The sequence below is a fragment of the Impatiens glandulifera genome, chromosome 8 (genome assembly GCF_907164915.1).
Source record: "Impatiens glandulifera chromosome 8, dImpGla2.1, whole genome shotgun sequence".
Lineage (NCBI taxonomy): Eukaryota > Viridiplantae > Streptophyta > Magnoliopsida > Ericales > Balsaminaceae > Impatiens > Impatiens glandulifera.
Window position 1 is genome coordinate 1,858,853 of NC_061869.1, and position 65,566 is coordinate 1,924,418.

Consider the following 65,566-nt stretch of genomic DNA (forward strand, 5'->3'; position numbering starts at 1 on the left):
TCATTGGTTGAAATTGTGATCATAAACCTTCCTAGAGAGCTGATCCGGGCACATCAGTTAACAGCCAAACTGTTCTATTGGTCATGGAAATTCATTTGGACTAACGCCATTCTGGAATCAGAAACAAAAAAATGATAGTTAACGTAGCACCATCTACCAGAATCCCATCCCACTAGTAGGCAGGTCAATTTTGGCGGATATTCAACAGAGTATTAGTATTGAACCCAAATCTCCACTTATGCTTCAATCCAAACATGACTAATGATCATCATGTCTACTGGATTGCTAAACACTACTTGAAAATGGGCTCGGTGTTATCATTGTTTTTCACTATTCATGAATGACCCCCCAAAGCACTCTTGTGTAAAGATCACACTGGCTTTTAGTAATCAAAGATGTCTTTACCAAACAAAAAAATTAATAAAATTCAAATTTCATTATTATGTCTAACAATAAAATGCTCTTATCCATTAGTTGTCCACTATCACAAGAACAAAAATAGTGCAATCTTCCATTGGCAACCTATAACAATAAATTTCCCGAATAGCATGAAAAATTCATCTCGAGTAATAATAAAGTATCGTTTCAACAAGCAATTCAACGATCAGGCATTCAAACGCATATACCTTAACAAACAAGGTCCGAACAGAGTATATTCCGGGAGCATCAACACCATTCAAGTAAGCTTTCACTTCCGGAATGCCTGAACCGGCGGCCTCAGGCGATATGAAAGCGGTTATTAAAGCAGCAAACAAAGCCAGTGCAAAATTCGAAGCAGTAAAAACAATAGCAGCAGTCCAATACCTACACCGAGATTGAAAAATTTTCAATCATCACAATCTTAATCATTATAATTCATGTGAAGTAAAATACCGTTTCGAAAATTATCACCAACTTTTGAGCCAACATCATATTTGAGGTGATAACAAACTTTATGCCAGCCAAGTTCTCAACTGCGAGATTGTTTGTGAATCCAATTAAGCCTACGATAAGTCCAATCCAGAAACAAAGCATCCATTTCATGCATAAATACTGAAATATCTGAATCTTTCCTCTGCTTCTCCAGTCTTGTTTGAAAACGTCGTTCTCTAATAGTCTTTTCAATTCACAACAAAATCGAAAATCACTCGATCAATCAAATATGTCAACTAAATCAATCAAATATGTCAACTAAATCAATCATTTCATGAGATAGAAAGTGATATAACTTACTCGTAGTCTAGGCTTTCGATAGGGCAGAGATTGGAGCCGACGATAGCGACTTGAGAGGTCGTATTAGAGGCGGATCGTCGGAGAGAATGAGGGAGAAGAGGAACAGTAACATTATCTTCTCCTGTATCTTCATTCATGGTTGAAATTAGCTGATTATCTTTTTGAGAAAGAGAATTAAAGGAAGAAGAAGATATATGAAGATTATTGGAGAACAGAAATTAGCTGATTATGAGAGAGAAAGGATTGAAGGAAGAAGATATATGAAGATTATTGGAGAACAGAAATGTCCATATTGAACTGAACCTTCGAAAGTTCCTCCCTCTTCAAGTAACTCTCTCTTCTTAACAATAATAATTAATAAATAAATCCAATAATAAATAGACAAACAAGTCCTTGAAGAATTGAATGGGACGGATTATTGACTATTTGTATACAAAATTTGATCCTTGTACTGTTCAATGTCTTCCATTTTGACCTACAATTGTTTTATGTATAACAATTATAATTCGTTTTTCCATTCAAATTATCTGGTTTGAAACAATTTTTTACTAGTTTGACTAGTTGTTCGAGATGAGATTTTTTTATTTTTTTTATATTATCATATATGATTGATGTTATTCAATTTTATTTTAAATACTAATCAACAAAATTATATATATAATCAATGTATTTTTTTATTTTTCATAATTTAAAATAATTTTAAGTTATTTTTTATAATTATATAAATTTTAATGAGAAATAATTGGAAAAGAGAATTTGGGTAAGAGAATTTATCTGATTTGTCAATAAAATAACAAATTTTATCTTTTACCTCTTTTCTCAACTTTTATCTTTTTTATCTTTTTTTAGTAATACTGGACACGATTATCCCCTCTTTAGTTATCTCTTCCAAATTTTCTCCCCTATCACTCTTTATTTATAATATTTTTTAAAATTATATTATATAACAGTGTCCCGAGAATTCTAGATAATATACCATACCTAATTTTGAGAACTCGAACTTTATTTACAAAATAAAAATTAAAATAGAAAAATATACTAAAAATATTTATAAACATTATTTTAATTTTAAATGATAAAGCACTATGCTCATGTGAATTAATAAATTTTCAAAGAAGAGTTAATCATAATTTTAATAAAAGAAAGTTAATAATTATTCTTATTGATATATGTTTCTATTAAATTTATTGATTATAAATTATATAATATTTGTTAAAAAACAATTAATTATAAAGAACATGTATCATTTCAAAATGGAACAAATATGTTAGGTGACTATTTGAAATCTTATCCTCTCAATTTTGAACCACATCCTTTAATTGATTATGACCTCTCATCATACAATTTTGTTAGCTATTTTTTAAATGTTTAAATTATATATAATTATAATAATTAATTTTTAAAAATAAAATATAAACATAATGAAAACTCACTCAAAAATTGGTTCAATTGTACCACAAATTAATTTTATAATTTAAAGTAAAATTTTAATTATAAGATTTTTTATATATAATATAATATTTTTAAAATAATTCAAAATTTTAAAAAGAAACTAAAATGAATTTGGAGGGCAAATCTGATGTTATAAAAGTATATGTTAAGAAAAGAAAATATATAATTTCATGGTAGCAAGGAGACCAATTATGGCTTAACTTCCATTGAATAAATGAGGCAAAGTTGTTTTTTTAATTCAGTTTAAGAGTGAAGTTAGAGATAAGTTAGCTGAGTCAAAGGAATATTTTAAATTCTTAATTATATTAATATTTTTTAACAACATGATCATAAAAAAAAAAAAAAAATCACAAAATTTTCTTTATTCATTTTTTTATCTTGAGATTTAAGCAATTATTTTCACTTTAATCATCTTATTAGATTTATAATTTTTTTAGTTTCGATCATAAAAAAATATATATGTTAAAAGATGTTAATTTCTCACTAACGCCCGGACCCCTATTTGGAAACACTTAGTTCCGGAGCTTTGTTTGGTTTTTTTCTTAAAAAAATATCTTATTAATGGGTTGATTTATATGAAATAATTGTTATAAAATATATTTTAATATTATATATATTAATAAATTTAATAACATTTGTTTGTTAACAAATCTGACACATTTATTCTAACTGATTTATTTTGACAAAATTTTAAAATAAAAAATTTATAATATTTATAATAAATGTGATTCTATTATAAAATAAAAACAAACTTGTAACATTTAAAAGTAAATCAAAATGAATTGGAATCTGTATGTAAATAGGAAACACAGAAGAGGACAAAATCCAAAATGTATGGTATTGAATTTTCCTATTAAGTTAATCTAATATGAATTATAAAGGAAAGTTCGTGAAAGAATTAAAAGAAAAAAACGTGCACAAAAAGACAATAAAATAAAATAAATCTTGTCCTCATGTGAATCACAACCCAAATTCTTATAATTTCCATCTTAGATTAAGTGTTTAATTTTTATACGATCTTTAGCATTATTTAAAAAAAAAAAAACAGTTGTTACATCAACCAACTTTAATTATTATGGAGACGTCGACGTCAATCTTAATGTTCAAGAATCAATAATAATAATCAAAAGCCACTATCATTCACAAGTGGCAAATAAAATATCTAAAAATAAATCATTTTCTTTTTACTTAATCAAAAGTTATTTCAAACTTCATTGTTTCTATTATATTTATGGAAACTCATACCCATAATATAAGTATAAATAAATAATAATAATAATAATAATAATAATAATAATAATCAATGAATTATAGAAAAGGACATGTGCCTTATGCAATTGATCATATATAATAAACTCAACATATAGGCTATGAAATTGATCATATCGATTAATTATTATGATGGCCAACCACCCATCAGACCAAAAGCTGTCAAAAACATGTTAATTAATTATGGTCCCAGTAGTATATGGTCATGTCTCAATTATATTGTTCATATATTATGTCTAACCTTAATCATGTTTCTAAACTTTGAGAGACCTTGTAATAATCAAAACTAAAAACATTTTATCCAAGGATGACAATCAATATTCTATTTGTCAGACTCTTTACACCTGAATTTCATTTTACTTTTCGATTCTAACTCGACTTTCAATTTTGACTCAACGAGTATCTCTTTTCCCAACGATTACCCGTTAACTGAACCAAATATTATATTGGAGATGTTGAAGGTTAAAATGAAAATTAGAGATAAGTTAAAAAATTGATTATATAGAATGAAAGAAAATTATATTTTTTATTATTAAAAAAAAATGAAAAGAGAAATAACTTTTTAAAAAAAAAAAAAAAAAATTAGAATAGAAGGTGGATTTATAATGATATTTATAATAATTAGATAAATAAAAATTACCATTAAACTTTAATAAAAAAACATTTTATTTTTTATATTAATATACTTAGGTATCTGTTTCACACAATCTCATGAAATGTCATTCATCCCTAAATCCATTAACTAAAATATATTTATTTAAAATTATTATTTTTTATTTTATCATTATATATTAATATTTTGAAATATTTTAAGAAAAATTACAAACTTTACATACTTAAAATCATAACTTATTTAAATAGCCTTAAATAACTCCAATTCGAACCGGCCAAAGATGAAAAGTGTTTACACATATTTATAGACAGTTTGTCATCAATATCGAACCCTGTAATCAATTCTTAAGATAAAATCATTTGTTTTGAAAACTAAAATCTGAACACATTGCGTCTTCTATCAATACGACAAAACAATTACAAAACGCGATTATATGAAGCGAACAATTATTAGTATTAAATCATAACAACGACAGTATAATACCTTTCAGTTGGCATTGCCATCTCTTATTCGCTGAAATCTTTAACCTGTATACATTCAGCACCTCGGTTTACAGGTCAAAATTTAACCCCATCAGAAAAAAAAGAAGGATTTTTATCCAACTTTCCGTAGGGCTGAGCTGGACTCATCTGCATGTCTTCTTCTTAGCAAAGCCCGAAAGATCGATAAGATTGCAATAAACGCTATCTCAACATGGTCAGAGCTACTAGTCTTTAAACAAACCTGACCCATCTTTCGACTATTCAAGTTGGCACTAATTGACAATTTAGTGCCTCGGCTTACACGTAAGTTCGACTCAACCCCTCCACCTAAAACCATTTCTTTGCTAAACGATAAAATGGACATTGTCAGGCTAACCTTCTCATCTCTAACAGGATAATCTCTACCCCTTATAGTAGCTTCCAGATTCCCACCATATGCAACTTGTCCACAACCTCCCATTCGACCCGCGTTTATTAACAAATTCATGTTCTTCCCTACAGAAATACTGTCTTCTACTTTTACACCCAAAAACTGTTTATCGCCAAAAGATGTAACCGAAACCCCAAACTCTGTCGTATTGTGTTTTAGCAATTTTAACTTTGCATTGCTGTTAACTGTACACATCAAATCTTTAACAGCAGATTGTAAATCAAGCCCGAGGCTGTACGAATGTCCTCTAGTAGGATCGACATAGACTGCAGCACATTCTGACTGAATGTTGAAATCCCTTTTGTCCTTGTTCATTTGTCCAGCAACCGATAAAACTATATTATTCTTTAAGTCGACGGATGTTTCCAAATTTATCCCATCAAATCCCACATCGTGATCCCATCCATGAGGATCGAGAACAGGTCTTGCTAGCCACTGGTCGCCTGTTACAAGGTAACGATATCGATGAACAGAGCAATCAGAATCGAAACTTGGAGAAACCGCCATATCTGGTAATGGAACTGCTTCTGGGGTATCCAAATTCTCTTCAGGATTCCTGTTTTCCCGCATCCTACGTTCTTCTTTCAATTGCTTCTTCATGAAGAGGACCTCCCTGTAATCCAGCTCATCGAGATAGTCTTTTTTCTGTGATTTGGTCAGTTTCTCAAACTGGGATTTCGACAGGATCCGAATAGGTGGGAGTTGATCGTATTCTTCATCGGAATCTGAGGAAGAGATGTCTTCAGAATTTATATTAGCTGCATAGGAATCGGATATGGAATGTTTTCGTAGGAAGGATGAGAGAAGGTGGGGAAGTGAAGGCAGTCGTGACTGTGAGGAGCCTAAGCCAAGTTCAATACTATCCCCAAACTGAAGGATACTGTTCACATCGCTCAGTATTTTCGTACAAACACATAATAACAAGAACTGAGATCTCCAGATCTGTCCATTTGGAAGAATTCTCAGACCGGGGTGATTCTCAACTAGAAGGACAGGATTCTCAATTTTTGAATCGGAAACTGCTTGATGAATAAATTGCTGCATCAATTCGCTGCAATTTGTAATATGAGATTCAAAGGTAACTGGATACCCATTGGGGCCTTCAGGAAGAAGTGAGGCTGAATGAGTCATGACTAGAATGGTGTTGAACCAAATCCCAGAACCGAAGACGTCTGTAATAAGTTTTAACAAGGGAAAATCACTGAATCCCATGTTTAACGAGTCAAGACGTTCACAGTACAAGACAATGTCAGGAGGGGATCTTTTGATGAATCTCTTTATACTGTACAAGATTTTCCTATTTTTTCTGAAAGTAGTTGCGGACGAAGGTAATAAACCAGGGGTATCGATAAAGGATATTTTAATTCCGTTGGTAGTTCCATGAATCTCTTGAACTCGATCAGTAGCAGGCCGGAATGCGTTAGTAGTAGCTTTGATCTGTTCGAGTACGGAGTTTATGGTTGCGCTTTTACCCGATCCTGTTTTACCCAGTAGAAGAACTCTGAATGAGAAATCCAGCTTGGGAATACCCGTTGCTTGTTGTTTCATGGCTAGGTTTCTAGCACCTTCAGTTGTGAGAGTTGCTCCCTTTAGATCTGATTCTCCAGCACGGATCAAAGATGCAAGGTGAATACGATACAAGACTTTTGCCACCACTATATTGTCGGGAGATTGTCCAAGTTGCTGGAGAATACGGAAAAATTTAATCCGAAGATTGTCTATCTTCCCCAGTGGATTCACATTGTTTTCATCAGCATTGAAACAAGGCTGATTTGAACATTCCACCGAATGGCAATGACGTGAACTCTCCTGGCCAGGAACTGAAGACAGGGATGAATCAACATCTGCAACCCCTGCAAGATTATTAAATTTTACAGGCAACAGAAAGAACTCTATCTGTCAGGTTTCAGGAGGGTATAATAGCCAATAATTTGGGAAATAATATTCCTTAAAAATAAAACTCCTTTTGAAGGTTTAGCCCAGATTTGAAGGTGGCTACAACAGATTGAATTATGCATAATTTTACATATCTGAGTTAACCCCCTAGATTTTTTAACCAGAGATTATCAGGAGGGTCATGACCTCCACTTCAATCAAGTGTTTTCAGTGAGATTCGAATTAGAGACAACAACCTCTCGAGTCCAAACCTTATCCACTTGAGCTACTATGGGTGGTGAGTTAACACCCTAGATTAGAACCCATCAAGTTATTAGACTATTAGAGGCATCAACACAGAAAATGAACATAATGAGAAAGGGTTTTAGGTAACCAAAAGTTATATTGAAATAATATAAATTTGGCCAATAAAACCAAATCTTCAAAGAAGATGATACACAACTATCTAGTTAATTAATAAAACCAAATCTAGGAATGAACCGCTAGGTGAGAACAGTATTCATCGACTTATCTCTTTACCAGCAAAAAAATGCAGAATAGTAACATGGAAAGGTAAAACAGATATTTGTTGAAATGTATATTATATATATATAAAAAAGGATAACTATCAGTTTTGCACTGAAGAAGTAAAGGCAGGGGTACCTTGTTCACCAATTTCATCGTCTGAACGTTCACCATTAGAAACACTATCGCTATTCAACAAAGGTCTAGATGAGACAATCGAATTAGATATTAGCTGGGAAAGCATCCATCCTTTAATTCCCATCATTCTTCCTGAATATTGAATCACCAAATTAATCATTGCTTGTCTATTGCTCTCAAATTGAGAATAAACAATCAACAAAGTCAATGCATACAGAAAAGAAGTTCTAACAGTAAGCAAAATATTTCATAATAGACTGATTTGACATGCTCTAGATTGTTAAACTGTTATCCATAAACAGAAACCGTCTATATGTTCATCTATTTTGGCATGTCATTAATTACAGAGAAAAGCCAAGAATCTCAAGATTAATAATCCACATTCTCACTACATCGAACTTCATCAGCAGAAAATGAACTAGTCTCATTAGCTTAATGATAGGGATGATTCTTTACCTGACTAATAAGAAACTTGCAACTAAAATTCTCTCTTAAAATGTGAAATTCCTCGTCGTCTCCATCAGGTTCAAGAAATCTCACCACGGACGGTTATCCTGAACAGATTAAGCTAAATCTCCGCCGCGGCGAAATGATAACGAAGGTGTTTGAGATTATCAAAATTGGAGCTCCGGTTCGTTAAATTCCAGATAGATAGATTGAACAATTTGAAGATGTTTTCATCGGAAGGAACAAGAAAGAGAGAAGATTGAGATAACCAGATAAGACATGAAAATCGACGTATTGGTGATTTTGAGCCCTAAGATTTTGTTTTCTAATATATTTCTAGAGAGAGAGAGAGAGTGAAGGAGGACTGGAGGAGGAAGAAGATAAAAGAAAATTAAATTAAATTATTTTATTTTATTTTAAAATAAAAATAAAAATAAAAACAAGAAAAGGAAAGTAAACAAAAAGTTCATTTAAACTTTAATATATTATAGAATTGTTTTGATTATTATTCATTTATTATGTTAAACTTAATTATGATAGATATAACTAAAAAAATTATTATTTAAAATAATTGAATTTATAAATGCAACTATTTTAAGTAAACTTTGAATTTAAAGTTTTGAATTTAAAGTGTTGTAATATTTTTTAATATACAGACCTTTTAAAAAAGAAAGTTGTAATATTAATACTTAAAATATTATGAATTATGAATTATGATTATCTTAATTAAAATATTTACAATCTGAAATCTGAAAGGCCTTAAGAAGGCCCGTTAATTATAAACATTGAAACTTTAGATAAGCCCAAAACTCTCTTTTTTTTTTCTTTTTGACAGCCCAATCTTGGAAAGTCCAATTTTTTTTTCACTTTACTTTTTATAAGAAGTTAAACTTCAAAATGCTTTCCTATTCAATTAACTATTTATAAGGGAAGAATATTAATTATATATTATTTTTATTATTTAATTAAGTATAAAATTAATCTAAAAATATTTAGAAAAGATTATAGTTACAAAATTTATAAATATAAATTCATTTTATTTTCGTAAAATCAAAATAATTTACACTCTTAAAATTGTAAAATCAAAAATTTATAAGAGAACAAATGACGTTTTTATTTTAAAAATTAACTCAGTAAACAATAATATAATATATATAATTTTTAATTCATTTAAAGGATATGTAGTTTTTAGTTTAGGGTTTAAGATTTATAAAGTTTTAAGATCAAGGTGGTCATTATTTAGGGTTTACTTTTAGAGTGTTAGAATTAAAATTTAAGATGGTAGTGGATTTTAAAGTTTAAACTGTAAAGTATTAAATATTGTATTATATTATTACACACAACTCTCTAAAACACATTCTCCAACAGCCACGCAAATTCTAAATGTAAAATGTGTGTTCCTGTTTTTGCTTTAACACTATTCATTCTTTCATTTGGCCATTTTTTCAAAATGACCCTTGAATCTACAATTTTATTTTTTTTACTTTTAACAAATAAAAAAAAGTTGTAATATTTTTTAAAAGTATAATTAAATCATTAAATTATATTGTACTTGAAATTTTATCTAATTTATTTTATAATTTATAATTTATTTTATATTTTTACGATATATTTTATATTTTATAATTTATAATTTATAAATTTATAATTTTTATGTTATATGTACGTGTATAAGTGTTTTTTATTAATAATGTTTATTTTATTATAATATATTTGTTTATTTAAATGTATTATTAAATTATTTATTGTGTATGAATTATTAATGTATAATTAATTTTATCTTAATTTTATTAAATGAATGAGTAAAGATTACGGTTAAATATAGAAAGTTAATAAATATATACATAATATTAATAAAGTTAAAAAGTTAGTGTAACATAAATAGACCATTTAACCTCGTCTAAATTAATAATTTGTATTTCGGGTCACTATTGGAGAAGATTGTTATTTTATTCTATGGTCAAATTGTTAAATTGAGATTTCTTAGAGATTTCACATTCACCATTTTGAGATCATTTATAGTGAAGTGAGGGTTTTAAGTTTTGACTACCGAATTTATAAAACGGTAGTCAACACCATTCCTTCGCTAAAATTTAATAATAAAATTAGTGACATAAAATTTATTTTTAAATATTTATAAATAATAAGATAACCACGTTTAAAACAATTAAGATAAATCATTGTTTTGTGTAATTTGAAGAATAATTGGTTCACAACATGGACCTCAACCACTTCTTATCCACTTGCACAAATCAGTTCAAGCATCCCAAAACCCTTTAGAGTGTAAAATATAACTTTTTTTTTTCAAATACAGTTAAAACTCTACTTTTGTTCAAATACAGTTAAAAGACTTCTCACATCCAATTTAACATTATAGGGTATATATTTTAACCATTTTTTTTTTAAATAAAAGGGGTTATATATTTTAATCAGACAAATATAAACAAATTACCCAATATTACTTTTTGTATTTATATTGATATAGATAAAATCGAAAAAAGTTAAAACAGTAATAATTAAGAAAAAGAGGAAAAGGAAAGTGTATGTAACTATGTATATAGACTTTAGCTGCCAACATCGTGATATAAATTTTAATTTTATTTTGCCCAAACATTGCTCCAGCTCCAAAGTTGTACTTTTCCAATCAGGGATAACTCTATAAAATATGACTCGTTTATATGTATATTAATTAAAATATCTGTAAATTAACATATATATATATATATATATATATATATATATATATATATATATATATATATATATATATATATATATATATATATATATATATATATTATTTGAGTATTGATAAACACAACGACTCATTAGCGAAAGCAATGCCGAATTCCACGTGGCCTTGCCAGCTAGGAGAGAGAAAAAGCAAAACAAAAATAAAAAATTAAATGTTTCAGTTTCCCCCTCTTTCTTCTTCCATTTCTTTCTTCTTTTCATTTATCACTTCCGACGAATCCCGACTTCTTCTCTGGCGATTTTTCTCTCCGGCATCCCCGACTTCTTCTATTTCTTCATCTTCATTCGATCGAAAATGGTAAGAAAACTCCTTCATGTATGTTCACTTCATTTGTGCCTTCGTGTTCACTTCATACTATTTTTTCAGGCTGGTGATCCAGGTACATCTCCATGCAAGACTCCAAAGATCTCCCAGATCTCTAAGGACAAGGTAAATAACATATTCTCTTTTAGAATCGTAGATCATTTTGATGATTTAAAGATCGTTTAGGTTTTTGCGGTTAGGGTTAGGAATTTTAATGATTTTAACGATAGAAAACTATGATTATTGTGTATTTGCTGCATTATGGGTCCGGAAATGGATGATTTAGAGACCCGAAAGTATGATTATATAATGTTTGCTGAATTAAGGGTCTTGAAAGTGTGGTTTCGGGACCCGAAATGGATAGTTTAAGGACCCGAAAGTGGGATTATATAATGTTTGTTGAATTAAGGGTCCCGAAAGTGTTGTTTCGGGACCTGAAATGTGTGGTTTCGGGACCCAGAAGTGGAATTATATCATGTTTGTTGAATTAAGGATCCCGAAAGTGTGGTTTCGGGATCCGAAATAGGGTGTTTCGGGTGCCTAAAGTATGATTATATAATGTTTGGTTGTTATGGGTCCCGAAAATGTGGTTTCGGGACCCGAAAGTATGATTATATAATGTTTGGCTGTTGTTATGGGTTTAGCTGCAGAACTAATTTCAATTAGGGTTGTAAAAAATAGCCATTTCTGGTCCCGAAACCACTTATTTCGGAATTTTTTTCTTTCCAAAATGGCCGTTTCTGGTCCCGAAACCAGCATTTTTAATCCCAAAACTAGTATTTCTGGGTGATTAATTCAAACTCCGAAATGGTTTCTATACGATCTTTTATGGCTATTTTATTTCTTTTTTAAACCAATAATCTTATTGTAATGTTAATTTGATTTATAGGTCATGTATGAAGATCCAGATCTTTTACAACCCTAATCTAAATCGATTCAACAGTTAAACCATAAACGTTAAACATAAATATTGATATGACAATCATTTCGAACGGAAGATAAACGAAAGAAAGAAAAAAGACTTTCTATTTCAATCGATCGGAAGAGAAGAAGTCGATGAAACGTTTCAGTAAGATCGACAGTGGGTTGGGTTTTGGGAAATTGAAACGAGAAATAAAGAGAGATTGTCGTGGGGGTTTTGGTTTTGGAAAAAAATGAAACGTTTTATAAATTGAAGAAGTCTTACCATTTCGATCGATCGGAAGAGAAGTCGGTGAAAATGAAAGAAGAGAATTGCCGGTGAATTTAGGAAAAATAAAACAAAAGAGAAAGAGAGAAAATGAAACAAAAGAGAGAGAAAAAATAGGATTTTGGTTTTTGGGGGAAATAGAAAATTTCAATTTTATTTTTAATTTTATTTTTTCTTTCTCCTAGCTGGCAAGGCCACGTAGGATTCGTGGTCTTGCTTTCGCTAACTTGTCGTTGAAAATATCATTTCTCATATTATTTACATACATTCTCATGAAAATCTAAATGAATGAGAATATGCAACCTAAGTACTAATAATTAACCATTAAAGATGTCAAAAGGCAATCTCAAATATACTAATTAACACAAAAATATTATCAATATTTACAAATTATCTTGATAGATTGAAAAAAAAAAATCAACATAGAAGTCTTGCAAAATCAAACTAATTGGCATTTGAGACAAACATAAAAATTTGGTATAAAATGAGTTCCCTAATCTAAAATTTCTTGTGTGAAAAACTAATAAAAACGTGTTAATTGAATTGTCATAAGTTTCAATACAAATCACAAATTAAAGAGCATCAAAATAATAAAAACCATATAGGTGATCTAATCATTTGACATTTATAGGTCCTTGTAACAAACATATATGTTATACAATCTATCACACATTGCGTTCATACATGATAATCAAGATAATTACAATACAAAATATCATGGATATATAACAAATGTGGAAGCTAGATGACAAATTTGTAGATATTACATTATCTAAAAAATAAGCTTTCTCACTTTTTTGATTAAAGTTGACTATAGATCAACCATTGAATTTCTAAAATAATATATGTAGGCTAGCTAATTTAATTTGTTACTAATTGTGTTAAAAAGGATAGTGAGTATATAGTGTTTAACTTTGAGATAATGCCATTTCCATATGCTCTAAATAAGGACAGAAAAGTGGGCAAAAGTGTTATCAAACTACTTAAAGCTACAAAGCATTTACGTGCTGGTTAAGAATCGAGTAACAGTTTCCAAAATCTTTTTTTTTTATCTCTGTTTCTCTCTCTATATATATCTCTAGTATTGTTCATCATTAAGAGAGAGAGCTGATCATAATTCAAAACCCTAGAGAGAGAAAGAGATTACTAATTAATTTCTATCTTAATTTTCTGATATTTTAAGGTATTCGAATCATGGGTTTGAGATACAAAGCTGGTTTAGCATTCATACTTATTGTTATCATCTTGTGGGTGACATCTTCAGAAGTTACTCAGGTCACTTCAAAACTCTTCTTATGTTAATTTAATCAATTGTTTTTTATGTTTGTTGTGTTTTGATTATTGCATTTCTTTAAAATAAAAAGAATATATGATTCATTATACAACATATAGTGTTTTAATTATGATGGTGGTGTATGATGATTTTTTTTATTATTTTTTAACTTTAAGAAAGCAAAATGATACATCATGCATGTTTATCTTGGATATATATGGCTTTAATTTACTAGATATTATTATAAGAATGGACGTCAATAATTTCTCTTTTTTGGGTAAATTATATATGGGTAAAAAATATTAAACACTCGTGCAATTATAGACTGAATGCTTTATTTATTTGATTTGATAGCTTCCATTTCACTTTATTTATTTTATTGAAACTAATTTTGACCTAAATTTTTAGGTTCTATCACTAATTAGATACGAGTTTTTCATAAATAATAATAATAATAAAAACATAAGTTAATTGCCTCCAATCATATCCGGGCAACTTTATAACAATTAAAATCTATATTTGTCTGATATTTAAAAATTTGGTCAATTCAAGGCAAGTCAAAAATAAATAAATAAATAAATAAAAAATGTTCAATGATAATTCACTTTTTTTTGGTGTAGTGGGTGCTTTCTATAGCCTAAAGTAGATGATCACTTTGGCTGTTCTTGGGTGGATTTCCATCCACAACTAAAGGAGTTTGTTTTTTTGGTGCTCATATTTTTTTTTCATTAATTATCATGCTTATTTACCCTTTTTTTCTTTTTAATTATTGCACTCGTAGATGTTTTTTATTTCGATATTTCGTTTATGACTACATATGTCATAACTTACTTGTACTGGTTTGATTTTTTTCAATTGTGAATGCGACGTTCATGTCATCATTGATTTATAGAGAAAAAACTTTTTTTCAAAACAAAACAAAACCAAAAAAAAGATAGTGACTGCGATATCATTTAGTCCCTTTGCAGTTTAGTATGGGTTGTGTTGAATTCCTTTTTCAGATTCTGAATAAAGTAAAGTAATGGGAGGATTGGATCATTATATCACTTATGGATTATTATTAAATAAATAAAAGAATTATTATCTTTTTTCTTTTGATTGCAGGAAATATTTAAAGAATATGAACATCCATTTGCTATAGCATATCTAGGGACATCACTTTTGGTGCTTTACATTCCCATAGCATTCATTACAAATGGATTATGTAAATTCTTTGGATTCAATTCCAATAGAAGTAGTGATCAAGAAGAAGATGACAAATCCAATTCATCCTCTGTTCTTGATTCTCCTGTTAAAGCCATTGAGATTATGCTGGAACCTATTGTTTCCAAACCAACTGAATATCCATCCGAACCCGAGTCTTTGGAGGAGGGCACGGTTGCCTTAGCATCCGAACCTATAGGTGGATCAGGATTAATCATCATCGAAAAAACCCGAGAACTTACAACCAAGGAAATTGCAAGATTAGCCCTTCTTCTTGCCCCTCTTTGGTTCACAACAGAGGTGAAATTTTCAAATATGTTTAAAATTAGGTGTTGCCACGTCATCACCACATGTGTGCCATGTCAGCTATTATTGCACTCGTGTTGCTGACATGTCATGGCCACGTAAGCCAAACATTTTTTAAATTGTTTGTTTAATTTGTTTATTAATTTTGAAGTATTTGAACAATGCTGCATTGGCGAGAACAAGTGTAGCGAGCACGACGGTATTGACAGCAACTTCAGCCCTTTTCACGCTGTTTTTTAGTGCGATTCTTAAACAAGATACAGTTACTTTGGTGAAAGCGATTTCCGTGTTTGTTAGCATGGCTGGTGTCGCATTGACCACGCTAGGAAAGACATGGTCCAAAGATAAATCACATTTGAGCAAATTCGAGTAAGTAGGTTAACTTTATTTTAATCGCAATGGTTAATTAATTTTTGATTTATCGAAAATTTTCAGGGGAAAAACATCAGTTTCGGGAGATCTTTTCGCGCTCATGTCTGCCATAACTTATGCATTGTTTACTGGTATCTAAATTAAAATCTAATTAACATATATAGGTTGTTTTTTCATCATATTATTTTGATGTGTTCTTCAAAAAAAAATTTAAAAAATTGAATGTTTATTTTAATTAGTGCTTCTTAAGAAGACTACTGGAGAGAAAGGAGAGAAAGTGGATATGCAAAAGCTATATGGTTACATTGGATTCATCACTCTTTTTGCACTTTGGTGGCTAAGTGAGTTATAATTATTTATTTATTTATTTCAATCTAATTGAATTATGCCTTATATTATTTATTTTTAATGGTTGCAGTATGGCCTCTTTCTGCAATGGGTATTGAAGTAAAGTTCAAGTTCCCTCACACAGCTAAAGTGGAAGGATTGCTCTTTGCAAATTGCTTTGTCAATAGCTTTGTCTGCGATTATTTTTGGTACAAAATTTATCGAATAAATCACACAATTATTTCAAATAATTCATTCTTTTGTGACAAAACAGGGCATTGGGAGTGGTTTGGACGACTCCATTAGTGGCTGCTTTAGGCGTGTCCTTAACCATACCTCTGGCCATGGTAGCCGACATGGTGATCCACGGCCAGCGGTATTCGGCTGTTTATATAGTTGGAGCAACTCTTGTAAGATTATTTAATAATATGTTTTTAAAATTTTTTAAAACATTAACAATTAAGATTGAAATTTGGAGTGTTTAAATTGCAGGTATTTATGGGGTTTGTGATGGCTAGCTTCTCTGATTGGTTATGGCAAAAGCTGAAATTATATCCAAGGCTTTGCTTCTAATTAATTAATTAATTAAATGTTTTGTTAAGAAGGTGTAATGATCATCACTTTCAATTGACTCTTAATTAACTGATCATATAAATATAAAGAACTGGTTTTTGTAACCAGAAGGAGATAATTGCAAATATGTCAAGATCAATCATTTAACTTAAATGACTTGTCATTTTTGCTTATTTTCTTCATCTCTTTCTTTCCCTTCACTTTTTTATTTCTTGTATTTGAATAATTAAGGCCTTCTTTAGTTAGTTGGAGTATTTCAAATAAATTAATAAGATGAATGTAACTCTAAGTTATTAATCTATGTGTATATGCACAAATTAAGTTAAATAGCACCTACATTAATTATTGAGGTTTTATGTCAACTTTCACTTAAACTATATATTAATGTGCAAGAATAGGAAATGTCTTGTTCGAAATAGTAGTAGATTATTTCAATAACCTTATTTAATATAAATTTTAAGATAATAATATATAATGATACTATATATATATTAAAATAAAATAAAGAATATTATGTTAAAAATTATTTAAAAAATTAAAACGAAACAAAATTTAGGACGGCCCAATTCTCGGGGCCGACACTCATAACAATGAATTGGGCTTTGTTTAATTAGGGTTATCATATTTCAATTCATAAGAAAAATAGAGAAACCTAATTGTAGCCGCAGTTTCGTGATATCCTCTTTGAGAAACACTCCTCTACGAGAAATTTCTTATTTCGGCGTCGGCGCGGTCTTCATGATCGTCGTCAAATTCATTTCTTTTCTTTTTCTAGCCTTTTTATTTTGGTATGTTTTTATTAGATTTATTTCATCGGGTTGTTATCTTCTCAATTTTTTGAATTCAATTAGTGAAATCATCTTGTTTTTCTTATTTTTTTTTGTAGGAATTGTTGTTGATTATGATTTTGTCCGGAGATATTGATCTTCTCGGGGATCGAATCTATCACTCAACGTGACTAAGGTTCTTCAATGGTTTGGTCGTGCCTATTTTGTGGCCTCTAATAAGGATATCATTTTTCAGCTCTAACAGAAGCAAGACACTTTTGATTGTGGAGGGGCTTGTTGATGTTTCAGATTCATTCCAAGACCATAAATGTTTGAGTTTGTTGAATGTAGATTTGTAATCAATGTTTCTTAAGTTTTGGTGTTATTTGTGATGTTTCCAATGTTTATAATGTTTGACCTAACCCTTTAATTTCATTATCATTACGACATTTGTGACATTCTTTTGACAATCCATCCTAGGCTCCTGAAAGGCCTCACTAGTTCTGTCATTCTTTTGTATATTTAGATATTTAGTTGTTTGGTTGGGTAATATTTTAAACTTATAATTAATTAATTGTAGTGGTATTAATATGAATAAAGTTTGGTGTTTGTTGAAATAAAAGTACTTATAAAAGAAAAAAATAATGTTAGTTTAATAATAAATATTAATACAAATAATTAGCACGATAAACTAATTAGTATTTTACACAACAACTAATTTATAGTGTTTTTCATGTGCTTAATATAATAAAATGCATCATTTATTTTAACTTATTTATTAGAGAATAGAAAAACACGAATTTGCTAATACTATGATTTCCGATATGGATCAAAATTGAGTAGAAAAATGATTGTAAATAATTTAAAATAATAAAATTTCGGCACCATATTCAATGAGGGAAAGAAAACAGATATGATGAAGCGATTCTTCAGACTAAACTTGAAACCCTTAACGCAGATTCATTTCTCTGCCGCATTGCATTTTCCATTTCTTGATTCTTCTCTCTCTTCCGCAATCAATCGAGATATAAATACAAGGGTATCACTCAAAATCGAAGATTTACGCATGTATTGTACATCATTTGCTTCTGTAATAGACAATGGATCAAGAAACTCTTCAATGTCAGCTACGGCGAACCGTACCCATTACCCCAAACCCATGTCTTCATCTATCGGAGTTCCTATCTCGGCACGGGACGTCAGCGTTTCGAGCCTTGCAGGAGTGTATCAGGGTTCGTCCACTGGGTCTGGCTGCAATCAGACGAGACCCACATGAGATACCCCTTTGCATTTCATGCGATTCGTCGACGCAGACAAGGTTATACGCTTGTATCGCTTGCGCTACTGTGAGTTGTTATACACACGCGCCGTCGCACGCGACGGATACGGCTGGGCATGAGATCTCGGTTGACGTGGATCGAGCGGAGTTGTTTTGTTGTGTCTGTCGTGATCAGGTTTATGATTGTGATTTTGATGCTGCTGTTGTTCTTGCTCAGACAGCTGCGTCTACGCTTGGAGTTGGAGGGGAATCGGGTATTACTTTGCCGCTGGTGGATAACATTCGGAAGCGACGACGTGTGGATTATAGACCGTGGGTGCCTGATTCTAGAGAAAGGGCTATTGTTGTTACTAATGCCCTTCCTTTGAATCAAATGACTGGAAATGTTACTTCATCTGAGCTTCCTTGGGGATTGAGAGGTCTTAATAATCTAGGGAATACATGTTTTATGAACTCTGTTTTGCAAGCATTGCTTCATACACCGCCGTTGAGGAACTACTTTCTCAGTGATAAGCACAATAGATATCTGTGTCAACAAACTAGAGATGTCAAGAAGAATGCCACAACTAATGCTAATGCCAATAAGAATTCAAAACTATGTTTGGCATGTGATCTTGATGCAATTTTTTCGGCTGTGTTTTCTGGAGATAGGACTCCATACAGCCCAGCAAAATTTCTTTACAGGTCTTACCCTATTCCATTTTCGTTTCGTTTTTATGCTGGTTTTGCATATCTGATGGAGTTAGATATCTGAATGTTACCCATGATTGTTGAAATTTTCCCTGCATTAGCTGTTCTTTCTGCCTTTGAAAAATTTCAACAGGTATATAGGTAAAACTTTTTTCTAACTTTTTACATCTGTTACAGTTGGTGGCAGCATGCAGCAAATCTTGCAAGTTATGAACAACAAGATGCTCATGAGTTTTTTATTTCCATGCTTGATGGGATTCATGAAAAAGTGGAGAAGGATAAGAAAAGACTGCAGAATCAAGGTAATCTTTCAAGAACATATCATCTATGAACTTGATCAAATTGCTTGGTGGATGGACAACTATTAGACTTCCTGTGCACTATCTGTTTAGTCCTGTCTATTTATTTGTGGAAGATAAGCCTTTTACTTTTGTAACAGTTTGATTCTAGAACATGGGGTTTAAACAAGAATATAGATGTAACAAGTTAGGAATTCCTTAGAAGAATATAGATCAGACTTGAAAGGCCTTTATATTAGTAGAAATCTCTATTATGCCTTTAGATATAACAAACTAATGAGCTCCCATAACTGTTAGGGTAAATAAAAGGCATAACAATTTTCTCTGAGTCTTCCCTTTTGGTTTCGACAGTCCTCCAAAAGCTTATGTTTGCTTTATGAGTTTGTAACTTTATGATGTGCATAGAATGTTTATAGAGTTGTTATTAGGGGAGAGTCAAATTGAAGCTTGATGATCATTCTTAGGTGTCCTTGAGTCATTTCAATTAGCGTTGTGAACTATTTGAAAATCTGGTATTCTGTCACCATCACAATCACATTGGAAAATCAGCAAAGTAAAATGTGAAAGTTAGTTTTTCTTTTCTTTTGCATTTGGTACGAAAAGTGTGATTGAATTAAAATACAAGTTTCTTTTGTTATGGGAATTTGTCAATGTGATTAAAAAAAGATCTAAAATTAGCTGAAAATTGTGATCACAAAAAATTTTCTTGACCACAATCCAAAATTTGGCACCAATTTAGTCCGATTCTTCCAAATGTTCCCACGTCTAGAAAATGTGATACCCTCTTGTCATTACTCCCCAACCCTTTTAAAATGAAAAAATGCAAACATAAAAAGGGACAAAAAGTTTGACAAAAGAATTTATGTACAAAACCAAAATACCATTTCGAAACACTTTAATTTTTAATCTGGATCCAGTAGGGAAACTATCAATACATATTTGAATTTGTGTCACACTAAGTTAAAGCATAGCTTGTTTCCAAGATCTCATCTAGATCCATACATGGATAAGAAATTTGACGAAAATAGTGTTTCCACGTGAACCCAATGTAATTAGTGCTGGCCAAAATAGTACTATTCAATCCAAGAGTAACCCAGTTATTGTCCTGCAGGCTGTGGGTTTAGGTTGGCTTGTTGGTCTTAGAAGATGGCAAGTGTTTTTACATTTGGGAGTAAGGCTGCTTTCTGCCTCACCCAGTAAGTCTCCTTTCTCCTCAAGTCTTCTAGGGTTTTCTTGTGCCTCGTGTTCTTTTAACCAACCCCGCCCAGGTCTTCTAAGTTATAATGGTTGGATATTTTTTTGTGTCTTTCCTAGATATCCAGCTGAATTTTCCACCTCTTAGTTTTTAGCTCAAATGGATTGGTAACTTTACTGCACAATCTTTTAGTTTTGTTTTAAAGTTCAAATCAACATATATTTGAATTGTATTGAATAAAGCGACTTCTTACATACAAGTAACTATCCATGAGTTAGAAATGTGAGGGTGCTAGAAGAAATTAAGACAGATAGGATGTGCCATTTGCACAAATGGCAAAGTGTCGCGCACCTGATCTATGAGTTAGGGACGTCAAGATTCAAATCTCACCACCTTCTTTAAAAAAATAAAAAATAAAAATTCTGAGTTGTTCTTCTGAAATAAATCTGCTTAAATGTTAATGACCGCCATTTTCTCAAAATGACAAGCAAATCTCACCACCTTCTCCTAGCAAAAAAAATTTTTTGAAGCTCGTTTTCCAGCTGTAACTTACATTTTGTATTGCTTTTGAATTCGATTATACATGCATTTGCATATGCCTTCTCTTGCTCCATGCTTTGGTTTATTAAAAAATCTATGATGTCACACACTTCCTCCATTTCTGAAGTACTCCATTGTTTTTTCCGATTACAGTCTATGTGATATGCTTCCTAAATGCTTATTCTATTGTTGTTGTACAGGTAATGGAGACTGTTGTATTGGTCACAAGGTATTCTCTGGCATCTTACGATCGGATGTAATGTGTACATCCTGTGGTTTTACATCTACAACTTACGATCCATGTGTGGACATTTCACTAGATTTGGAACCTACTCATGGAGCATCTGGAAAAAAGACTAAGTCCATGAATATTGGTCAAAACCAAGGAGTATCTACATTGATAGGGTGTTTGGACCATTTCACAAGACCAGAGAGATTGGGTTCTGACCAAAAGTTTTTCTGCCAAAAATGTAAAGTAAGACAAGAATCTCTAAAACAAATGTCCATTAGAAAGCTTCCTTTAGTTTCTTGTTTTCACATAAAACGTTTCGAGCATTCCCATGTTCGCAACATGTCGAGGAAAGTAGATAGGTATCTGCAGTTCCCATTTTCACTTGATATGGCACCTTACCTGTCTTCATCAATCTTGAGGAGTCGGTATGGAAACAGGATTTTCTCTTTCGAACAAGACGATTCTTCTTCTTCTTCTCAGGAGCTATCGACGGATTTTGAGCTGTTTGCTGTTGTCACACACACTGGAAAATTAGATGCAGGTCACTATGTCACTTATTTGAGGCTGAATAATCAATGGTACAAGTGTGATGATGCTTGGATGACTAGAGTGAATGAGGATATTGTAAGGGCTGCCCAAGGCTATATGATCTTTTATGTGCAGAAGATGATGTATTACAGAGCAAGCGAAAAAACAGTTGGGTAAGAGACTGTTTTGATATATTTATAAAGTTTATTTTGCGATATTCTAGTCGTTTTGAGAGCAGGCATTACTGCTGTCTTGGCGCGGTTTTGTATTTTCGTTTCCAAACTGGGCCGGCTCGAATTATTTTTGTTATAATTTTTTTTAAACCTTAAATGTAGAGGAAACTCTCTCTATATATGATGGATTGAACACCATGTTTTTGGGATGGAGGGAGGAAGGATTGATTCCTATTAGACAACAGAAAAGAAGTTCAATTTATACTCTCTTTTTTTGTCATGCTGTGCTGTTTGTGTTTCTTTTTCTATAATCTGACTGGATTAGGTTACATCCATGACATAATATTTCAATAGTTATGTTTCATTGATAAACTTGTTATTTCATTCTAATAAAATCTTTTTGTCATTGGGCTAACCTGATATGGGTAAGGTCCATTTGAATACACTTTTGGAGTTTTATCTAGATCTGAGTTTAGAAGAGAAATTGTTGCTTGTAAATGGATTTTAGTCCAAATTTAGAGATATAAATATAGTTTTTAAAAGTATTTTTGTTTTGAAAAAGTTCATGAAATATTAAAAATTAAATTTGGGTTTTTTCTTAATGTACAATGAGACAAAACATTTCATCAGAAAAAAAAATAGATTACATGAAAGAGAAAAACAATGTGCATGAATCTTTTCATAAAGGCGTGATGAGCTTTCAAGCCAATTTTACGAGCTTTCTAAAACGACATATAGTCATGGTAATAACATTATGAATTATTTACATGAATCGAATACAACCACAAGACTGACTGGAAACGTCCAGAACCGGGATCTGGGTTTAAACCAAAAAAATAATTTATTTTATTTTCAAATAGTTATTGAAATATTGATATGGACAAATAATGTGAGAAAATATTCTTTAATTATATATATATTAATAACTTTTTATAGTGTTTTTAACATTTTAAATAGAATATTTAATTATATGCTTCACCACAACCACTAATAGTGGAAATAAGGACCCACCGACAAAAGCCAACTGTGTATATTGTGCTGTTGGTCCTACTACCCAAACAAAAAATTGATGTTTTTTAATAACAAATTCACTAAAAACCATAATCAATCAGAGTCCTACCAAACCAAAGTATTTCCAAGATTTAACAATAACCCATTGAAGTGAATGAGAATACATACAATCCAAAGGAGTCAAAAGTCAGTTCACTCTCTAAAATAGGACATTTTTTTTATTCCTTCAAACATTGATTACATTACAACAAATAAAAAAGGAATTGAATGAAATGGAATTATCCTAAATTAGCTTAAGTAAAAAAGAACAGGACAAGACATGAAACAACAAGGCAACCTCTTTAATCAATAAGACATACAATTCAAAGTTTTTACACAAATAGTAACAGAGGAATGAAGATGATTGCATATAATGGTGGCTGGTGGTTAATACTTGATGTTTTAAATTAAACTTGAAAATGAAGATGTCAACATGTATGGAAATTTCGATAACGGTCCTCTTTCTTTCACCAGCTCGTCTATATCCTTCACTATGTCGAAAACAGCTTCAGGGTTTGCCAGTTTCAGAGCCTTCTCCGACATTTTCTTCAAATCATCCTTTTTCGTACTGAACCATTCCGACACTATCTTTGCCGTTTCCTTTGAACTTCTTGTGAACACTCCCGCCCCATTTTCAACCACAAACGGAACATTCCCCTTTTCCTGTTTTTATTTTGAAAAATTAAATATAATCAACCCATTGTTACTTGAAGGGCAACTGCAAAAGGGTGTTTTTCTTTTTTCATTATACCTGTCCGGGAATGTAATCGTTGAGAATTATAGGTAGCCCTCGCATCAACGCCTCAGCAATTGTACCTGGTCCTGCCTTTGTGATAATGCAGTCACAAGAACCCATCCATTTCTCCATTTGTTTCTCGAAACCTCTAACCTGATATACAATGCCATAAGGTTTATTATAAATGTCTGTTTTATGTTTCTCAATCCAAAAAATATAATACCTTCACGGGGATCTTCCACTCGAGTGATTCTAGTGTAGCAACTAAGTCTTTATTGCGGCCACAAATGATAATCAATTGCCCAATTGGTTTCTTAAGCTCCTTATTATAAAGAGCTTCTCCTAGAGCCTTTGCAGTTTTCTTAACCGGACCCATTCCTTCACCTCCTCCCATTAGTAAAACCGCAGGCAATTCTGGGTCCATCTCGAGTTCTTGTCTCAAGTCATCCTATATAAACATTCAACATCCATTATTAGTTCAAAACAAGATATGATTGAATGAACATTTTATATGATACTACCTTGTTGAGAACAGCCCGGACAAAAGAGGGTCGGATTGGCAATCCAAATACGCGTATTTGAGATTCAACTAACCCATCTTGCAAAGCCCGTTTGGCCACTTCTTGTGACGAGCAATACAACCGATTCACTCCATAGTGAAACCTGAAACAGAATTTTGATGATATGATAAAATGATCCATGAAAATGACAATTGTCTAGGGCTCTCACCATGTTCTATGGCAGGTGTTAAGATCTGTAATGACGGTTACAAAAATGACTTTCTTTTGAAGCCCTTGCCATTTAAGAACCCATAATGGAACATGTTGCATTAGAGGATGTACACTAATGATAATATCTGGTTTATACTCCATCAATCCAGCTTCAACCTCCCTTCAATTTGCAATATTAATAATAATAAACAGATCATCAATCTTACAAATTGAATGATTAAATGACAACAACAGCAATAATAACAATATTTAATATCTAATCAACTTTTCAAAAGATAGAAACTTTTAATCAATAACATTTATGATTGAGTAAAGTGTGAAAAAAAAGTTAGCCAAATGATGAGATGAATTTACTTGGCGTAAAAGGCAGCGAGAGCAGCAAGATAACATGAATGAACCCAACGAGGAGAAGTACTATGAAATGCAAGATTCCAAAGCTGAACATGTTTAACCATGAACTTGTATGATCCTTCCATGTCATTTAATGGCCATCCTGCATACTCTTTCCACACATCCTTGACAAATACCTGATTTCAATCAATAAAATCTATAAGCAAAGATTGGATCTGAATCTGATAGTCAAATCTTAAGAAAAAAACAAGAAATTATAGTTAGATCCATTCGATAAGATCGAGGTTGAAACTTAGATAATAAGAAAATATGAATCCAACCCACACACCCACCCTATATTGATCACCAAATTCAATAGCAAATGCATCTCGAATGGCTTCAGCAGAGGCTCGATGACCGCCGCCTGTATCGCTCATCAAGATGAGAACATTCTTCGTCCTTTCAGCACCAATCTGAACTAATTCCATGGTTCCATCTTCGTCTTCATCGTCTCCTTCGATTTCAAGTTTGCACCTTTTCTGTCGGCTCCCACCAAATCCATACACCCCAACTCGTTGGAAGACCGTTTCAATCGATTTCCTAGGCGAAGTCGAAGTCGACATGATGGGGGGGAAATTGAAATTGTGTGCACACAGGACACACCAACCGGAAGAGGAGTAGTGTGTCCTGAAACAACGTGAACTCCGACCAAAAGAGAATGGAATTGAAACCCCAGAAAATCAAATATCTGTTCTTGGGTCAACAGGCCCGGGAAATCAGCTCGAACCCTTCAATTTATTCACGAAACTGGACAAAACCCATGAAAAGAAATGAGATTTGAGGTTGGGTTGGGTTGGGGGAGAGAAATTTAGGGATATATGAGGACAAGGATCATAAGACTGAGAAATAGACGGTCCGAGTTGGCAATATATGGAAGAGAGAAGATCCAATGATGATGCCAGGGTGTGAGTTTTTGACGGCTATGTTGAGACGTGAGAGGCGTTTGTAACCGTCGGATTCGATGGGTTTAAGGGGGGGCCGGGAAATAGGAATGTTCTTAACCCAGATTCGAATCTTTTACAATGCTCTCTATACTCTATAGAGAGGAGAGAAGGAAGACGAATTCAACTACATTATTAATAAAGAAAACGCCATTAATATTTATTTGAGCTCTCAAATATTTCCATGGTTTTTCTTCCTTATTTCTTTCTACCTTCACTCTTTTCACATTTAGACAAATTTATTATGACGTGAGTATAAAGAAAAAGGAAAAAATGTCATTTAGATAGTATGTAAGTTCATTTCATATTTTTTTTTAAATATATATATTTTTAATTAAATATTTATTTTTACACTCTTTCTTTTTATTAATTAATTAATTAATTATTTTTACTTTTAATTTTATTTCTTATATTATATTTTTGTGAATTTTTTTTTATTTTCTTTAATCAGTCAATTAATCTCTTTACTATTTTTTATTAATTAATTAATTTCTCTTCATTTATTTATTTTCTTCCTTAATTTATTTATAAGTTATTATTTAATATTTTAATTTTATTTCTTTTTACTATTTAGTGTTTTTCTTATATTTTAACATTAATTATTTTAAATTTATTTGATCCCTTTTAAGAGTTAATATTTGAATATTACAGTGATTCATCATTTCAACAACAAAAGATCATTGAATTTTGATAATAATAAATATTAATCTATACTAAGGATTCTTATTATATCGGCAGATTTACTAGGTGTTAAACTTACAAATATCTTGTTTACTTACAAGAATTACGATGAGTGGTCACGTTCTATTGTTCGTGTCCTTACTTCTCGCAGGAAGTTTACTTTTCTTCTTGGTACTAAGGAGAAACTAGTTACAAATCCGGCCAAGATGGAGGATTGGAGGTGTATTCAGGCTTTGCTGGTTTCTTGGGTGATTAATATTATTTCTGATTATCTCAAATCTCAGTCATCGTATTATACTGGAATTTTTTTTCTATGGGATATGTTGAAAAAGCATTTTCAGTTAAGGAATGCCACGAAAAATTCAGCAGTTGAAAAAGGATTTGGTTCTCTATGAACAAATTGCTGCTATGTTGGTCGAGAAGTACATGGGTAAATTACAAGTTACTGGGAGAGAATTACTTGCACAATCCTGATTCTCTTTTCTTTCTTCTCACCTTTATCCTTTTTCCCTTCTGTGACACGTTATTTCTTCTCCAAATCCCTCTCCCAAATTTCTTCTAATAAACACAGTTCTGAACCGCATTTCAGACACTTTGAAATTATATATATATATATATTCTTATTTATAAATTAATAACAATAAAGATATTGTTATGGGATCTAGCAATTGCTTTATGATTACTAAAAATGAGTTGGTTCTATAACAATGAATACAATATATATGGGATCTAGCAATTTGGGTGCTCTCAACAAAATAATATAATTTTTATTGAAGACCGGAAAATGAGTAATTGGAAGAGATTTCGTAATATCTAATATTGTTGCATTTTATTGAATAAGGATGATCATTATTCTTTAACTTATCTTGAGATGAGATTTGAAAGGCTAAACTCTATCTTAACTTTTATTTTTTACAAATTATATATATATATATATATATATATATATATATATATATATATATATAAAAATAGAATGACACTCCTATTAAATTTATGACATTTCTTTTCTTAAAAAATCATTCTCAAATTTAAGCTAACTAATTTAATAGATTATTTATTACAATTATTATTATTGAGATATGTCACTAAATAACTCTGGTTATATATTATTATGTTTTTTATATATCTATATATTGTTTTGAAACATTTTCTTAATAATAATATCTCACTTTAATTTAGAATACTTTTAGTGATAATTGAATATAAAATATTTGATATCTTAAATAACTATATTAAGTTGAAATATCTTATTTATGTTAGTTATGTGAGGGATTTTTAATAAGTTTTATTAAAATTGTGTTTGATAAAAAAAAAATATTTTAAATAATTAATTGAGTTTTAAGTAAAAAAAATTAAAGAAAAAGACATATGAAATGAGCTCTAAGGTTTCAAATATTTTTATTTGGATAACAAATAAATTGACATATATTTATTTCCCTCGAATTTCTTATGACATTTGACTTATTTCTATCCACATTTTCATTTTCATCTCTAACCTTTTAATTTTGCATGTTTCTATTTACACTTTCCCATCTTTTTAATTTAATTATAAATTTCTAAAAATAGCATATAGTTACATCATTTAATTAAGATTGTTTTGCAGCCTTATATTACTGTCATGTAAATAATTTGCTAATATTTTTTTCATATGTAATAGATTAACTATATATATATATAGTAGTGCATATAATACAAGACATTGGGAAAGAACAATGTATAATTAATTACTTACAATTGTTACTGTAAGTCTATAATCAAACAAATTATGACTTAATGATGAAGGCAAGTCATTGCCATTTTTTTAGACAAGTCAATATCAATGCTAATTATTTAGATAAGGTTGATGTGTAAACCAACATTTCTTATCAAAGAAGTTTTCAATATTAGCCAATGGATCAAATGTGCATAAGACAATTAATCTTAAAAATTAAAGATTTCCTCTAGTCTTCATTTGGTCAACATAATTAAACATTTCAAAGGGATATAACAATTTTTATTCATTCATATTTTTGTGAAATTACAAATAAAATATGATGAAATTCATTAAAAATAAATCATTAAATCATATTTTTGCGAAACTTAAAAAAGTACTATGAATTAAGTTATTACAGATATCGTTGTCGTAAATTATTGTTCAAACTATATAAATGATTTTTATAAGATTATATTTTATTTTATTTTGTAATATTGTGATTTTGTTCTGGGAAAACTTTCAATTTATACTACTTTGTTCTATATTCTTTTGATAAGTCTTTTCATTTGTAATACGTCCATGTTGATTTATATTTTATTAATTTTTTTGAAATCAATTAAAAAATTACTCTCTTTTTTAAATGACATGTTATGCTTGTTAATTGTGTTTTGTCAGAGCTAATGAATAAAATATATCAATCAAAATACATGAAAGTTCAATACAATTTTTTTATTCATATTCAAATAAATAAATACGTACAAACTAAACTTGAGTTGATTTAATTAGTTGAAGTTGTTTTTTCCAAAAAAAAAAAATTATTTGAAGTTAGCTAGTTTTTAAACTAAAATCAAATATCATTTAATTCATTTTATTATCCATTATAACTTTATTCAATAATTAAAATATTAAAATATATTTATTTAAAAAAAATTATTATTATAATATATTTTTTTTTAAAAAGTCATTTCAATGTGATATAAATAATATTCGTTTAAACGTCATAACGAAAATACAATAATAAAAAACACACTCAAAATACAAGATTAACTATTTGAAAACAACACTGAAACATAAATAAAAATGTTCACAAACAAACATGTTATAAAATCTAATATTAACGAACTCTGAAGAAAAAAATCAGTGAGTTCATCGATAGCCTCCACCAGTTTTCTAGAAGGGATCTTCCATATTGTCATAATAATAACGTTGTGAATAAATGCAGTGATCGATTGCGACTAGTGAATGTTCTACGATTTCTTTCGAATCAAATAGTTCACTAAAAAATAATTTTGATAGAGACTGAATCAATCCAACAAACTCACAATTTCTTTATCTCAACAACCGACGATTGACTTAAACATCACTCACTCAATGTTTCTAAAATAAACTTTGAATCGTAGACGTCACTCATTTAAAATGTAAAAACAAGTGAGATGTTGTCTCTACCTTTTCACAACATATTTTTTAACGACAAATTATAATGCCTAATATTTTATGTATATATATCATCCTTCGAGCTCCCTAAATTCATTAAACTTCATCCAAAAATTGATTTTCTTTAAAAGAATTAGAATTTATTATTATAATATATTAATACCCTCTACATCTTTATATAAAAAATTTACTCCTCAAACATGAAAATCAACAACATTTTTATAACTAAACCTAAATTTATTTAAATAAATCCTTACCAACCAACGTGTATTATTTTGCTTATACTATTTATTTATTTATTTATTATTATTGCTGTCAGCGTCAATATTATGATTATATTTGACAAATTGTTACAAAAAAAAATAATTGACTTGATGATTCATGTTTATTATTCTCTCCCCTCTCTATTTTTTAAACTTGTAAATCTGTCGATTTTATCAAATTAAGTACAATAAAATAATTTAAAAACTGTACTGGTCAACCTAATAGCCAACAAAGGTGGACTCAATCCACATAATACAAGTTCAGTCGATTTAAGGCCCATCTAATAACTTATTAATTTCGAAAAAATTGTCTGAAAAGAATTTCAAAATTATTCTCATCAGCCCATCTGAATTTCTTGTAAATGGGCTTATCATGTTATAATTGGGCTAAACGAATCAAGCTTAATGGGCTGAACGAGTCGAACTTAATGGGCTGAACGAGTCGAACTTAATGGACTGAACGAGTCGAGCTTAATAGGCTGAACGAGTCAAGCTTAATGGGCTGAACGAGTCGAACTTAATGGGCTGAACGAGTCGAACTTAATGGACTGAACGAGTCGAGCTTAATAGGCTGAACGAGTCAAGCTTAATGGGCTGAACGAGTCGAACTTAATGGGCTGAACGAGTCAAGCTTAATGGGCTGAACGAGTCGGACTTAATGGGCTGAAGGAGTCGGACTTAATGGGCTGAAGGAGTCGAACTTAATGGGCTGAACGAGTCAAGCTTAATGGGCTGAACGAGTTAGTTATTAGTAGATTAAACAAGCTATCATTTATTTGAAAAAAAACAAAAACAAAAAACTTATGGCTAAGATTTTCTTTGTTAATCCCACAGAGTAATTTTTTTAATATTTTTTTTTAAGAATTAATTTTTGGTGACAATTCACTCTCAAACCAAAACCCTGGTGACTGAAATTATTGAGATAATTATTCAAATTTTGTAACACTTCAATATAATAAATAAAGTAAAATAATTAATTGATTTTACCCAGAGTAGTTGGTGGAGGAAATCAGTGACATAACTATAAAAATAAATGAATAAACATAGTATGTTTATTTATTTATTTACTTAGAAAATCCATACCATTCTGTCACACACTTAATTATTATATACCTACCTACCACCCACCCACCCACACCCCTTTCAGATCTTGGAATCAATAATTTAATATTTGCCATATCACAATGTGTACTATTTATTCCATTTATTTATAATTAAATTAATTTTATTTGGTATAACTATATATATATTTTAAACTCTATTGACAAAAGAGTCTAAATTTCATGTATTAGGTAATCTCTATATATGTTTTATTAATTGATGTTTATTATTTTTTTCTAATATTTTTAATACAGATTTATTAAATGATTTTACACATTTAAAAATAAAAACTGTTATTTTTGTTAAAAGTTAATTCACTGTTGATGTATTTTTTTTAGAAGATGAGTAATTATTGTTATTTTAAAAAATGTTTTAATATGAAAAAGTCAAACTAATTAAATTGTGAGGTGATTGTGTAAATAATGATTTCAAGTAGTCTCAATTATAAATAGAAAAAATGGGTCTACAATTGACTTGTCTTCTCGAGAAGGTATGAATTGAGCATTTTGGTATGGTCAAAATTTTAAATTTCATATTTCACATAAGTGACCTCACAATTTTCAAATATAATATAAGAAATTATCATGACTTCATAATCTTGACACTTAGTTTTCTTATAAGATGTTTTTCAAATTTAATAAAAAAAATATCGTCTCAATTTTGTAAACATATAATTCAAATTTGAAAACTGAATTTATTAAGATTACATATTGCTTTAAATAAATGACAACATGAAAAATAAAATTAAAAAGTAAATTCATTTTAACCCCAATAGAAGAGACATGAAACCCGATAAGCGAGCCCCATCATCGAAAATCCTTCGCATCATTTATAAGTGAGATAGTCCACTAAATAATGAAAAGATTCAAAACTTTTCAATTTTAAATTACATTCTAACTAATTTAGACATATCCGAAATGCTCGATCTTGATTAAGAACATTATATGACATGGTCAAAATCTCTCCCATGAACATACAATTGATCAACAAATAAGTTTTAAATTCATTGACTTTAAGACCAAATTGACAATAATCAACTATTTATCTTTAGTCAAAATAACTCCAACGACAACACTATGACTTCTTATTTGTCTAATTCATGATAATATCTTGGCGACTTTAAATAGTTGAGATTTGTAATGGACCCAAATATTTTCTTTGAGAATTGACTTATCTTTAAGAAAGTATAATAGCTCGTATGAATAGATGGTATGATGGTATTTTGGATGATATTTTCTTCACGAACACTTCACATTTATTTTTAACTAATCTTAATGGTATTTTGCAGGTTTAATGTAACTTTTGAGCTCCATGTTTTTTTCCTTCATGCTTTGCACTTATTAGGTATTCATTATTCAAAAAAATTGAGGGTTACATAATATACATATACTATAAATTATCACATATATAAGAAAATATGGAATATAAATTCATGAAAATAGGCAGGGGACAAGATGGCAGAGATCTGCAAAATGATTGGGTGAGAAATGGAGGTTGGGATCTTGTGAAGAACATGGGAGGTGAGCCCCCACTGTCTATTTTGGTCATTTTGTCTTTTCCCTCGTCAAGATATTATTACCAATTTGGTTAATTAATGATCATGCCCACTCAAAGATTCCAATTATTTATTAAATTTATTTTCATCAACTATAAAATTGTATTATTGATTAAAGAAACTATAACACATAAAAAAAATGTTGTAATTAAACACATATTTAGTTAAAGAAATAAATGTTTTATCTTGGTTGTGACATATATATATATAGTTTAGCGTGACTAAAATATGAATTAGTTGATGGGAAGAGATTATGTAATTGATGGTTGTGTGTTTAAGAAATTCTTAATTTTATATGGACCTCTTGTGGGATTAATGTGAAATTATGAAAAAAAAATTGCATTATGGTAAGTCAACATTTTATTTATTATAAAGAGGTGAAATCAACTACTCACTTAGTTTTTCATTTTGTAACTAATATAATTTTCACAAGTATGATTCTAATTCACTACGTGATACCCGAATTAATATTTTGATAGTTATTGTTAAGTTTGATTGAGACGGCTCATATTGCAAAAATACATATCTGGGTTATCATCCCGATTATTTTCTGATTAACTATATAGTTGAAGAGAAATCGTTGAACTTTATTGATCGTAGTTATTCGATTCGTATTATTTATAATGTAATTATTATTATGTTCTCTCGTATTCATTTTTTAAAGTACGAGAGTTATTTGTTTTTTGTACATCTATGAGCTCAATAATATTTTGAGTAATGTATTTGTATTTTTTTTTCTTGTCATTTTTTATAATTGTACTTAAATAATTTTTTTTTTTAACTTTTAATATACATATATCATTTAAAAAATAAAAAAGTTATTTAAATAATTAAATTTAAATTGTAGTTCATGTCAGTTATGAATGGTGTTAACCAGTCCAAAGAATAGTCAAATACTCTTTTTTACTCCATTTATAAGGGTTGCCCTCAATGAACCTGAATTATATTCCAGAAGAAATTATTTTATTTTTTGTGAATACAATACAAAAATTCTAGTGTTATATTTTGATCAATAAGTATAATACAGTATGGTAGTTTAAAGAGGATATTAAATATGTGGTCAAAATTTAATATTCTGTCTGTAATCTCTTAAGAGTTCATATCCATACAATTATATCTAGATCCCTTTCACTCTTATCCTTTCTTGTCCACTCTTTTCATTTTCCCATCCTTAATCCTTTTTTATTAAAGTTTTAAAGTCAAATTATACCTTTAGAGGTCTCATTAAAAAATATTCATTTTTTTAATTTCATTTATCTGAATGTAATGTAACCTAAAATCACTGTGTTTTATATAATAATTAAACTCGTCATTTTTAATATTTTAGAAAGTAAAAGAAAAAAAATATATTATCTTTTATAAATTGTGTATCTGTAAAAACCAAATTAAAATATGCATATATATTAATGTCTAACAAGGTAACAAATCAAAATATTTATATATTAATGTTTAATTAATAAATGAACTTGTACAGCAAATTGTACATTTATACTTACAAAAATAATAATAATTTAATTGTATTTACATATAAACACAGATCACAGGCTGTCCAGGAATAGAGAGAAGGCATATTCGGTCAGGAAATTCGCATCGAAAAAATAAAAATAATAAAAAATAAATATATTTGCTGCACACCGAAAAGATATTGCATAATGTGAAAGGAACATCCTTTGAGATAGACGAATACGATGTCGTTTGTATCTACTACATAGATAAGGTTTCCATATATCTGACGTGTGTACGTGGATAAGATGCTTAGATCTTTTAGTTTTTTTTTGTAAAAAAAAAATATTTTATTAATTAAACAACACAACTAAAATTATATATTATTTATTATAAATTATTAAAATTAAGCAAAAACTGACTACAATAATAAAAAATAAGGAAATCAAATTAACTACAGATTTGTCTTAATTTTTTTTATTTATTTTTTTTCTAAAAATAAATTATTATATTAATAAATTACTAATTACTTAAACACAACCAACAAAAATATGCCCAAGAAAATAAAAAATATCTGAAAACATTACATTTGTCTTAATCTATTCTCTATTCGGAATATTAATGAAATATTTATTTAAATAAAATTAATCATTAATTTTTTTAAACTATATTTGTTGAACAAATAAAGTTATATATATTTTTAAATTTAGGGAGGTAACACTCCACGCTTATATAAATCTCCACTTCAATAATTTAAGACGTTTTTAATAAAAATTGAACTGTAATCTTTACGTGGTCAAAAACAAAACAAAAATTAAAAACAATAATCTAATAATAATGTCGGTGGATTGATGAGATTAGAAACAAAATATTTTTATTATTCTAAATTACACCCAAATCTATTAAACATTGAAGATCATGTTAATATATGAATAAAATTATTCTTAAATTAAAAAACAAAATATGATCATGTGATAAGAATTACAGGTATTAAAATCGTAAGCATTAAAATAGGGTAATACATGTGAACACGTGAAAGTGATAACTTATGATTGAATACTACGTCGTTTCTTTCTTTAGCCAAGTTAATTAAGGTTTCACGCATCTGACGTGGATCGGTGCTGGATATTTTATCTTTATCTTTTTTTTTGGTCTTCAAGTTTTACACTCACCTTTGCTTAATTAATATAATATATATAGTCATTTAATTTAACCGTTCACATAATATATATATACTTTAATTAGCTAAGCCTAAGATAAATCAATAATAATATATACTTTCATATTTGGTTTTTTTTGGTTTTATCATTTTCTTACCATAAAAGAACCTATTTGATAACAAAATTTAAACCTTGATGTTTATTGACAACATATTTTTTATTTTTTTTTTCTATCCATTGAATTATAAATAATTAAATAAAATAATAATTTTAGTATTTTGATAAAAACAAAACTAGTTAACTAACAAAAATAAGATAAAAAATATTTTAAAAATCCAAAAACCTCCAGTATTAATTGAGAGATACTAGTAAAAAAAACTATTTAAAAAAGGAAAGATATATTATTATTAATTTTTGTTTTAATATTAATTAAACTTCTATTTGTACCTACCGAATATCTTTTATAAGAAATTGAATAATATGTGACAATTTATTTTAGAAAATTTGATTTAAAATATAATACAACTTTATACAAGATAAGAACGATAAAGATCATGTAATAAAAAGGAATTTAGAAATAAATAAATGAATCTTTTTTCTGCCCTGTCTAATTGTATATAGTAAAAATTTGAGGGACTGAGTTTTTTTTTTTTTTTTTTATGTTTATTTTTGATGTATTTTTACTTTTTACTGTTTAATTATAAAATAAAAGAAAAATAAAATAAAATAAATGATTCCGAAAACCAAGGAAAGCACCGTTTCTAAATGTTATCCATTTATCTATTAAAATAATCTTATTTATTGGGGGTGAGAAAATCTTATCCATACCATTTGCAAGAAATAAGGCAGATAATTTTTTTCTTATCCAAATCAAACTAATTATCGTTAGGTTTAGAATTATTTAAATAAATTTGACATAATTATTTTATAATTATATATTAATATTAAAATTATTATCTATCATTACCTTTCAAATAACTCAAGTCATATACTTGGTATATATTAGAACAAGATATCCAAAACCATTAAAATCTAAATATTTATATAATTTCCTATTTAATTTGTTAGATTTAATTTTCCTCATTTTTTTTTTTATATTTTATTTGACAATAACTACAGCCCATATGTAGCCTTTTGTACGTTAGTATATCAATATCAAACACTATTTCTCTATCAGTGTAAGTTCTCTGTATAATATATATATATATATGTAAGTCATGGCGCAAATACTCATCTTCTTGGTGTTCTTTCCAACGTCGAAAACTCTTCAATTATAGAGAGAGAGAGAGAGAGAATAGAGGCTAAAGCTAGCTCCTTCGTTCTTCGTCTTTTCTGGGTTTTTCTTTTTGTTTACAGTAGTAATCTTTGCTGCTGAGAGCTCCGGCGCCGACAGCAATGGGGGATACAATTCTATCAGATCTATGGACGGAGATATTGATTCCGGTTTGTGCTGTTATCGGAATCGCCTTCTCTTTCTTCCAGTATGTTATTGTCTCTAAAGTCAAGCTCTCTCCCGACAGTCCTGCCAACAACGGCAAAAACGGTTATTCTGAGTCTTTGATTGAGGAGGAGGAAGGGCTTAACGACCATAACATCGTCCGTAAATGCGCCGAAATTCAGAATGCTATATCTGAAGGTAAGGACATGTTTAGGCTCAGATCTTATGACTTGGGAAAAAGAATATTTTGATGGGTTTTATTGTGTTATGAAGCTTATTTAAAACTACCCATGTCTCTTTTTATGCTTAAACTGTTGTTTTTCCTGGTTTCTAATTTTATAGGGGCAACTTCCTTCCTTTACACTGAGTATCAGTATGTTGGGATTTTCATGGTTCCTTTTGCTGTATTGATCTTCCTTTTCCTTGGTTCTGTGGATGGATTCAGTACAAAGAACAAGGCTTGTACATATGACAGTAGCAGAACATGCAAGCCTGCTCTTGCTACTGCTCTGTTTAGCACCATAGCCTTTGTACTTGGTGGGATCACTTCATTGATTTCTGGGTTTCTTGGAATGAAAATTGCTACTTATGCAAATGCAAGGACGACATTGGAAGCAAGGAAGGGTGTTGGAAAGGCTTTTATTGTTGCTTTTAGGTCGGGTGCTGTCATGGGTTTCCTCCTTGCAGCCAATGGTCTTCTAGTGTTGTATATTACTATCAATGTATTCAAAGTCTATTATGGTGATGATTGGGAAGGACTGTTTGAGGCTATAACTGGGTATGGTCTTGGTGGTTCAGCAATGGCACTTTTTGGAAGAGTTGGTGGTGGTATCTATACAAAAGCTGCTGATGTTGGTGCTGATCTTGTGGGTAAAATTGAGAGGAACATTCCTGAAGATGACCCCAGAAACCCAGCTGTAAGGAGGAATTTACATTTCTAGTAAAGAAAAGTTTTTTTTTTTTACTTTTGCTTAAGTTTCTATGTACATTTTTTTCAGGTTATAGCAGATAATGTTGGTGATAATGTTGGAGATATTGCTGGGATGGGGTCTGATCTGTTTGGGTCATATGCAGAAGCATCCTGTGCTGCTCTTGTTGTTGCTTCGATCTCCTCTTTTGGCATTGATCACGACTTTACTGGAATGTTATATCCTCTTCTAGTCAGTTCTATTGGTATTGTTGTTTGCTTGATAACAACACTTTTTGCTACTGATTTCTACGAAATCAAAGCTGTACAAGACATTGAGCCTACTTTGAAGAGACAACTGGTTATCTCAACTATATTGATGACCATTGGCATTGCTGTTGTTAGTTGGATTGCCCTTCCATCTTCCTTCACTATCTTTAACTTTGGTGTCCAGAAAGAAGTAAAGAACTGGTGAGTCCTCCTATACGGTCTAGGTTGCTAAGTCTCTTCAAGTATCTAATATTCACTTCATTTGCAGGCAACTATTTTTATGTGTTGGTGTTGGATTATGGGCTGGGCTTATAATTGGGTTTGTAACCGAGTACTACACAAGCAATGCTTACAGGTGCGTGACTCCGTTTTTGTATCGTGCAATATCCTATTTTTATTGTTCTTGATTACAAATAACAAGCTCTGTTGTTATTTTTGTTTAATCTCAGCCCTGTGCAAGATGTTGCTGATTCTTGCCGAACTGGAGCTGCTACAAATATTATATTTGGCCTTGCTTTGGGATACAAATCGGTCATCATTCCTATATTTGCTATTGCAGCCAGCATTTTTGTTAGTTTTAGCTTTGCTGCTATGTATGGTATTGCAATGTCTGCCCTTGGGATGTTGAGCACTATAGCTACTGGTTTAGCAATTGATGCATATGGCCCAATTAGTGATAATGCTGGAGGTATTGCTGAAATGGCTGGCATGAGCCACAGAATCAGAGAAAGGACTGATGCCCTGGATGCTGCTGGGAACACCACTGCTGCAATAGGAAAGGTATTAATCAGCCTATTTGGAAATTTATATTTTGTCACAATCCCATTGGAACTTTGTCAAAGTTAAAATTGAAAGTTTTTTTGGTTATTTGTTTGTTATAAATTTAATTGGCTTATCATGATTAAGATATTTTCCGAATAATGATCACGTTGAAAAGATGGTATACAGAACAGATAATTATATGTGTAATTGCTTTCAACCTTTTGATCTATAAGAAATGAACGCTTTCTAGCATCTGTCATTTTCAATTCTATTTGGCTAGCAACCATAACTGGATTGATTCTCAGCCCAAAATGATATTTTGATAATGACCTTTATGGAAAGTGCTATTTTGTCACAATCACATTTAAAAATATATCGATTATGTAATATAGATCATGCTATAAAATATTTTTTTGAAGACAAATTTTTCCACTTTGACCAATTGGATACCAAAATGAAATTAATATAATCATTTTGTCACGGCTTTAGTAATGTTTAATGGTTTGCCTATTGTTAAAACAACCTTTACTAGTGGTTGGATTTACATTATATTTCTGGCCATTGTACACACAGGGTTTTGCTATTGGGTCTGCTGCTCTTGTTTCCTTGGCTCTGTTTGGTGCCTTTGTGAGCAGAGCATCAATTTCCAATGTTGATGTGTTGACTCCAAAGGTTTTCATTGGTTTGTTAGTGGGTGCAATGCTTCCTTACTGGTTCTCAGCAATGACAATGAAGAGTGTAGGTAGTGCGGCTCTTAAGATGGTAGAGGAAGTGCGTAGGCAATTTAACACCATCCCTGGTCTAATGGAAGGCACTGCCAAGCCTGATTATGCCACCTGTGTTAAGATCTCCACAGATGCATCCATCAAGGAGATGATTCCTCCTGGTGCTCTTGTCATGCTTACTCCCCTCATCGTCGGAACTCTCTTTGGTGTTGAAACGTTATCGGGTGTTCTTGCTGGCTCTCTTGTTTCGGGTGTTCAGGTAAATAAATTACAGAGTAAATTCTGTGAATTTTTATGCTACACTTCTTCTAGGATGAACTGTTGCTCTAAATTGGATAGGGTGTCTGTTGTTTAAGGATGAATTTGACTTGGGGATGCCAATGGGTACCCTTTTAAGTCTTTTTACCAAAATAACCCACTTTTTTCATATCCTCAACATGAACAAGGTTATGGGCACTTATTGCCATCCGTAGTTTGGCTCATTCGAAATGGAATTGTTGCTAGCCAGCACTAGCCATTGACGAGTGTGTGTATATAACACAAACTATGTTTAACTTGTTTCATATAAAGTTGATGACAATTTTCATATATTCATTCTTTAGATTGCCATTTCTGCATCAAACACGGGTGGTGCTTGGGATAACGCCAAGAAGTATATCGAGGTAAAAAAATAATACAAGTTTTGTATTCTTAAAACTATAACAATAACTAATTGCAAATGATTACTAATTTTGGCTAAATTCACAGGCCGGTGCTTCAGCACATGCAAAGACTCTTGGTCCTAAAGGATCTGATCCACACAAAGCAGCAGTTATCGGTGACACTGTCGGAGATCCCCTCAAGGATACTTCAGGACCATCGCTCAACATCCTCATCAAGCTTATGGCAGTGGAATCGCTTGTATTTGCTCCTTTCTTTGCTACCCATGGTGGGATTCTGTTCAAGATCTTCTAAAATATGAGATGAGAGAAAAATATTTAGAATGAATCTCTAAAGATGAGTTGATGTTTGTAAGTTACTTGAGATTCTTACCTCTATTTGTCATGTTTTTTCTTTTTGTCAGATCCTTCTATTAGTCAGTCAGTCCCCTTGTTCTAACTTCTGCATAATTTCTTGTCGGGTCTGATATTGAGAATTAAATCACTTTAGGTTTGGTTTACATATTGGCAAAGTTAATTATGATTTATTCACTCAAATTTTGCAAGGTTACCTTGGATGCTATTTTATTATTCATTCAAATAAATTTATTCTACCTAAATATAAAAATATTATTTATTATATCTCAAATAACAATAAATTATGTAATGTATAAAATAAATTATTTTTATTTTATTTTTTTTATAAAATTTTAATTTAAAATAACCAAATATCAAAAAAATAATATGTCAGACTAAACAGAACCCTCTCTTTCGTGGATGTTAGATTGATTATTTATGAGGGTGAATAATAGAGAAATAAGAAAATAGCGTGAATATGATTATTGGCCAGATTCTTTCAACCTAAGATTTGAGTTAAATGTCAATGGCACTCTGACCCAAAACAAAACAAAACAAAAAATGTGTACTGCGACGATCGAGAATACGTTGCACCTCTACGATTCAATTCGACTTAATAAGTTTTCGGGATTGAATTTGATTAAGATAGATTCGAAAGACAACCTTCATTAGTCGTAAATAAGTCACCCGTCAATCCTTGTTCATGTATTTGCACTTTGCTCTATCTTAATGATTATATAAAACTTATTTTCTTGTAAATTTGCAATCTTCACAATGACTTATTATTTTTTTGATATATATATATATATATATATATATATATATATATATATATATATATATATATATATATATATTTTTGGAAAAAGTACATGTATACTTAAAAATAAATGATGAAAATCGATTAAAACATATAAAAATAGAAATAGAAAAATAAAAAATAAAATAAAATAAAAAACGTTACTTATACATTATCTTACTTGTAATATTATTATAATTTAAATAACATTTTTTTTTGTAACACAAATGTATTTTTAATAAAAATCATATATAATCAAATATCAAACAAAATAATATATTTTTATTGAATTGCATGCAGTTACCATTTTAACACTTTTGTCAGATAAATTATTTTTATTTTATTTTATTTTATAAGATTAAAAATTTAAATATAAAATATTAATGTAATTCAAATAACATTTTTTATAATAAAAATTATATATAACATAATATCAAACAAGATAATATCTTTTAACTCAATTTTATTCCGTCATTTAATTTGATTTTAAAGTGCCCAGAGCTACTAAATATAAGTAATTTTGGGTTGTATGCTTTTTTCATCTGAAATAATATCAGAAAATTATGTAATAATTGCTAAAAAAATCATATCTATACCAATTGGCTTAAAATTATGTTAATTTGAAACACTCCTGGAGTATTTGAATAAAAAATCATTAAATAAATATTTAATTCAAAATAATTTTTTAAAACAAAAGTTAATTAGATATATATTTAAATTATCTTAATAAATTTCTGAATCAACAATGTTATAATTTTTACAATAATTCTATAATTTCTAAAAATATTTTAAATTTTTTATTATCCGAAATTCGTTTCTTGATAATATAACACTCTTTTAAGATTTAATGTATAATTTTAAGAAATTTGATAAAAGAACCATAATAATGACATTAATTGGGAAAATGATCTAAGCCTAATAAAAATGACAACATCTTAATTTTCGGAAGACTGTTGTTATTAAGATAGAGAGATTTTGTATAAACGACAACTTCTTAATTTTCGGACGAAAATACCGCCTTAAGATTTAATGTATAATTTTAAGAGAAATTTGATGAAAGGAACATAATAATGACATTAATTGGGAAAATGATCTGAACCTAATAAAAATGACAACTTCTTAATTTTCGGAGGATTGTTGTTATTAAGATAGAGAAATTTTGTATAAATGACAACTTCTTAATTTTCAGACGAAAATACCACTCCTTAAGATTTAATGTATAATTTTAAGAGAAATTTGATGAAAGGACCATAATAATGACATTAATTGGAAAAATGATCTGAGCCTAATAAAAATGACAACTTCTTAATTGTTATTAAGATAGAGAGATTTTGTATAAATGACAACTTCTTAATTTTTGGACGAAAATACCACGCCGCGTCACGCAAACCCTAATTCGTCAAGTGCGCCGTCATGTGGTACGTCAGTGTCGTGTAACCGTCATCGTGATGAATGGCGGAGCCACTTAGCCCAGGGTAGAATTTTAAAATAGTTTATATATATATATATATTTATATTTAACAAATATAGTTGGTCCACTTGGCTTTTGGAGGTAAGGTGATCAAACCTGGCCTCCTCCTTCGTTTTATATATAAAATCATTTAAATTATATAATAGTGTTATTAATTCTTTTAAAACTATATTTATATGTTAATTATTTTTAATATAATTAATAATACAAATTAGATAAAAGTTTAAATAATAATTTATATAAAGGTAAAATATTTTTTTATATTTTTTAATTTTAAAATATTTTAAAATTTTATATAGATTGATATATTATTTATTCTTTTAAAACGAATTATATATATTAATATTATGTAATTTTCTTCTCAAGTGTATATTAATTTAATAATCTGTTTTTGTTATGATATTGTATTTTTGTTATTATTTTCATATTTTTTTTCGTTTTTTTATATTCTCACATAATTAAGCTTTACTAATTAAATTTTCATATTTTTTTCTTTATATATATATATATATATATATATATATATTTAGTTTTTATTTATTTAAAATTTAATTAATTTAACTATTCACATTTTTAAATCTAATTTTTTTAACTATATAGTTTTAAATTTATATTTTTTTTTAAATCGAGTATTCTTATATTTGATTAGATTTCGTATATTTATTTTATTTTAGTAAGGTATTCGTGGAACGATTTGATTAATATTTTCATTTATTACTCGTATTAATATAATACCTATAATATTTTCAGCGAGCCTAGTGAATTTTTTTTTCCTGGATTCGCCCTTGATCGTTACGAATTAGGGTTGTATCGTGTTAGGATTTCTAAATCAACCATGTTATAATTTTTACAATAATTCTAAAATTTCTAATAATATTTTAAATCTTTTATTATTCGAAATTTGTTTCTCTACAACCAAACAATCTATTAAGATTTAATGTATAATTTTAATGGAAATTTGATGGAATTACCATAATTATGACATTAATTGAAAAAATGCCTGTCTCTAACAAAATTGGTATAAATAACAACTTCTTAATTTTCGACGAAAGATCACACGACGCGAACCCTAATTTGTCGAGTACGCCGTCGTGAGACACGTTAGTGCCGTCGTGTGATGCAACCACGAATTAGGGTTCTTTCGCGTTATTTTCGTCCTAACACATGTGATCGCGACAATAAATTTTTTAATATCCTATAGTATTATATTAGGGACAATAAATCACCATAATCTTGTTACATATCAAGTTAAGCTTCCAATTATCTCTCATCGATCACCATTTCTTGCTAAGTTCTACAAAATCTCTCTATCTTGATCTGTGATTGAGCTTCTGGTTCGCTATGATTCTCCCTAGATCTATCCAACCTTCTTCAATAGTTTCCCGCTCTTCTTTTCCACACTATCGTTACTCTTCTCAGGCCGCCGTCGTCGTCAACTCTCGTCCACCACAGCTTCAATTTATCCCTCCTTGCGTTGCCGCCGTAAACTATCGCGTCCACCAACGTAATAGTTTCATTGTTCAATATATGGATGCTGCGCAGCAGCCCTACGACTACGAGGAGTCAAGAACGTCGTCCGACTCTCTCAAGGTTGGCATTATCGGCTTTGGAAACTTCGGACAGTTCCTCGCTAAAGCGTTTGTTCAGCAGGGACATACGGTGCTGGCTTACTCCCGATCAAACTACAGAGAAGTTGCAACTGAAATAGGCGTCTCTTTCTTCAACGATGCTGACGATCTATTCAAAGAACAGCCTGAGGTAATTATCTTATCAACCTCTATCATTTCGACAGAGAAAGTCCTTCGATCATTGCCTCTTCATAGACTAAACTCAAACACTCTATTCGTTGATGTATTATCTGTTAAAGAATTTCCAAGGAACTTGTTCCTGAAAGTATTACCATCTCATTTTGATATTTTATGTACTCATCCAATGTTTGGACCTGAGAGTGGGAAAAATGGTTGGACTGGTCTCAAATTTATGTTTGATAAAGTGAGAATTCTGAATGAGGAGAGGGTTGATAGGTTTCTAGACGTTTTCGTGAATGAAGGTTGTGAGATGGTCGAAATGACATGTGAAGAGCATGATGTGCATTCTAATTCGCAATTCTTAACTCATACAGTGGGAAGGATGCTGATGGAAATTGGAGTTGAGAGTACTCCAATTAACACTAAAGGTTACGAGGCTTTGTTGAATTTGGTGGATAATACTTCTAGTGATAGTTTTGATCTGTATGTTGGGCTGTTTTTATACAATAAGAATGCTGTTAAGCTGCTGGATGAAATTGAAGTGGCACATAAGTCGTTGAAGAAAAAAATTAATGAGCATGTTGATTCTTGCCGAACTGGAGCTGCTACAAGTATGATATTTGGCCTTCCTTTGGGATACAAATCGGCTATCATTCCTATATTTGCTATTGCAGCCAGCATTTTTGTTAGTTTTAGCTTTGCTGCTATGTATGGTATTGACATGTCTGCTCTTGGGATGTTGAGCACTATAGCTACTGGTTTGGCAATTTCTGAAATGGCTGGCATGAGCCACATAACCAGAGAAAGGACTGATGCCCTGGATGCTGCTGCTGGGAACACCACTGCGACAATAGGAAAGGTATTCATGAGCCTATTTCGAAACTTATATACCATTGGAAGATTATCAAAGTTAAAATTGAATGTTTGGTATAACTTATAAGATTTATTATTAAAACAACTTTTTCTAGTGGCTTGATTTACATTATATTTCTGGCCATTGTACACACAGGGTTTTGCTATTGGGTCTGTTGCTCTTGTTTCCTTGGCTCTGTTTGGTGCCTTTGTGAGCAGAGCATCAATTTCCAATGTTGTTGATGTGTTGACTCCAAAGGTTTTCATTGGTTTGTTAGTGGGTGCAATGCTTCCTTACTGGTTCTCAGCCATGACAATGAAGATTGCAGGTAGTGCGGCTCTTAAGATGGTAGAGGAAGTGCGTAGGCAATTTAACACCATCCCTGGTCTATTGGAAGGCACTGCCAAGCCTGATTATGTCACCTGTGTTAAGATCTCCACAGATGCATCCATCAAGGAGATGATTCCTCCTTGTGCTCTTGTCATACTCACTCCCCTCATCGTAGGAACTCTCTTTGGCGTTGAAACGTTATCGGGTGTTCTTGCTGGCTCTCTTGTTTCGGGTGTTCAGGTAAATTTTTATGCTACACGGATGAACTATTGCTCTAAAATGGATAGGGTGTCTGTTGTTTAAGGATGAATTTGACTTAGAGATCCCAATGGGTACCTTTTTAGGCCTTTTACCAAAATAACCACTTTTTCATATCCACAACATGAAAAAGGTTATGAATCCGAAGTCATTAGTTTTTTCATTATTTGTTCTAATTACTTGATGAAAGTTTTCATGTATTCATTCTTTAGATTGCCATTTCTGCATCAAACACTAGTGGTGCTTGGGATATCGCCAAGAAGTATATCGAGGTAAAAAAATAATACAAACTTTCTATTCTCAAAACTATAAAAATAACTAATTGCAAATGATACTAATTGACAGGCTGGTGCTTCAGCTCACAAAGGAGCAGGAGCAGGTATCGGTGACACTGTTGGAGATCCACTAAAGGAGAGAGGTTGAGTTCTCAACATGACATTAAGTTACCTGAGATTCTTACTCTCTATTTGTCGATTATTTCGATGCTACCCATACAGGCATTGCTACCCATAAAGCATTGCTACCCATACAGGCAATGTCTGTATGTATTTGTTGATTTTTTTCTCCTTGTATATGTGTCTGTGCCTTAGTGGATATAGGCACTACCTAAATGGTCAGGTAGCATCGAACTAATCCTATTTGTCATGTTTTTTTTTTCTCGTCAGATCCTACTATTAGTTTGTCATTGCCCTTCTTCTAACTTATGCATTATTTCTTTTTGAGTGGGTCTGATATTGAGAGTTAAATCACTTTTAGGTTTGGTTACATGTATCATTGGCAATGTTAATTATGATTTATTCACTCAAATTTTACAAGTTATCTTTGAATGTTGTTTTATTATTCATTATATATGCCAAATCTATTCATTATTCAAATAAATTCATTATACCTAACTTCACATTGAATTAAGAATAAGGTCAATCATAATTAGAATTTCCAAATTAATTTCGTTGTATTATAGAATATGTAAATACTGATTTAATTATGCCTAAAGATGTGGAATTGGGAAAAAAATTTAGCCACCATAGTTTTTGATTTTTCATTTCAAATATATATGTCAGAAAATTCTATAATAATTAGTTAAATTTTGTTAAAAATATTATATCTAGAATAAGTAAAAAAATCTCTATTATGCCAAATACTTTTTTTGAGTCTGGTTTGAATAAAAAAACCATTAAAAAATATTATTAAATATTTCATACAAAATAATATTTTGAAACAGAAGATGGTTTAGATATATATTTAAATTTTGGTAATATATTTTAAATTAACTTGTTTAATAACAGGATGTTATAATTTTTACAATGATTCTGAAATTTCTGATAAAATATATTTTTTAACATTATAGTCAAAAGTATATATTTATTATGAGTTTTATAATCTATTGCACATCTTTTGATTGAGTTTTATGAGTAGTTGCTTATCATTGAGAATTGGTTTACTATATGACTTTGATTATTTGAAATCTATTACAAGTTTATAAAGGGGAAATGATGTACAAATACAAATCATGAATAGAATAACATTGACAAAATAATGAAAAACTCTGGAAATCGGATTGGACAATCCTATTCCGTTTCTTATCAGACATACTCAAGATCATGACAGAGTTTAGAAACTCGTCTTCTCAACACTGGTTCTAATCGAAAGGATCGAACACCACTTTCCCATCTTTTCGCTTCATACATTTCGTTCCAAGCCTGTACAATCTCATCAATGTTGAAGCTCATACCTGAAATAATCATATGTAACATTGTCAAGAGATGTCAATAAAAACATTAAAACATGTTTATTTATAGTTTATTACCTTCAACTGCAGATTCATTGGAACAATGATTTTTCATTATCAGATGTATATCCGTTTCAGAAGCTCCTGCCAGTTCAAACTTCTCAACCGCAACTTCCAAACATTCTTGCCAGACAGGAAGTTCAAGTTTGAATTCCATAATTGATCTTTCATACAGCATTGTTCCCCATAAAAGGTTTATTTGTGATCTCATGTTTGAAGATTGCTCTAACGTTTCATCTTCAGATAAGTCCTTGAAGATTCTGTCCAAGCCCATTTTCTGCATTCCGAGTTTAACTTTACTCGGTTTCGACTCTTCATATGTTTCCCACATCTGCATTCCCTTTTCCATGTTCCCCTCTGCATTATTATAAAGCTCAAGAGCTTCGGAAGAAGGCCATGTTTCCAAATTTGCATTATTCCCTACTGCGTAATACCAAGACAGTTTCGCCTGCTCAAACTGCTGTTGTCCTAAAGCTAAAACTGCCTCATAGAAATCCGGTTTTATCTTCAGCGATTCTTCATATCGATCTCCTGCTTGTAGGTATTCTGATCTCGCCAATTCGTATGCAGCTGAAACTTTTAACACTACAGTTTCTTTTGAAGCATCTTCCGTTATGTATAATCTCTTCTTCGCCCGTGACATGTGAACGTTTCCCCAATTGAACAAGGCCAGAGCTGCCATCTCCTGAAATTTCTCGGCTGCTGTATTGAATAGGCTTTGGGCTTCTTCATCTGCAACGGATTCCTCCATGGCTTCGGAATATAGCTTCATTCCCAGCTTGTGAATATCCAGGTACGTATCTGAATTTAAACCAACGTAGTTCTTGAATATTTGCGCAAACTGAATTATCCAATCGTCAATACTTGTTGGCTCCTTAACTGCACAGTTTTCGTGTTTTTTACATTCTGTTTTGGTAAGTTGGTAGTATAATGGATCTTGATCTGGATTAACTTCAACAATGTAAAGCTTGATAGAAGCTTGATCTCCTTCTCCACCTGTTTCAGCCCAATTGAGTTCTTGATTAGTTGTGATAGTAACTAAATCTCCTTCTTGATCCTTGTATTTAACATGAATAGCTTTTGATTTTGGAAACTTTTCAGATATAATCTCTCTTAGTTTCAAAATATTACAATTGGTTGTTGATATCTGAGCCCATCTTATTTCCTCTCCATACACCAATTTAACATTCCTTGTAGAACCATCAGCATTTCTACATTTTCCCTTTTTCACCCGTTCGTAAAGCTCTAAGGCCATGACATTCCTCGGTTCCATTTGCAAAACTTGACAAACATCTACTTCTGCGAGATCATAATTCTCGAGAGCTTCATAACATCTTGCCCTCTTCAAGAGTGCTTTGTTGTGTTTATGTGAAATTTGTAGAGACAAGCTGCACTCTATGATTGCTTTAGGGTACTCTGTTATGCCCATCTGGATATAGCATTCGGCTATGTTACTTCTTAGATAGGACACGTCTATGTGGAATTTGGGAAGCAACTTGATGGCTTTCTGGTATTTTAGAATGGCTGATTCATAGTCTTTGTCTTGGAACAACCTATTTCCTTCTTCCTTTGCTTCACGCGACATTGTGATGAATACCAAGACATCGCTGTTGTATGTTTCCTCTGTGATTTTTCCCAGCATTTGTTTCTTCTTGTTCTTGTGCTTGTGTTTGTTCTTGTTTTTCTCATTTTGTTTCCCCATTGAAGAAGAAGAAGACATTGCAAATTCAGAACCACAAATTTTGCAGATCAAAGCAGCTTTCCCACCAAACCAAACCAATTTAGATCAAGCGAAAAAGACGATCTTTTAGCAGCTTGAAGCTTTGAAATCGATGTAATTGAGATGAAGATATTTGGAAAATTGAAGAAAAATTGGTAAAATCTGGATCTTGGGGATTTCATGCAAGAATGAATATTTGGAATCAATGTCAACCAATGGTTTCAAGTTGAAATAATGAACAATGAAGTTTAACAGCTTTCATTAACACCACAGGAATTATAAAAAGAAAATTACTTTTGTTTTTTGATGCAAAAAATTTAAATGTTCAATAATTCAAAATTATATATATAAAAGTCCTAAGGGCATGTGTGTGTTAATCTCTTAATTATATTACATTTAGTATTTTATATTACTAATAGAATATATTTGATAAGTAAATACCTTCACTTGATGACATATTGGTCACTTGTTTTTAGTCATTTGTTTATTAGACTTAAAAAATTCTTATTTATAAATAATTCACTATTCTTTGATCTTTTTATTCATGTAAATCAGCCATTGTCAACAATGATTTCTGTTATAACTTGTCATAAAAATATTATTGCATTTTCATGTTTGGAAGTTCAATGGATTCGAGTTTACTAATTCTTTTCTTCACATTCATTAGTAATGAGTTTGGGTTCAGCTGCGACAAACGAAGATTCAGAAATAATTAACCACAATTACACTTAAACATTTAACCAGACGTAAAACTTATTGTCTAACGTGTTCGAATTCAGGACCTCTCAATGATTGCAAAACTATTTGAAACTATTGGAAAGACATGGAAAAACGATGAAAATTATTTCGATGCTGTCACTGGATTAAGGTAGCTTCGATTTATCTTCTTCAATAAAATCCTTCTGTATATCGTGTTCATTCCTTCAAAACCAGATTAAGACCAATTTTTTGGGGGTCATTTTCTATTCAATGTTTTCATATGGCACCATTAAAAAATGCACCTTCTTGTCCGATTAAGAATGAGATTTGAAAGAAAGTTTTGAATGGTTAGATAGGTTTGAAAAAATGTTTGTTATTGAGACATTTATGTTTAAATATCACTCTCATTTTGATTTAATGGAATAACTCATCTAGGAAAATCACAATTACTTCGATTTGCAGTAGGTTCATACTCGGGGGACGTGATAATTATGAAAATTAAGGAAGAAAAATATCTTGACATAAAATTTTGAACGTCATAAGATGTTTATGTGTAAATAATAATTTCTTTTATTTGGATTTCATGAAATAACTCTTCAAAAATAATAATAATTAAATTATCTTAAAAAAAAAATGATAAGCTGGTTGTCATTAAAATATTGAAAGACTATAATGATATTAGTTTTTGTCAATGTGTTGAGCTATTTATTAGTTACTTCACTTCAATTTCATGTAAATCAAGAAAGGTTTGGGCTAATTATGAAATTTACAGAAATAAAATATGTTTGAAAGAAGTTTTGAAAGTCATACTATTTTTGAAAATAATTATGTTTAAATATCAGTTGCTTCATTTCTATTTCATATAATAACTAAAATATAACAATTATTAGGTTTGGAGTATTTTTGATAAATTTTAAGATATCTTAAACTTTCTTTATAACATAATCAATCATCACATCATGACATTAGTATTTTTTATATATATTATAATAAATTATAAAAAATATTTATTTTTAAAATTAGTTGATTCATTTTGATTTTTATTTCATGCCATAACTCGTTAAGAAAGATAAATTTAAAACCTTTAAGTTATCTTAAAATTTCCTTGAAAAATGATTTTTGAAAAAAAGTTTTAAAATTTTAAATAAATTTTAAAAACTATAGTTATTCTTCATCATGCCCATAAACAAACTATATTTGGATTCTATAACTTTTTTTAAAAAGACAAAAACTTATTTATTAATAATTTTTCACTTTTTATTTTATTTTTATATTTACATTTATATTGGTGGTGACAATTAAGAAAAGAAATTGGACACAAATAAATAGATTGGAAACCTCATTTACCAAATTACAGTGATCTTGGTCTGAGCCCAGAGAGAATTCGTCTGCCGCCATGGTTCCTCAACTAGGAAGAAACACTGTCGGAAGATCTAGAAGAAAGAAATACGAAACCACCGCCGCTGTTTCTCGTCAGAATCAACAGTTTGAGGAGGAAGAAGAATCTGACAACCTTAGCCATCTCATTTCTCTTGTCGCTTCAGCTACCATCGCCGCACATTCATTTCTTTCCCAAAACGATCTCGTCCTCCTCCCTTCCCAAACCCTAACCCTAGAATCTAAAATCTCCACCACTTCCGATTCACTCTCCAGACTCCTCGCCCTGGTCGAACCCATATCACTATCTCCTCTCCCCCTTCGTCCACTTCCATCTTCTCCATGTTGGTTCAACCGATTTCTAGCATCCCAGTCAGACGATGATGATATAGGATGGGTAGAAGCTTTCCGCATGTCAAGACCTTCGTTCTATCTCCTAATCCGCTTGATCGCCCCTGCCCTAACCACCATCTACCATTTCCATCCCGAATTCACCCTAGGCGCAGCTCTATTTCGTCTCTCACATGGGGCAACCTACAAATCGGTGGGTAGGAGGTTTATGATGGACTCCACCACCGCCTGCCGCTGCTTCTACACTGTATGCAAGGCTATCGTGGAAAGAATGGGTCACATGTTCGATTTCCGATCAGAATCCGACCTCAAACGTATCACATCAGGTTTCGGCTGGGAATCTCTCCCTAATTGTTGTGGGGCATTAGGGTTCGAAAGTTTTTCAATTGACTGTGATCTGTTGGGAAAGAATGGTTCATTGATGGTTCAAGCATTGGTTGATCTTGAAGGCAGATTCCTAGATGTATCAGCTGGATGGTCAAGCGCAATGAAACCAGAAACAATCCTTCGCCAATCAAGGTTGTTCTCTTCTGTGAATGAATTGCTAATCGGGCCTTATTATGATATTGGAGATGACAATTCAATCCCACAGTACATATTAGGTGATTCTTGTTTTCCTTTACTGCCATGGCTGATCACTCCTTATACTGTTGTTGAAAATGAGAAGGAGGAAGCATTCAACTCTGTTCATAACAATGTGATGGAATTGGTTAAGAAAGCTTTTGGGAAAATAAGGACGAGATGGGAGCTTCTGTCCCATAGCTGGAAGGAACAATCTGTTGAAGCATTCCCTTTTGTTATTGTTGCGTGTTGCCTTCTTCATAATTATCTCATCAAGTGCAGTGACGATGAAATGCAGGAAGAGAGTTTAACCTACTTTAAGGACTCTATTAAGCTTCCTCCTTTTGAAGGTGGTGAAGAAGATGAAATTGGGAAACGGACAAGGGATTTGCTTGCTTCGAGTTTGAAACTGGTAAGCTGTATTCAAGAGTAATACTATCTATAGATAGAAAGCTATATAAGTATAGTAAAGAAGTTAGCTTTGATTGTACTGCAAAACAAGTAAGTAGATGTAATCTTTTGACACTCATCAGTTTCAATTGCCTAGATGATCATGTGTTGCACTATTGTGGGGGTTTATATGACCTGTTGATGGATTTCCTTTCTATAATAGACTCTACTTAATTACCTTTATATTCTTCTCGCCAATTTCGCGTTTACTCGATTCCTACACTTTTAGGGTAAAATTGTAACGTGTGTCGCACATTTATATAGAGTCCTAATCGGATGCGAGATTGGGACTAGTAATTGAAGTTGTCGTGGTTTATAAATAATGATTTGTTATAAGTTTGAGGTTAAATTAGTTAGAACACATTTGAAGTTTGGATTGTATTAAGGTGAAATAGATGTTTTGTTGTGAAATATGTATTATCTATTTATAGCCTATATGTGGACCCTCTATTGGATTTTAGTATATTTTACATACAAAGCTGGAATTGTTTTGCATTCATTAATTGGGTATAATAAGAATGAGAATGTAGATTGAAAGAGAAAGCTGTTCATGGGTATCCATCAAAATGTATTGTTAATAACTGTTTTTCTCTTCAATAATATTTGTGATATATCTAAGTGGTGCTCACTTGAGTGTTATTCTTTGTGGTCATGCTTGTTGGTGATTTTTCGATAGATGTTGGAGTTTGTCATGGATTTTTCGATAGATGTTGCTTGATTTGAATTCAATTGGGTCCATTTGGAAACACTTTTTGTATCCAAAAGAGAACTCCTTGATATATATATGTTTAATTTGGGTACAAATGAGTTCGTTTTGAAAGGGTGTTTCCATTTTGGTTTGATTTTCATCTAAGTCAATCTCATCTAATTTTCGGTTTCTTTCATCATTTTCTTCTTAATAGAATAAGTTGATATAGTAGCTTATACCAAACACTATCAAATGTATGTAAACCTATTTGAATGAATGTAACCCTAAAGAAAAATGGATTTGGCTGAATTATTAAGCAAACATCAAATGGACAAGATGAGGCACATGGACAGTTGGCCAGTTCCCCCACTATAACATGATTGGGTCCCCTTATATTCATCCTTCTTGAACAACCAAACCTTAACCTTATCCTTATCCTCTCTTTTCTTAAGTTATTTGACAGACAATGTTTGTCTTTTTCATGCAATTTTGGTGGTGGTTGTTTAGGGTTTTCTTCATCAATGGATTGAAAGGGAAACACAGCCACCCCACAAATTCCACTTTTTTTAAATTTGCTCTTCCGGTCCAACTCCAACTTTCAAACTGCTGACATGGCAGCTGAGGTGGAAGCAAAAATGCTGACATGTTCAAGTGGGATTAATTGAGAATTTTGTAATTAATTAATTAATTAGATTTATAACAGTTTAAGTTTAGGTGAATATATGAATCAATGATAATTATTGAAACATGAATTGTAAAGCAAATATAGATAAAAATATGTCTCAAAGAACAGTCACTCTCTAAAGTGACAAGTTAGGTTATTCGAACCACTTGCCAACTATATAAATAAATATATATTTATATATATATATAAAAGAATTGGCATCTAATGCTTATGGCAATAATTGGTCTACACCTTTCCTCGTCACAACCTTATCTAGATCAATTTGAATATAATCATCATTCATCATGTATATGCCAGTTGTTCTAGATTATCTTTTTTTCAAAAGTAAATTTATTAGGAAAACAAATTAAAAAACATTTTATTTCTTGGTTTAAAAAAAAAAAACTATTTATATTAAAAATGAAAAAAAAAGTTTAAGCACAATAAAAAAAAACAAACTATAATTAATAAATTATCGAACTCATAAATCTTTAAGAAAAAGAACGATTAATTCTCCCGACAGACTCTACTGCCTTTTCTAAACGAATTTTAGAAATCGTCGTAATAATAGTATTATGAATGATACATATTTGACGATAACGATCATTAAAAGTTGGACGATTTCTCTCTAACCAGATAGTCCACCAAAATATAATTTGGATGGTAGCTCAAATATGTAGGTCTGTTATATCAACCGCATCAATCCAAACTTTTAACAACTACCTAAAGATTCGGGTATCATTTAATTAATCTTAGTAATACTCCACAAAAAACTAAAATACTAGTCACCCTCCACAATACAAAAAGTAAGTGAGTTGTCGATTCATCTCATTCATTACACATATGACTAGTCATAATACACCAATTCTTCTAGTCTAGCTGTAAGAAGATGTGAATATTATCAACTTCCTTGAGAGGTCCTGAGTTCGAGCTTGTCAGGCGGCAAATTTTGCGTCTAGTTAAATGGTTAAGTGTGTTTTCGGGCTATGTGTTTAACCCTTTGGGCCACATTTACATTCTCTCTTCTAGTTTAACGGCAAGAAGAGGTAGATATCTTAGCCTCATGTCCTGGGTTAAAAGTGTGTTTGCAGGATATGTGTTTAACCTACTTGTGACCATATTTTTTTTAGCCATAATACAACTTTTTTCACGCTCCGTTAGAATTCTAACATGAATAACGTTTAATCCAAAAAACGAGATCTTAAATGATATCTTTTGAATAACATGAACTCTCATATTTTTTTCCCAATTATATAGAATCATCAAAGCATTTGAAGTAAATTTGAATATAATCATCAATAGTCATCATGTATAGACCAGTTTGTTCTAAAAATATATTCCTTTATTTATTGAAGTGGAAAAATTGAAAGGATAAATCCACAAGGCGGTCAGGGTCCTAACAAGGGTCAAGGATAAATTAGAAGGATAAATTTATTCCTTATTTATTGAAGTGGCAAAAATTATGTTGTAAATATGATATAATTGGTTCTGGGTAGGGGATGGTAGTATGAGCTTGATGGAGAATTTAAAGGTTAATTAGTTTATCATGTATTTCTACCAACACAACAATTGGTTTTGTAAAAGTAAAACGGTATGGTAGTTGGTTTGCGGGTTAACCCACCAAATTTAAAAAGTAACACAATTAAAAATAATATATTAGATCTAAATAAATATATTTAGGTTAAACATGTGATAGAAACCACCTACCTAATTACTTAATTAGCATCACAAAACAAAGAGAGTTTGGTCACCTAAGAAAAAACTATTCCATTCCATTACACCTAATCAGAAAACTCCAAAACAGTCCTTCAAATATAACCATAATTTGTTATTCACCTACATTTTATTTATTTCTATTAAAACTCCTTAACTTTATAAATCTTCAAAATAACCCCTTTGTAAAACATGACCTAATTATGTTTTAAGTCAACCAACTTCAGCCAAGACTGGTTCCAAATTTCTATCACTTTATGTTTAACCTCCAAAATAATTTTTATATAATATTATTATTAATATATGTGAATTTTAAATTAAGTTTAATAACAAATAATTATGTCAAATGTTGATTTATTTACTAATTCAAAGTAATAATTTATTATCAAATTATGTCAAGTCTCATGTGTCCATACTTCCAGGCTCCAGCTAAGGTAATTATTGCTTATTATTTATTCTGATATATATTTTTTATTAATTATAAAAAATATATATTTTTAATATTCTGATTCCTGGTCATCATTGTACAGCATGTTCTGAGCAGCCGGCTGGCCGGACGGCCGCCGGAATAATCGCCTGAAAAATCACAGAGAATCAAAATTAATCAATGAGAATATTTAACAAAATAAAATAAAATAATAATTAGGTTAAAAAGTACTTCCCCAACGAAGACGACGAACAGATACCCAACGAAGACGACGACTGATGAATCAATCAACGGATATATACCCAACGAAGAAGACGAATGAATCAACGGATGGATAGCTAGAACACGAAAAAGGATTGATGGATGGATCATGGATGGTAATCGTGAACGCAAACTAGTGTTCTTGATCGGAATTAACAATTGAATTCAGTTTTCTAGTCAAAAAATCTGATTAAATTGGATGAGATCTCAGAAGTTATGATTTCCTTTAGTGTTCATTCATTTAATCTCTTTATATAATATATAAACAGTCTGAATAGAAGTGATTTGGTCCTGTAATCAATCGGAGTTTCAGTCACTGGACCACACAAAAACTAGTCCAAATCCGACCTTCCTTCTTCTTCGCCAGAATATGAAGGAAGAACCTGCAGATCAGATCATATTACTGATTAGGATTCACGAATCCTCTGCTTTGGACATGATCGATAACCGACTCGGCCTAGGCTGAAAGTTCACGCGCCGCCGTTGATGATGAGAAGACGGACGAATAAGTGCAGCTAACGCTCTCTTCACCAGATCTCCTTCAACAGTTCCGATCCGTACAAGCGAGTTCGTCATAGCAGATCTACGAGCATTAAGACGATTAGACTGAAACGGTTGAACCGACGACGAATGATTCTTGTGCAAGCTACATCTGAATGATCCAGGATGATTCGTCGGCGAACACATACACGTCCTCTTCGTCGACGCCGTTGCCGGAGACGACGGTTGATTCCGATTCGGTTTCCTGACAACGTGATCGTTCCTTGACGATGCGGAAATAGATCGGCTGGGAGAAATTGGACGATCGAAAGTGAATCGGACAGACGGTGCTCCGGTGGTGGTGGTGCCGTACAGATTGACGCGTGTTGGAGATGCAGATCTGTTGAAGAAATAGGAAGAAGGAGAGGAGAAAGTGGAGGTTGCGAAGGCGGAAGGCATACGATTAGTGTTGGCTGGGGAGAGAGATCGTAGGACTGGACCGCTAGCGGTTCTCCGAGATGTTGCCGCCATTTTTGGTGTGTAGAGAGAGGAGGCGGTTTTAGAGAGAGAAAGTGGGTTTTCTTTTCAATTTGGCAAACTCTGTTATGAGGGAAGCCCTCTATTTATAGGATCTGAAAGAGCCATTTTTTCAATTTAATTAAATTTTAATTGTAACTAATTCGACCCTTCATAAGAGAGCGGCCGCGCGTGGGGCCTCCACTTGGCGTGGAGGTTGAGGTTTTGTTAAGGGTTAGGATAACCGTTTGATATTTTGTTAGCGTATTATTAAACGTAAAATATATTTGATTTTATTTTTCAATAATTTTTTACGTAAAATTATTATATTAGATTATTATGTAAATGTTAAATGCTATAAATAAATACTGAATCAAACGCACCCTTATTATTTATTTAAGTTTATTTTATAAAATATAAACTAAGAATTATAGTGAAGAAAAAAAATAAGGTGAGATCATTTATTAGTTGTAAAAACGAAAAGTGTGAGGTTATAGATAAATTATTTATTTTTTAGTCAAACAATACACTTTGTTTTCTTTTTCATTCCTTTTTCAAATTCTGTAAAATAATTAAATTAAAAATAAAATATTTATATTTGAAATGATTTTTTTTATTATTTTGCTGAATTTAAATAATTAAATTAAAAAATATATATATTTAGAGTGCTTGAGGTGTGTTTGAGAAAAAATATTTTTTAATTAATTTAATATTTTTATTGAATATTAATTTATATGAAATAATATTTTAATTTTTTTTTATTATGTATATATTAATTGAATTGATAAATAGAAGAGAGAGTAAGATAATGAGCTATTTAAAAACACTTCAATAAAACTATCATTTTTTAAATAAATCAATTTTCTTCAAAAACTCCATAAACAAAACCTTATATTAATGTTTAAATTTATTTAATGTCTTTGAAAATTGAAATTTATTGAAATAAAAAACAATAAAAAAAACAGAGGAGGGCATCCATCCATGTGGGTTGTTTATAGAAAGGACATGTTAAAGAAGGTAGGAAGTTATAGCCTGTCGCGTTAAACTGGTAAAACAAATACCGTGGATGGACTATTATTATTATTATTATTATTATTATATATCACTTATATTTATTGTTTTATTTTCTATATTATAATTCAGACCAGATCATGTAATATTATATATATTTTACTCTTTCTTTCTTTACCAGTTCATAAAGTACGATAGAAACCCACTGTTTTGTTTTACAATTTGAGCTGTTTCGTAATATATATATTATCTTTTCATGATAAAAAAAAGGTTAACAAATTATATTTATATTATAGATAATATAAATTATGATTTAAGATGATCTGAATCATGATCAAAAGAATATATTATACATTTTAATTTGTATCCACTAAACTAATATAATATAATATATATTCTTTGAAAATCATGATTTGTAATACAAAAGGATGGAAAAAATATTAAATTTATTTATGAGGTTGATGGTATTTATTAAATTTATCCACTATAGGTGTATCTATAATATTGTAAAATTGTGTCATAGTTATTCAAACGAAAAAATAAAATGTAATGGTGTTAATTTTGTTCAACAAGTTGTACACATAAATTTTGTAAGGGTGTTACAAATTGTGTCATCTCTATTGTTATTTTATAAAATAAATTGAATATTTTTTCTTTATGATATTTGCTATAAGATTACTTTATTAATTTTGATCACATTATACAATGCCTTTCGTTTTTTTAAATATTTTTTTAATGGAGTTATTTTTCACTTTAATTAAAAAAAGTACTTTACAAATAAGGTAACTTAAAATTAATAAAATTTAAATAATTTATATGTTAAATAATATAAAAACAAATATTCCATAATCTTACCATTTTTTTTAGAGGAATTCATGAACTCATTTGAGTTTTAAAATAATTCATAAGTAGTAAGAAATGAAACACAGGAACGGATCAATTAAACAATCTCAAAATAATTTTTACTAAATATTTTAAACGAAAATAAATGTTTTTTCCAAAAATTAATAAACAAAGCAAAAACTAGGCTTATTAAGCAAAAAAAATTAATAGTGAAGTGATAATGGATCAAATAAATATATATATATAACCAAAATAATGAAAAAATTATGAACAAAATACATTAGATAGGGTAAATCAATTCTAAAACTATTTAATGAACAATTGATAAACAACTTGAATTTGGCATGGCATGGCATATTCATTTACTTTTGTGCTAAAAAAAAGGAAACCACTAATTCCAGATAAATGTATCAACCACCGTGGAAGACTTAAGAATTTTATTCGAATTAAAAAAAAAATGTTTACAAATTCGATTCGATTAAAAAAAATTCTACAAGAAACATAACAAAATTGAACTAAAATTTGAGTGGAGAAAAAAACACTAACACCTGTCAATGTAAAAAATAATAGGAGTATTTTTTAAGTAACAAATTTAAATTTTCCAAATTATAATTCAAAGTATAAAATACACAATAAAAGAACTCTTTATCAAACTTGGTAAATGGTACTATATATTTTAGTGTTTGTGAACTAACCATTAACAATAATTGAACCGATTTGTAAGTCACGCATATAAGTGTATACATATTTTTTATTTACACAATTAATATAATTACACCTACAAATTTGGTATTATCATATTTTATCAAGGTCAATGTGCTGACTGTTGAGAAATGGGGTTAGCTTTTTGGGTTAATTAATTTATATGTTTAAAAACTTATTTCAATGTTCAAATGTAGATGAAAACTGACTGGGTCAATATAGTTACAATTCTTTTTTAAGATGAATGTTAATTGCATTAACTAATTAAAAATGTTCTTAATTAATAGATTGGTAATTCAACTTACAAAGGTCATAAATAATATATTGAAGGTATTAGGTTGGATTCTTATTAATAATTAACCCTATAAATTAAAAACTTGTTCGGAATAATCATAACAAAAATATATCATATCAGCCTCTTTTCTTTTATCACATTATTCTTCTCTATTTTATTACGCCACACGTTTTTCTTTTATATAAATTAACGAGTGTTACACCACCATGCATAGTATAGGAGTAAACGAGTTGAGTAAAAGTTAAGCCGTCCATAAAATTTGAATCGGGTTAATTTTAAAAAATAAGGTATATATATATTTTTTTATTTTTTTAAATATAGTTAAATTTAATACATGTTTAATTAGATTTTAAATATCTAATTATATAGTACTGCTGTCATGCAACTTGGCCAATTAATCCCATCCCACAGATTTGAAAAAGAAGATTTGCAATAATGAATAGAGAGATTAATTTATTAGTGAAAATCCATGGGACCGCCGGCTGTTTATGTAAAGTTGATATTGACGTAGTATTTAGCTAGTTAGTGGTAATCTATCTATCTACTCATTAATCACCAATGTCGACTCCTTTTATATATAATAATAATATCATATATTAATGAAATATCTTGCTTAATCAATATTATTTATTAATTAAGTCGTGGCATACTGTCATTAGAAAGTTTTATTTCAATTCTATTAGGTAGGATCACTTACATATGCCATGATCAATTTATTAATTAACTACTTCTTTAATTTTTTGCTCAATTAATTGGTTAAAGTCATTTTCATTTAATTGTAAACAAATGAGTTTTAACGATAGATTAATTAATTGGCTAATGTCTTATTACTAGTTTTTAAAAAAAAAACTAATTAAATTAAGAACATTAATATAATACAAATTCAAACGGTAAAAAAAATGTCAATCATACGTATTAGTTAATATATTTAAATATGAATAAATCATATATATAGTTCTAATAAATAATTTATTTTATATCAAAACTTTATATTCGACACGTTAAATGTTTTTCGATTCCGAAGAAGTTAGTATAACCCTTCATGTGGATTAAATGATTACCCATAATTAAATTTATATACTATTAGTGATTTGGAGATAATTAATGGTAGATGGTGAGGATGTATCAACACATTGGGATTCTCTCTAATCTAGAGTTGGAATTGGGAAACCAGCTGTAATAATAATTTTATAATATGATTGTTATATTATTGTAACGTTACAGTTACGATTTGGGCGACAGGTTGGTTTACCGTTCTTTTTATCTCATTGTTTGGACTCCTTGTTAGGTAGGTTCTTTTAATTTTTATTATATGATATTAACATATTTTTATTTTCAATTAACCCACCAAAGTAATTATGGGTCGACTTAAAAAATAAAAGTCACGAGTTTGATTCTATCTGAGTTTAAGCGGGGTCATGACTAGGGTTGTAAACGAATCGAATCGAAGCGAATATTACTGTATTCGATTCGTATTCGTGATACTATTCGAATATTCGTATTTGTATTCGAAATTTTTTCGAATAATTAATGTGATTCGTATTCGATTTGAAATTGATATTCGTATTATTCGATTCGATTCGAGTATTCGATTCGATTTTTTTAAAACATATTTTATACAATTTATTCGAAAATTTGAAAATTAATATTTTTACATAATATATAACAATATTCAATAAAATTACCTAATAAAAATTAAATAATAATGTTCAAATTACGATTTCAATATTCAACTCCCAATACAATGCAATGTAAGCCATTAATTAAAACTTCCGCGTAACATAACATAAACAATAGTTATCAAAAGAACATTTCATTAAAGTGGTTTGTAAATCAATATTCGAGCGAAGAAGAGAACTACATGGAGGCGGCGGCGGCGACCGAAGTAACGTCGACTTGAGAAGAGAAGAGATGAGATGGAGGCGGTGGTAGGTTTTGAGTGATTAGCAGCAGAATGACTAGATGTGAGTTTCAAGTTTTCAACCGAAGAAATATATATATGTACTAGGGTTTTAAAATAAATAATATTTATAAAATTAAAATTAATAAAATGATATATATATATAATATATATATAATATATATATATAATCGAATATTAACGAATACCGAATCGAATATCTTGATTTTGTTTTCGTATTCGTTTATTAGTCGAATCGAATCGAATATTTTTCATTCGAATTCGAATCACAAAATTACGAATACGAATACCGAATCGAATCAAAAATATTTGATTCATTTACAACCCTAGTAATGACTGTGGAGTATTATGCTAATTCTCTTTCATTCAAAAAAAAAATTATTTTCAATTATAAATTTCAAAATAAGTTGAATCGAGATTTGCAAATTGCGTGCAAAGTAGAGTCTCGATTTGAAGTTTCAACAATATAGTAATCAAATGGTTTGGATGCTAATGATATCATTAATATTGTAATTAGTGAAGATATATAGGAATAGGTATAGAGTTGATTAAGGGTTAAGTAATATTAAATATTTCTTCCATTTTTTGGGAGGATTGCTTGGGTCAAAGATAATAATAATAATAATAATAATAAATAAGTTAGGGTGATTAGTCAAAGTTTAATCAATCAACTATATTAATCCCTATAGATCTTTCTTTTTCTAAAGATGATTTTTAACTGTTTATTTATTTGTTTGGTCAATAGAGGCTTAATTAGTAATTTTATTGTTTTGAATCTTCCATTCTTTGAAATTAAAATTGTGACGTTTTATTTTTAATTAACTCTACTTATTGTCTTTCTATCTTCTTTAAAGGCTGTTCAAACTTTTAAAACTATTTCATTACTTATATCTATTAAAATAAATATTTTTGTTAACCGGTCAAAATAATTGTTTCTGTTGATAGAATTAATTAATTATCATTTTAATTCATGAATGGAAGAAATTAATTATGAAATAATAATAATAAATCTACAAAATCAATACAAACAAGTAACAATTTACAAAATTATAATTCTCAATAAAATAAATTAAAATTTTGTTGAGTATCACTCTAAAAACGAATTTATTTGAGTTCATAAACGATTAAGGTTGAAATAGAGAAAATCGAACGAACCAATACAATGGTATGAAAAAAATCTTTACCGAATATTTTAAGCGATAATTGTAATAATCCTTAACCGAGAGATGTTGGTAAGCAACGTCGAAAAAGATTTTGACAAATGATAATTGATCATCTATATCTATCACCGGAAAATTAAGAAATTCATACAAATTATGGGATGATACATGTAATAAAACGTACATATGAAAGATCAAATCAAATAACTTGTTATTTAAAAAATGAAAAGAACTTCATATCCGATAACTTCGTCTTCTTTGATTCTAAGAGAAAAACATGCACAAACTCGATAAAGAAATCACCAAGACAATAGGAGAGTATTAGCAGCAAACGACCTACCGACGGTTGAGAATAATATTCGGGTCACAAAATCAAAAATGAAAAATTCGATCCAGCTAAATAAGATGTCGCACCGAAAAAAATACAATACCAACTCAAATACGAGTGGTAAAAAAAGAAACAAAGCACCTTCCAATGTAAAAAAAAATCATCGAAAAACCAAAATATAATTTATTTTCAAATTCTATAGAAATTTTCTAAAAGAGAAAAGATAAGAAAAATAACAATTTAAAAAAGTTCAATATCGAACCAAATCTTTTATTTACCAAATAAAAATCAGTGCGATCAAGAAATCAAATTTAATTATTTTTTATTGGTGGTGGATATTGTCTAAATGCATAAAAATCTAAATAAACATTATATATATATATATATAATGTATAGATAAGTAAATAAGGTCATATATAGTCCCCACACTCCCACTTGGTGTGGTCCTTGAAAACTATTTAATTAAAAAGTCAGCATAGAAAAGTATGATAATAATTGGGTGTTTCCATTAAGGCTTAATACAAAGGATTGGGTTGTGACAATTTACACACACAAATTCATGCATCCCTATTCACACACTTTATCCCTAAATTAGAGATGATTGATATGTGTATAAAATAGTTTTCATAAGTTTTTTTTTTTTAAAGATTAGTGTCATTTTTTCATTGGTTCTATAAAAGTAATGAGGAAATATATATGATCAAAAGATTAAGAATAGGATGCTTAAAGTAAAATTGGTTCTCAATTGACCATTGGTGGAACACAATTCTATGCAATAAATCAGTTGGGTCCACCAATAGTGCAATAAGCTAGCCAAATTCACTTTAAAGTTTATATCTTGATGTAACATATTACTAAATTTTATTATTGATATTGAATTAGGTTTACATAATGTGTATTTATAGCAAAATAAAATGCAATCCCAATAATTTGGGGATGTTTGATTATGATTGCACGCCAAGAAAAAGCACAAAGAGAAACAAAAGTGCAAGGAAGTGGGTTCTGAAAGAATCACTTTTACCAAAAAAAAAGAAAAAGAAAAAGAAAATAGGAATCATAACTTCATTGCAATAGAGCCCCTATAGAACTTCAACAAATACAAATTGATTCACAAAGTTTGGATACCAAAACATTACATGGGAATTGATCATAGCATAAACATGAACCATACCATATTATACATAATTAATCACAATACATAACAGTTTTCAATTAGATCATATCAAGAAACTTGCATCAAGCGAAACCTGGTAGGTTTCGGTTGGAAATTCCACCTCCTTCTTTGATCGTGGCTCGATGGCTTGATGATTTGAAGGAGCAAAGCCTTGTGTGATCCGGTCTTAAGAGCCCCGCCACGAACTGATGGTCGCTTAGACAATGGTAGGCCTCGATGGAGGCTGCACTTGAAGGATCCCGGGTGCGTCGA

At 30.2% G+C, this 65,566-nt stretch overlaps 9 protein-coding genes across 12 annotated transcripts in view; 4 read left to right on the top strand and 5 right to left on the bottom strand.

Moving 5' to 3' along the window:
• LOC124911528 (putative chloride channel-like protein CLC-g) overlaps positions 1–1,533 on the bottom strand; it is a 5,356-nt gene extending 3,823 nt beyond the window's left edge. Inside the window, exons 1-3 of the mRNA XM_047452026.1 lie at positions 1,213–1,533; positions 896–1,096; positions 627–804 (exon numbers count right to left, since the gene is read on the bottom strand). Coding sequence (XP_047307982.1) covers positions 627–804; positions 896–1,096; positions 1,213–1,349 — 516 coding nt within the window. The 5' untranslated portion in view covers positions 1,350–1,533. The remainder of the gene's footprint in view (positions 1–626; positions 805–895; positions 1,097–1,212) is intronic.
• Positions 1,534–4,864: 3,331 nt separating this feature from the next.
• On the bottom strand, positions 4,865–8,789 carry LOC124911204 (translocase of chloroplast 90, chloroplastic). Of its 3 annotated transcripts, XM_047451657.1 has the most exons (3): positions 8,453–8,789; positions 7,997–8,128; positions 4,865–7,311 (listed from the first exon to the last, which is right to left on the bottom strand). In XM_047451657.1, exons 2-3 carry the CDS (start codon positions 8,121–8,123, stop codon positions 5,141–5,143), a joined length of 2,298 nt encoding a protein of 765 aa, XP_047307613.1. In that variant the 5' UTR covers positions 8,124–8,128; positions 8,453–8,789; the 3' UTR covers positions 4,865–5,140. The 3 variants fall into 3 exon arrangements, with proteins under 3 accessions (XP_047307613.1, XP_047307612.1, XP_047307611.1); XM_047451656.1 differs by lacking the exon at positions 8,453–8,789 and having other exon boundaries at positions 4,865–7,302; positions 7,997–8,167; XM_047451655.1 differs by lacking the exon at positions 8,453–8,789 and having other exon boundaries at positions 7,997–8,167.
• A 5,016-nt stretch (positions 8,790–13,805) lies between these two features.
• Positions 13,806–16,961, top strand: LOC124911921 (thiamine-repressible mitochondrial transport protein THI74-like). Its single transcript, XM_047452455.1, has 8 exons — positions 13,806–13,965; positions 15,068–15,466; positions 15,624–15,841; positions 15,908–15,975; positions 16,084–16,185; positions 16,263–16,380; positions 16,446–16,581; positions 16,664–16,961. Exons 1-8 carry the CDS (start codon positions 13,885–13,887, stop codon positions 16,742–16,744), a joined length of 1,203 nt encoding a protein of 400 aa, XP_047308411.1. The 5' UTR covers positions 13,806–13,884; the 3' UTR covers positions 16,745–16,961.
• Positions 16,962–18,362: 1,401 nt separating this feature from the next.
• Positions 18,363–22,712, top strand: LOC124911604 (ubiquitin C-terminal hydrolase 22-like). Its single transcript, XM_047452106.1, has 3 exons — positions 18,363–19,474; positions 19,658–19,782; positions 21,715–22,712. Exons 1-3 carry the CDS (start codon positions 18,612–18,614, stop codon positions 22,449–22,451), a joined length of 1,725 nt encoding a protein of 574 aa, XP_047308062.1. The 5' UTR covers positions 18,363–18,611; the 3' UTR covers positions 22,452–22,712.
• Positions 22,713–23,779: 1,067 nt separating this feature from the next.
• On the bottom strand, positions 23,780–26,376 carry LOC124911624 (monogalactosyldiacylglycerol synthase 2, chloroplastic-like). The gene is made up of 7 exons (XM_047452127.1): positions 25,648–26,376; positions 25,319–25,491; positions 24,963–25,124; positions 24,755–24,896; positions 24,457–24,681; positions 24,249–24,386; positions 23,780–24,160 (listed from the first exon to the last, which is right to left on the bottom strand). The coding sequence occupies exons 1-7, from the start codon at positions 25,915–25,917 to the stop codon at positions 23,900–23,902; spliced, it is 1,371 nt and encodes a 456-aa protein (XP_047308083.1). The 5' UTR covers positions 25,918–26,376; the 3' UTR covers positions 23,780–23,899.
• Positions 26,377–36,868: 10,492 nt separating this feature from the next.
• On the top strand, positions 36,869–46,622 carry LOC124911605 (pyrophosphate-energized vacuolar membrane proton pump-like). 2 transcript variants are annotated; one of them, XM_047452108.1, is made up of 8 exons: positions 36,869–37,264; positions 37,409–37,983; positions 38,065–38,444; positions 38,512–38,598; positions 38,693–39,023; positions 39,579–39,989; positions 40,333–40,392; positions 46,530–46,622. In XM_047452108.1, exons 1-8 carry the CDS (start codon positions 37,024–37,026, stop codon positions 46,605–46,607), a joined length of 2,163 nt encoding a protein of 720 aa, XP_047308064.1. In that variant the 5' UTR covers positions 36,869–37,023; the 3' UTR covers positions 46,608–46,622. The 2 variants fall into 2 exon arrangements, with proteins under 2 accessions (XP_047308064.1, XP_047308063.1); XM_047452107.1 differs by lacking the exon at positions 46,530–46,622 and adding an exon at positions 40,478–40,887 and having other exon boundaries at positions 36,870–37,264.
• Positions 46,623–47,726: 1,104 nt separating this feature from the next.
• Positions 47,727–49,595, bottom strand: LOC124911978 (protein PHOX1-like). Its single transcript, XM_047452526.1, has 2 exons — positions 47,992–49,595; positions 47,727–47,916 (listed from the first exon to the last, which is right to left on the bottom strand). Exons 1-2 carry the CDS (start codon positions 49,556–49,558, stop codon positions 47,768–47,770), a joined length of 1,716 nt encoding a protein of 571 aa, XP_047308482.1. The 5' UTR covers positions 49,559–49,595; the 3' UTR covers positions 47,727–47,767.
• A 2,142-nt stretch (positions 49,596–51,737) lies between these two features.
• On the top strand, positions 51,738–53,306 carry LOC124912493 (protein ALP1-like). The gene has a single exon (XM_047453122.1). The coding sequence runs from the start codon at positions 51,789–51,791 to the stop codon at positions 53,112–53,114; it is 1,326 nt and encodes a 441-aa protein (XP_047309078.1). The 5' UTR covers positions 51,738–51,788; the 3' UTR covers positions 53,115–53,306.
• A 3,835-nt stretch (positions 53,307–57,141) lies between these two features.
• LOC124911475 lies at positions 57,142–57,964 on the bottom strand. The gene has a single exon (XM_047451963.1). The coding sequence runs from the start codon at positions 57,893–57,895 to the stop codon at positions 57,299–57,301; it is 597 nt and encodes a 198-aa protein (XP_047307919.1). The 5' UTR covers positions 57,896–57,964; the 3' UTR covers positions 57,142–57,298.
• Positions 57,965–65,566: the final 7,602 nt, after the last annotated feature.

What these genes read in the sequence shown, in the direction of transcription:
- LOC124911204 (XM_047451655.1), bottom strand. Translation starts at nt 8,156, where the DNA reads ATGATTAATTTGGTGATTCAATATTCAGGAAGAATGATGGGAATTAAA. An exon ending in CGATGAAATTGGTGAACAAG is followed by an intron (nt 7,312 to 7,996) that starts GTACCCCTGCCT and finishes ATAATCTTGCAG; the next exon opens with GGGTTGCAGATGTTGATTCA.
- LOC124911921 (XM_047452455.1), top strand. Translation starts at nt 13,885, where the DNA reads ATGGGTTTGAGATACAAAGCTGGTTTAGCATTCATACTTATTGTTATC. An exon ending in CATCTTCAGAAGTTACTCAG is followed by an intron (nt 13,966 to 15,067) that starts GTCACTTCAAAA and finishes TTTTGATTGCAG; the next exon opens with GAAATATTTAAAGAATATGA. An exon ending in AACTTATGCATTGTTTACTG is followed by an intron (nt 15,976 to 16,083) that starts GTATCTAAATTA and finishes TATTTTAATTAG; the next exon opens with TGCTTCTTAAGAAGACTACT.
- LOC124911604 (XM_047452106.1), top strand. Translation starts at nt 18,612, where the DNA reads ATGGATCAAGAAACTCTTCAATGTCAGCTACGGCGAACCGTACCCATT. An exon ending in CCAGCAAAATTTCTTTACAG is followed by an intron (nt 19,475 to 19,657) that starts GTCTTACCCTAT and finishes CATCTGTTACAG; the next exon opens with TTGGTGGCAGCATGCAGCAA. An exon ending in GAAAAGACTGCAGAATCAAG is followed by an intron (nt 19,783 to 21,714) that starts GTAATCTTTCAA and finishes GTTGTTGTACAG; the next exon opens with GTAATGGAGACTGTTGTATT.
- LOC124911624 (XM_047452127.1), bottom strand. Translation starts at nt 25,917, where the DNA reads ATGTCGACTTCGACTTCGCCTAGGAAATCGATTGAAACGGTCTTCCAA. An exon ending in AATTTGGTGATCAATATAGG is followed by an intron (nt 25,492 to 25,647) that starts GTGGGTGTGTGG and finishes GATTGAAATCAG; the next exon opens with GTATTTGTCAAGGATGTGTG. An exon ending in AACACCTGCCATAGAACATG is followed by an intron (nt 24,897 to 24,962) that starts GTGAGAGCCCTA and finishes ATTCTGTTTCAG; the next exon opens with GTTTCACTATGGAGTGAATC.
- LOC124911605 (XM_047452107.1), top strand. Translation starts at nt 37,024, where the DNA reads ATGGGGGATACAATTCTATCAGATCTATGGACGGAGATATTGATTCCG. An exon ending in TACACAAGCAATGCTTACAG is followed by an intron (nt 38,599 to 38,692) that starts GTGCGTGACTCC and finishes GTTTAATCTCAG; the next exon opens with CCCTGTGCAAGATGTTGCTG. An exon ending in CTCTTGTTTCGGGTGTTCAG is followed by an intron (nt 39,990 to 40,332) that starts GTAAATAAATTA and finishes TTCATTCTTTAG; the next exon opens with ATTGCCATTTCTGCATCAAA.
- LOC124911978 (XM_047452526.1), bottom strand. Translation starts at nt 49,558, where the DNA reads ATGTCGCGTGAAGCAAAGGAAGAAGGAAATAGGTTGTTCCAAGACAAA. An exon ending in CAATGAATCTGCAGTTGAAG is followed by an intron (nt 47,917 to 47,991) that starts GTAATAAACTAT and finishes TGATTATTTCAG; the next exon opens with GTATGAGCTTCAACATTGAT.
- LOC124912493 (XM_047453122.1), top strand. Translation starts at nt 51,789, where the DNA reads ATGGTTCCTCAACTAGGAAGAAACACTGTCGGAAGATCTAGAAGAAAG.
- LOC124911475 (XM_047451963.1), bottom strand. Translation starts at nt 57,895, where the DNA reads ATGGCGGCAACATCTCGGAGAACCGCTAGCGGTCCAGTCCTACGATCT.